The sequence below is a fragment of the Pocillopora verrucosa genome, chromosome 9 (genome assembly GCF_036669915.1).
Source record: "Pocillopora verrucosa isolate sample1 chromosome 9, ASM3666991v2, whole genome shotgun sequence".
NCBI lineage: Eukaryota > Metazoa > Cnidaria > Anthozoa > Scleractinia > Pocilloporidae > Pocillopora > Pocillopora verrucosa.
In genome coordinates, this window is record NC_089320.1 from 18,087,322 (window position 1) to 18,152,623 (window position 65,302).

The window sequence follows — 65,302 nt, forward strand, 5'->3', positions numbered from 1 at the left end:
ATATGTTTGTATAACTTAGCTTGGTGGATTGGAATGATTTATCAACAGATGACACCTTTTTTAGCTGATTAAGTATGTTAAATTCTCATTTACTTCTTTGCTGGGGTATCAAATCGAAATGTCAGATAAAGTTGCATGTTTTAGATCCTCCTGTGAGAACTCAAAAAAGGCAAGGTTTCTCATTTTTGCCCAATGGATTCGTGTACCTCTTTAACTAACGATTTTGAGGTTCATTACTGTTAGTTGGATTTATGGCACCAAACACACAAAGCCTGGGCCATAAATCTGAGCGAGGAAAAAACAAGCTTCCATAATGATACAGTCTGGACCAAGATTCTCGGTTAGTAAGATATTTATTTTATCGCTGGGTTCAAATGGAGGGGGGAAGATTTTAATTTTACCACAAACTTTTGAATTTAGGGGGGCCATACATTGAAATACGGTTTGCCAAATTGACCAATCATAGTGCGTGTATTAACTGAGTGATATAATAGTTGTCCTTACTATTTTTTTTCACAAAAATCAGAGCTAAAGAATCACCCCAGGTTACTTTAAGGTTCTGGATTTTCACGTATCAGTATCAAGGAGATGTGTCTGGTTGCTCCTGCAGTCTAAAACTGTCTGGTAATCCTGCTCAAGAACCAAATGCTTGTAATTTTACACTGGTAATGTATACACGAGTTGTGTGCTATCACTTTGTTTTAACAAACCTGTAAGTTGTATTTTTTTCTCAGTTCGTGACGGGGCGATATGCTACAAAATCCTGCAAAATCTGATTGGTTCCGAGAGACGGGCAGTATTCTCTTCTCCCCATCCGGGAGAATTTACATAGTCCTAATCACTTCTGGAGTTTTTTAAGGTTGAAGTATTGATTCTGGAATAATACTTGTGACATTTCTACTTACGCTTGAGGAACCTTTTAATTTGAACCCATCCTTTTCTTGGGCGCCTGTTGTAAATTGTATGGCCAAACGCTCAATTCCCAAAGGAACAGAAAAATTACTATTGCTTTCTTTCATGGCCGATTAACAGAGAGGAAGGAACAAAATGCAGATGGTGGCAGTGTGGACAGCAGTGTGAGCTCAGAGATGACGGGGTCTCCAGTAGCTCACGACTCCTCCCCAAGCCCCATCCTCCCAAAAAGGTTTCTGGAGAACGTTCAGGGCCGTAACTAAGGTAAACTCTTTAGATAGGTCATAGCTATCCACAAACCCAAGGACGTTCTCTCACAAGATCCTTCCGGTCTAGGAATGTCATTATTTCTCTTTAGAGGCATCATTTTCAATTCACTGACTCACACTGTAACCCACCTCCGTGAAACAGTGTGATTTAGTCATCTTTAGCTCAGAGGGGTGTCTTCTATACCCAATGGTACTCACGAGGAAGAGGTCTTTCAAATGATTTGCAGACCAAAGCGATCAGTTCAATTGAGACGAATCAACGGAATCAAATACGAGTGTATAGTGAAATAAAATTTAGACGACCAAATATCGGTAACAAAGTTTTACATCTTAATTGTTTACCACTCCTTGTTAAATTCCCACTGCCGTTTAAAAGACCATGAAAAAGTGGAAGGCTAGCCAATGTCAATGGAAAGAGAGGAACAAGGGTGAGAAGGCAAAAACCGAAAACCGAAAAAAGAGACTTATGCGGATGCCTTTAACAAATTTGCGTATTTTCTTTCAAATCTTTCTTGACGAAAGATAGATCTCGGTCCCTTTTGTCTGAAAGAAAACCTTTTAACGTCAACGTACTGTATTGGACTCATGTGGAGCAAAATGCGATAGGATTTGTTTCTCGGCTGATTTTGGTTAATATGGAGTAAAAAACTGATGCTAAGTCCGCGCTTCAAACAGAATGTTAACGAAGTTTCTATCACGGAATCGCTTTACATTTCTCAAATTTTCAACTTACGCTGTAGATTCGCTCTCGCTTTTTAAATTACACCCCAGAAGTCATTGCCTTGACCTTCGATGTTTTACCGCAATTCAGTTCAATCTCAGCTCTGTATATTGTTATGATACTTCAGTAAGTCTTGTTACATGTTCATTTCAGTCACAGCACAGCTCATCCAGCAGTGTAGATAGCATGGGGAGGGCGGACGACAAACCGGTCACTAGTGCCCCTTTACACCGGCAACCCAACTTCTTGTCTGAGATGAAAGTGGTCTTGGGAAAGCAAGCTCAGTCTGTTGACATATTGCTACAGAGAGCGGAGATGGTACGCACATAGCTTCCTTGTAGAATCACCAATTTATAAATTTAAAAAAAAGCACGATACCCATTAGGTTTGATGATACTTTCTGGCTCAGCAAGAAAGAAAATTGTGTTGAATCTCATGCGAGTAATAATTTGAATGTATATACCTGGTCAGATGAATCATTATTTTGAGTACTAAATTATGATAAGTTGTTACTTGGTTGAGCAAATTTATTTACTCGTGGAGATGCAAAGTTTTGATGGAGACGTCAGTCATGTTCATGATAGTTACAAGCATTTTCTTGACATTGGTCAGTTGTTTATAGTTTGGTTTTTCTCCCTAGGTAAATTACAGCAAGATCAGAAGCCTCGACCACCCCTCCCTGGTAGACAAGCGTCGCCTCCTGTGATGGAGACCCAAAGGAATATTCCTTCATCTAATTCCGCAGGTTCCCCGAAAAGGGTCCCTGATGTGCATCTAGACCAGGGTCCACAGTGTCGGTACCTCACAGGGCACCTCCTCCAATACCTACACGACCAAATTCCAAGAATGCAGAGGAACGTAGGAAGTCCGATGATGTACAAGCAGTTGAAACGTCCCTATCAAAGGATTTGGCAAACGAGGTTATATCGAATGACCCCATACTCGAAACAAAAACTCTTGAATCTGCAAAGCTTAACAATGATCAAAGTCAGAAACCGAAAATAGGAAAAGCGACAGGAGGCGAGCTACTGGAGGGTCAGGTTCACCTTAAACCTGCCCCGGTAAAACAACAAGGCGACGAAATTACCGGCGAAGGCGTAAAAAAGCCCAGACACAGACCACCGCCCTTGCCACCTCGACCCAAGAATTCAACAAATGCTCAGGAAGACACGGATGCTCGTAGTGTGGAGACCCAAACAAGTCCTCCGCATGCTAAACAAGGAAAGTTCGGCAAGGACTTAAAATTAGCGGCTTCAACCGAAGAGATTTATAAAGTGCCTTCAGTTCACAACGTTAGCGAGAAACCACAGCTTAAACCGAAACCCAAACCGAAGCCAAGACCGCGCGCAAAACAGGCTGAAACACAAGACACAGAAAATGAGCTGTATACAGCGGTGCCCCCACCACGCCCTGTCGAGGGGACAACATTGGGAGTTACGCGTACCCATGGGGAATCTAGCAGCGGCGGTATGGGAACAAACATGGTTAGAGTAGAAAGTAAGCCGTCAATTTCGAAAAGAACTGAGTTAGAAGTTTCGAAAAACGAAGCGGAGGACCACTCTTCGCCGCCAGTTCCGTTGCCACGAGTTAAACGAGCTTCGCACTCATTAGGGGAGATGGTGGAAAGAAAACTGCATATAGAGCACATCGATCTAACTCAGAAACCCTACACAGATGCGGTAAGTATAAGCTAACGTACAATGCACGTCTGTTTGATCTTAATCACTAACCCTTCCACTCCCAAGATCTCGTCAGTAAGTCTCCTTACTGCCAAACATACAATTTATGATGCTAGCAGGGAGAATTTGCTACAGGATCAACCAATAATCGTCAAGTTGATATTTTTTTGTATTCTCATCAACTATCTGCTTGATACTGCACTGATATTTTAAGGAGAAATTCTGTCTCGGTCACTCATGGGAGATAAAGAGTCAATCAAGTTCCCTAGAAGCTCAAAGTTTGTTGGAATCTGGTTAGTTTGAAGGGCCTCGTTCTTAAATCCGTTGTCAGAAAGTGCGCTGTTATGGGTGATAAAAACCTGAACTAAGCTTCGCAGCCAATTTTAAATCTTGAAATTTTTCTTTCGAGATTTTTTGAATTGTTTGTTACCAGACCGTATCAATCTTCTCTATCAATGGCCGTCCTTTTTAATTTTCTCTTCTTGATGGTATTTTTATATATCCTAGAAACTTGGAAGTTTTCCCTGGTTCCCGAATGAGAAATCGACTCTAATTCTGTGCGTATTTCTTTTAACAACAGACTACTGCTATTGTTTAGAAACCTCACACTCAGCAATTCACTGCCGTAAATGTATTCTATTGTATATTTAACCGACGAATATATTTTTTTTCTTTCTAGAATGGTTGCTGGGGTGTCCCAGTGAATCTTGTGGACCGATACGCTGAAGAACTCCGCCGATCACACGAAGAACTCGCTAATATTTTGGAGAGATTAAGAGTCGGGAAGCTAAAGCAAGCTGGTAGAACAGCTGTAAGTAGACAAACTGAAATTACGCTGAATTTTTTTTGGCCTTTTTTATGGTTGATTCGGTTCGGAAACTTGTTTTCGCTTCAAAGTACAACGATTGAAGTCGATGTAAGTTAAAAAAAAAGAGTGACGCATCACTTTTAAGTGTTTCTTACAGATAACGTTTGTGACAAGATACCCGAAGATCTACTAATATAGATTAGCTTTCTCTTCACTGATGACAAATCGCCAAGGAATCGGCAGACTATGGCAGTCCCTCCTTTTTGACGAAATCCCACGCGCGAGACAAAAAAATTAGCGAAAAAAAAAAAATTCATAGCTACTTAAACATGCATGGGATAAGCTTTTGTTACTGAAAAAGAGTTCTTCCTTTTTTCGTGTATCATTTGATTGTTTACGATTCCCACAGGTTCCCTGTAACGTATCGGAATTAAAATTTGCAAGAGATCCTCTCGGAAGCTTGGGAAGTATGGAAGAGTGGCTGATTTCATTAGGTCTACCCATGTATATCACCAGTCTTGCTGAAGTAGAATATGACGACATGGCAGCCATGCCTGGTATGGAGGAAAGACATTTCCAATTTGCGGGTATATCAGATCCTAGGCATATGAGCCGGCTATTGGCTTCAGTAGAGGAGATGAGTAGGTGACACGAAATAAGGGACCCTAAAATGAGCTCCACTATAGTGTTTCCTGAAGGACCTGTGATATTTGGCGCCTTTCTAAACCAAGGATGTCAAAGAAATCATTGTTGACAAAGAAGCTACTCGTCACTTAAAGACGTTATTCGTTTTGGTGAAAATATTGACAAAATTGTTGTGAAGAGTGCATTTCAAGAACATTGCAATCAAGAAATATGAATATGAAACATTAAGATATTAACGAATAACCAGAAATTCAAATAAATTCATACATAGATGAATTGAAAATTACATTGCAGGAAGGATTTGCTTGTAGAGTTAACAAAATGAGCGAAGCCGGCTATATCAAGAGTCGAGCGAGCAAAACGTTTTATTAATTATCCGTTGTAATATGGTAAACAGGCTGCGCTGCACGTACGGTGCTCCTGTTTGTTGTTTGAAATAAATCAACGTGAAAGAAGCCCTCTGCCTGGTCACCTACTCTCTTTTTTCATTATACGATCCAAGGCTGGAAAGTTTTGGTCCGAACGATAAAGTCAATTTTTTCTTTGATCAGTGAGTTGTCACGGGATTTGTAGCCTTTTCATACTTTGAGACCGGTCACTTTTCTTCACCGGGGGAGGGAAGGGAGGTTGGAGGATTTTGGTTTTGTCACTATAAAAAATACCTAATTCCCCTTGTAAAGCATTGTAGTATTGTAGTATTGTTACGCCTACCCCTTCCCTCCCCCCCTCTACTCATTCACAGTTAATTGGCACTCAATTGTATATATCCACCTTTATACTCTATTGGCGACGACCGATGCTTCTTCGTTTCTCCCTGAAAACCATGTAATCCTCCCTCTGGCGGTAGTTAACAACTGGTCTATTACCTCGGTGTAATTCTCTCATGTCCACTCATTCCACGCGAAAGCCTTACTTTGTATTATTCTCTCGTAACCGTTCATCTATAAGAAAAAAGCATCACCTCATTTGTGTAAATTGTGTTGTAACGGAGGACAAGTTAACTGGCTTAAACCAACTACCCTCTGTAGTAAGATTTCCGCACAACCCATGATTCAATATCCATACAGTTCTTGGATAAAGAAAACAGTGGCGAAAACAGCAGATTGCCTTTGGGACTACGACTTTGTTTTCCAATAATGTGGGGCTGTGCGGAAATCCCATCCTCTCGGTAAATAAGATAGAAACACTTTCTAGGGGTAAATTTAAAATTTTATCAATTCCATGAAACTACTATAGGATACAAAAAATCCTACACAAAACATTCATTCTCATTCCTACCAAGTGTTCTGTTCAGTTGTGCAAACCTTTGAGGCGAGTTATCAGTCATGTCAAGTTATAAAAGCACAAAAAACCCTTTCCATTGGCCAAGCTTCGGAAGTTGTACTCGAATAGTTGGTCTGTTTTTTTGGTTGTTTTTGTTTTCGTCGGACGGAAACAGGGCGAGAGACCGCAAAATGCAAATAAGTTCAGAGATTTGCACGTGCTGAGTGAGCCTCGACTCCCTCGAGGATAAAAACCTTGGGTCGAGGTTGATGCTGAATTCATATGTTTTTATAATGATAGTTGTGTTAGTTACAACGAACAGCTGGTTTCTCTACGGTGGCCAATTTACGTTATCAACTCGGTTGATAAGTACCCAGTTATACTCACCCACCGACGCAGCACCACAGTTTCTTTAGAAACTCACCCCCTTAATTTATTTGCTAACTTAGCTCGAAGTTAACTCACATAGTGGTGCTCATAATGAGTGAAAAAAATATATATGTGTAGTATTGGGAGACATGATAATAGTACAAACTCTCAGTGCTTATGCAAGTGGATGACTTGAAGCTCAAGCGTCACGCGAAACTGGGCTCGCTCTTCAGCGCGTCACAGCGCGCGCACCTTGTTTCAAATTCCTTTGTTACGTCAGAATTTCCGTTGGAACACAAAGACGAAAGTGACGCTCCTTTTAATGCTGATACGCGGTCAGTCTTTAAAAACCTACCAGGATAGCTGTTTTTGGACCTCTTTCTATATCAGTGGACTTCAAAAGAAATTAAACATTTTGTTGTTCTTATCTCTTTGCATCACGTAAGTACGTTTTCAGTTCGTGCGAGTAATTTCATTTATTTAGTGTCAAAGACTCAAAAGTTATAGTCACAGTTTTATTTAATTTTTAGGTAAAATTACAAGCCAACAGCACCGCTGGATATGATGGACTTGTTTTACTTTTTCATTTGCTCCTTAGCTATCTATGCTTGCTCGCATTCAATCTACGCGGTTTACGGTTTAATACTGGCTTACTTACGACGAAAAAGGTAAGCGGAAAGATAAAAAGGAAAAGGAAGTGGTTTGGGCACGGAAATTTGAGAGCAGAGCCCATGATCAGAGCAAAGGCTTTACATTTTTATCAAATTTAAAAAAAGACGAACCCTCTCTCGCGAAAAGATCTCTACAAAAAGTTTTGTTTTTCCGGTGCTGAGAAAAATGGTGATCGCAATGTTACCGCAATTTTACCGGTCTTCGGTCTTTTGCAACACTACACTGTTAGAATTTAGCATACTTCTCACGACTGGGATTCCTTAAAAGTGCCCTTACACGATAGCGAAAGGGGCAGAAAGATCTGCTCATACAAGGCAATTGGCTTAAACTTATTAGAAAGCATGTCTGATTACCACCAGATTTTCAGGTTTGTCTATTGTGCTTACGGGTGCTTTACCCCAAGCATTTTGGATAACCACAATAAATTCACTTCTAGGCTCATTTGCTTTTTTCTAAAAAAGGGAACCCTTAATAGTACCCGAAGAGCCATCAACAGAGGAAGAACAAGATGAAATGAGACCCGAGGACGAGACAAAACCCGAGGAAGATGACAATCTTAATGAACCAGTTTGGAGACCAAAACTTAGGAAAAAGCGCAAGCGGAAGACACAGGGATGGTAAAGACATTGCAGGGCTTGAAATACAAACTGCAAATAGAATTGGAAATTTGATTCTCATCGTTTTTATTCTTCCTTTTATGATTCAATCTGAAATATACTTTAATTTCGTCATGGAATGAACACAACACGAAGTCCACTATTTCGTTTATCCTTTTCCGAAAATATTGTCCTTCTTGTTGCGGTGATTTGTTTATTGTTTTTTCGAGGCAAGCCCTTGTTGTTTTCAGTGCAAACACAGGGTCTTTTTGACAGACTAATGGCGCGAAGTTCAACATGTTGAGTGGAAGGAAAGTTCTTACCGTTTCCAAGGGTTACTGATAGCAGATCTAGACTTTGTTGCTTCCTTTCACTTCTCCATAACCTCGAATAAGTCGATAGCACATATTGAGTTCGAGCGTACACTGGGAGATGTATCAATCGATGAACGTGGAAAGGTAACTGCTGCATTGTCGCCCACAGATCGATCTGTACTACAAGGCGCGCTGATGTGTTACTCAGTTATCCAAGCCTTTTGTATTTCACCCATACCAGCAAGTGACCAGCTGGACACGCATTCCTTTCTTGTTCCGCCGCAAGGCTGGTGACATTTTCCGTTTATAAAGCCTTATCAACACTTGGTCTCCTTGAGCTTGTGTAGTGCAGTGAAACTACAGCTCTCACACCGTCATTTCATAACCACACTAGCGTTTTTAACAGTGAAGAACTAGCATTGTGGCCCACAGGGGCCCAGACTGCTCACGGTGTATTGGAAACAAACAAGGCTTCCTTTAAGGTGCAAACCCTTCTCCATTTCTGAAGGGTATGACCACTCCCTGGCGTTTCAATTCACTAAGCACTTCGAGAATACCGTCAAGTTCAAATCTAAATTTCTCGATTTCCCGATTTTTTTGACGTACAACCTGTCTCCATCTTGCCTCTGTTTCTTCTTTCTCGATCTTGGCCGTAAGGTGTGTTTTTTCTATAACCCTCTGTAAGTCCACTTCTCTTTGAGAATGCTTTTGTTCAAGAGCTACAATTTTAGTCTCTAGTGAGTCGAAGTGGTTCATTTCGGGTGTAAACATCTTCTTAGCACGTCTCAGATCTGTTTGAAGTTGAGCAACCTGCTGTTGAAGAGACTCCTCACGAACCTAACATGAACAAGAAATCGATTAGTACCGAGAACAAGTACCAAAAAAATTCATAGGACGTTCCTTGTTCACGGCAAGCTTTCCCTTCCTTTTCGTCGAGCTGGGTTCGAAATACATACCAGCAACGAATGACCAACCATTTCATTACCGTTACAGGCGCAAGCTAAGCCAAGGACATTACGAATGGGAAACTGGTATAATGAGTAGACACAAAATTCAAGTTTTATTGCAAGGATCACCCAAGTCAAAGAATGCACATGAATAATAAATCTGGACGATAGCTGCCTTCAGTGTATTTATCAAACCCTAAATTTTTAAATGAGGTTATTACACGGATTCTAAAGAAGATAAAGAAAGATCCACGACCAAATGATTGTCCCCTCCCCCCGCTTTAACAACCTTCACAACCCATCTCGTCGTCGAATAAACACGTCTCTACAACTTTGTTAGCGCCCCCCTCTCCCCTCTCCTCCCCCCCGCGCGCCACTTCCGGAAGGTTTCGGGTGCGGTAGGAGCCAACCATAGACTATACAAGAACATAGGCTGAAATAAGCAGCTACCCAAAGTCAACCTAACCGGGAAGGGAGGGAAAAAGGGTTTTATCTTCCAGTCTACTAACATTTCACACGGCAATTAAGCTCAAGGAAATGACATCTTCAACAGAGTAGACATTATTTTATCCTCACCTTTGCCGCTGCTATTGTCTCTGCATTGACAGTTGTATCAGCCATCTTCACCTTAAGTCGCTGAATAACAATCTCCTGACCTGCTAGCTGACTTTTCAGCTCAGCTATTTTGGAAGACCCGTGTTCTGCAGCAAAACCAGCCTTAAGCTGATCAAGCTCACGTTTGTGTTGAGCCTGCACACTTGCCAGCTGGTCAGCTGCCTCCTCGCGAGCTAGCCGGGTACTTCGCTCGCTCTCCGCTAGAGAAGCCTGGTAACGAACCCGTTGTTGATCCATATCCAGAGACATGTGCGAGACCTGCTCCTTAAGGCGCTTATTCTCTAGTGTTAAGTCATCGACAAGAGGGTCTGGTTTGGGACTCGTATACCTATCCACTAAGTGACCTTCTGTAGCAAGCATCTGTTCTCTCTCACGCTGCAATCGATTACATGTTTGCCTCAAATCCTCCAACTCCAACTCCTTCTTTTCGAGTTTTTCCTGAAGAGGTTGAATCGCGAGACTTACATCGTCAGTCTCTCGTTTCTCTAACTCAAGTCGCTTCCTGCGAGTAGCCTTTCCACCCTCAGCCGTTGTTGCTTTAGACAGAGCGTCCTGAAGGACTTCTATTTCAGTCTGAAGCAGCTTAACTTTCTCGTCATTCGCCTCACGCGCCCTCTGTAGCTCCTCTTCGAAAATTTTAGTGCGCGTATTTGATCTAACTGTTTTTTCATTCCGTTCATTTGCGCGCTGTAAATCTTGCTCCAAGTCTTTAACTCTATCTTCATACTCCAATCTCAGCGCATTGTACTTTTGTTCGACACATCGTATTCGTTTACTTGCTTCCTCATCTTTATCCTCAAGTTCAGCCTCGAGCTTTTTCACTCGGTTCTCGAGGAATGCGTAAGTCGGAGAATGTTTGCGAGGTGACTCGGTCGTCAAGGGCTGAGCTTGGCCTGGTGCCGAGGCAGCAGCGTAAATAAGAGCAGGTAGGGAGTTTGGATATCGGCGTTTGATGATCTCCTCCATCTCACGGACCTTTAAAAGAAGGTGACAACAGATGTAGCAACCTCTTAGTTGTTATAAACTTTCAATGAAGCATGCCCACCATCTCTCTAATTTTTAATTGAACCCCCCAAAACTCTTTACGTCAAAATAACCGTTGTTACTCAGTCATTTTTCAAACTTTTTAAAGCAGGAGTGTGCTCCAGAAAAAGAGAAAACCCTCCTTTAAATCTCAATTTTTGTACCTTTCCATTAAGAAAAGGTACGAAGCGTTGTTGATGTCTAAAATACCTACTGAATGTCTCTGCGTTGTACTGAAATAAATTTTGGAGAATCACGCAAAATCTTCAAGTTAGGAACTAAGATATTACATAAAGTAAAGAGTTAGTGTAACGTCACCGCCACCTCACCTGCCGCTCTAGATCTTGAATCCGCCTTGCATCATTAGCCCTCTCCACTCCCCTTTGTTTCTTCTCTGCCACTGTTTGGCCGTGTTGGGCCTGTAACCGGACAACAGTTTCTTTAAGCTCACTGATTTCTTCCTCTTTCTTCTTCAGCGTGATTGCATCACGGTCGAGAAGGGCCTGGGTCTCAGCATACCATTTGAGCTTAGTGCGCAAGCGTTCAACCTCTGCTGCGTGTCGACTTTCAAGTTCGGCGATTTCTCTAGTGTTTGAGCCTGCAAACGATCAAAGACAGGATTGAAATTGTTATATTTCAATTGGCCTTTCAAAAAAATTTGACGAGCCATGGCCAACGTCAGTGAAATGATGAAATGAAGTTTCTTCAACTGCCCTTGAAACAGAATAAGGATAAAATAGTTCTGAAAGCTTTAGGAATATTAAATCAACTATTTCTCGATCGAAAATGACAAGCCTTGTTCTTTGACTAACAGTTTACAAGTTTCTTGTAAACACTTCTGGACGGCTTGTTTTTGAATAAATTCGTGAATGACTGTTTCTCGACACCGAAGGAGGATGTCGCAACGAGATTGGGCTATTCAGCGTGCACTAGTTCCGACATGTTGGTTTCTATCATTCCTATAAAGACTGGTTCATCTGCTCTTTAAAAATTATGTTACTTTATGTATTTATTTCTCGTTTCCTGTTGGGAAGCCCATAGCAGTAACTCATCTGCACAATGAAGCATGCCGAGAACGATACCATTGGAAAAGTTTTGTTTTATACATAAACAATTTCCCTGGACAAACAGGGGTACCACAGGTATACCACATTCCTCCTTATACCTTCCTAACCACACCGTAAATACCAACCTAAAACTTGACTGCTTTGTTTCACTGCAGCATCTCTCTCATTTTCTATTCCTCTAATTCGTGTTTCCAGCTCTTGCTTTGCTCGTCTCAGTTCATCCGCCTCGTCCTGTACCTCACTCACTCGTCTCCGCAATGACCTCACCTCTACTGTCAATTGGGAGATTTTATCCGCGCCTAGTGTGGCAGAACCTGGAGCTGGCAAGTCTGATCCAGGTCCCCCGCTTTCTCGTCGTTCTATCTTCTCTTTCAGGATGGCGAGTTCCGATGCTACAGCAAAAAATACATCTACTAGTTCTATCGTGACCACCAGTTGAAGTTATCAAGTGGTATTTGAGATTGTTTGTCAATATTCAACTGTCTGGCAGTTGATCTACATGTATGTCCATCTATAGTCGTTCTGTTGATGTCTCCGTAGGACAGTCTAATTGTTTACCAACAAAAGGGGTATGTTTCTTATGAAACTGTGCTGTTGCGTCGGTGAAAGGTAATAATATATAGATTTAGCCAAGCCTAAAAGCGGAGCTCGCATTTTTTTTTTCCCACACGTCTCGGGTCTTCCGACTCGGAGCACAGTGCACTGACCACTGGACTACTGGACAAAGCCGTGGCGTTGGCATGCCCGCGGTACAGTTGACCACGCATGTTAAAAGTAGCACCTTGTACGGTCGTACGGTCGTACATCCAAGTTTTTTGGTGGGTTACTACTATTTTGTATAATTATAGGGCTACGCTCTGCGAGCTCCGCTATTAGATGATTTGGTTTTATTAACTAAGTTAATAATGTAAATTGGCTATTGTGAAGAGTTTTTAAAGCTGGCGTTTCGAGCGTTAGCCCCTCGTCAGAACAAATAGAGGGCTAAAGTTCGAAACTTCAGCTTTAGAAACTCTTTACGGTGCCCAATTTACATCATTAACTCAGGTGATAAAGCCAAATTAACTGTTCATCAGTATACCAGCGTTCCTGTCACTCAATGTTTCTATTTATTTTATTAGTTCAGGCAGGGTGTAGGCAAAGCTCCTACACCCCTAGCTGCCCAGTTTACATGTCTCCCGCCAGTACGTCTCCTCGTCCGTCCGACCGTCTTTTCCCCTTCCCCCTTCTCCACTACAAGCCACAAACTCGAGTAGAAGACAAAAGAAAAAAAAAACCACCAATTAATTAAAAAAAGCGCATCGAAAATCTGACATTCTTCTTACCCAGCTTTTGGTTTTCACTGAACATCCTGGCCTCGCTCGCCTTCTCTTTGGCCTGTATTTGTTTGAGTTCTTTATAAAGCCGTTCATTTTCTTGTTGATATCCTGTTAAAAGTTGTTCTTGTTCCCGAACCTCCTTCTCCAACCTTTTCATCTCCTCCTCAGAAGCAACCTGGTGAGAAAGAGTACGACAGATGCGGTCTTCTTAACCTAACATTACTGTAATAAGGAGATAACACATGAGGATGACGGAATGTATCAACTTAAAGGATCCTAAGATGGGAAACAGTACTGCCAACGAAGAGGACTCTTACGCGCGAACCAGCAGTCTCTTTTTGGCAAGAAAATTGCTGCAATCTTCGTCATAAAAACCATAATTTTTTCCCAGAAAGGTGTGTTGCAGAGAAATTTCATAGAGCCCTTTAAACCTTAACAACTTAACAGACAAATATCAAAAAAGCCTCAGAGGGATGAAAGAGGTGCGCTAAAGGAATCGAACGCGGGAAAACGCGTTTAAGTAAGTTATAAAAGTGTTAGGGTAAGCATCTGATTGGTTGAGCTAGTAAGTGGCGTGAGTCTCGCCTAACCAATCAAGAAGAGCATTTAGAAGCTAAACCAAAGCAAATTTATTCCCTTGAAAGAATTTCAAGCAGTTAACATCAATAATGTATGGTAATTTGTAATGAGGCTCTGCTTAACTAACCTCTAACCTTCCACCAGCAGCTACTCTTTTCCTCAAGTCAGCCTCTTTCTCAGTCTCGTTAAACTTTGACTGCATAACAAATAGCTCTTGTTTGAGCTCGTGAATCTGACTTTCATATTCAAGACGGCACCTCTCCTCTCTTCGTGACCACTCCTTCTCGCGGGACGCCATATCCGCAATCAGTTTGTCGTTCCTCTTCTTCTCGTCCTTCCATGCAAGTTGCCAATTCTCCACCTCAGCCTGCAATGCCCTTTCGCGGGACAGTCGGTGTTCGTCGGACAGTCTCCGGAAGGATGTTCGCGAGACCGATTTGGCGGGCTCGTCTTCGGACCACCTTGCTGGTGGTGGCTCAGTGTCTTCATTTCCGGGTCGGACGATATGTTTTAAGTAGTTTGCAAATGATTCAACAGAAGCAGCCAGCTCTTTTGCTGACGGACTTGTGTTAGTCGGTTTTGAAGCAGCAGGACTTTCAACAAGCAGCTTTTTACTTGCACCAAACGATTTCTTGGTCTGGAAGATATCACGAAAGAGAATAATTAAAAAAACTAAAGGGATGTTTAAATAAGCTTACTGTACCAGACACGTTTTTCAAATTTAGACCGGTTTCTTGTTGGGACATTTGATTTGAAGGATTTTGGTGAACTTTTAAGATCCACTGAAAAACGAAGACCTCTTTGAGACGTTAAGTGGGAGATTATACAATAACACAACGACATATTGACATGATCGAGATTCGTGATCGCGAAATGTCAAAGTTGTCGGTTTGCTGTAAGTTTACAGTAACGGTATTATAACGTTACCTTACAACCCTTTTAATAAACCAGTCTTCCATACGCAGGGGGTCCTATAAAATCCATGTTTCATGGAACAATGCTGGTATCGCAAAGGAAATTTTGAAACGGTTTATTCATGGATGAAAATTCGGACTACATTTCCTCAGAGACAAGACTAACCTTCGTTTTACTACTTCTCATAGTGGGCGTGGGAGACCAGGATGGACCAGATGAAGGAGAAGGCTTAAAAAGACTGCTCTTGTCTGCATAACTGCCAGACGCTTTGCCCTTTTCCTTCTTGTGCTGCGATTTTTCTACTACCGCTGTTTTCTTGCCGGGCTTTTCTTTGCTAAACTTTGACGCTTTCTTACCCGACATACTTGTCTCGGTGCTCTTCTTGAGGCTATTCCCCCCTGCACCTTTCCTTGCTCGTGCTATACTCTTAATACTCTGCAAGCTCTCCGGGGGCGGAGTGTCATCATCATCATCATCCTCTTGCACTTCCTTTTCCGCTCGCAATAAGTTCACGACAGGCTGTAGGCTGAAACCACTCCTTTCATCTGCCGGTTGCAGGTCATATCCACGCCCATCCTGAGTATTTCCATACGAGCTGCTGGCCACAGGGCTAAAGTCTAGACCCCTTGCCTTAGATGATGGCTGAAGATTAAAACTACGCCCTTCTTTTTCTGGCTGTAAATCAAACCCCCGCCCTCCTTCAGTCACCCCAGGCGACGCAGCGACAGCAGACAATAAGTCGAAGCCTCTTGCCTGTGGTGACGGCTGCAGACTGAAGCCAGCTGCATCATCAACAGGCTGCATATCAAATCCTCGCCCTTCCTCGGTATATCCGCCTAGCGCTGGAGCCAAATCCAGACCGCGTTGTTCCCCTGTGCCTGACACAGTTCCTACGCGTGTTCCTCCATCAGATGATTCGACACTAGACTCAATGCCGGCTTTACGATCGTCTTTTGCCCGCACAGGCTTCAATCCAAACCCTCCTTCTTCGTTTAAAGAACTTAGCTTTTCTTCGCTAGGTATGACACCACCGTCTTTAGTGGAAACCCAGTCATCCGTCACCACAACCGGTTGTAGGTCGAAACCCCGAGAACGCGTTTCCCCTTGTTGGTTTTTTTCGATGACAATCTGCCGTTCGTCCGGCTGGTCCGTACTCTGTTTCGCTGCTTCAGATGATGGAAGATCGAAATTACCTGTAAATGGTTTGAGAGTTACGCGATTTAGAATCAAGATTTAGAATCAAGTCCAAGAACTGAAGCATCGTACTGGAGACAAATTCACTCATTCTAAGCGGTGAGCTTGTGGAGACGCGCGAAAAAGTGGGCGAGCGAAAGGAAAAGGCCTCACCTTGGCCACTCCTTTCCAGATCCCCGCTGAAATTCGCTCACCTGTCTTTTCGCTCGTCTCTAATGACCGACAGTCTGGCACAAGCTAGACTCAAGTTGACCAAAACATATTTCAAATTTTTTCAATTACGAGGGCATCTTGGGTAGCTAGTTTGGACATAGGAAAGCGTAGAAACAAATAAAAAAGCGACATAAGGACGATTTCGCAAAGTAAATCTACAGAATACTTGGCATCGTTAGGGAAAAAAAAGAAACCCGATAAAGCGTTGCTTCCAAGTCTTCAAAGGTTTATAACTGATAAAACATGCTCAATAACGAATTAAATGGACATAAAGGGAGATAAAAGATAGCAATATTACTAATACACACTTTGACTAACTACGTAAATGCTTCAGGTTAAAAGCGTCTTTGCGCATAGAAATCTGGAGCTCTTTCAAAAAAGGAAGAAATGCGCAAAAAAGAAAAAACCAAAGCTAAGGCGAGATACTCCCAAAACAACCAGACCGGAAACTACTCTAGCTTGTAATCTGGGTAACATGCTCCGTCTCAGTCTATTAAGTAGGCTACCATTTTGGCTCTCTCGCTGAGTACCTGAGTATTTGGAGCCTGTGCCAGTAACAGTAAGCTGGGCAGCTTGCAGCGCAGCTTGCAATTCGTGAATGTCTCTTGTACTTCCACTCGCCTCGTAATCAGGTCCGGTCCTCAACAAAGATGCTTGCCTTTCATTTTTGGACGTCGGGCTCTGTTTCGATCCTGAAAAAGATAATATTAATAAAACCTCAACTCTGATCTCCAAGCCAAAGGAAGCCTATATGTTTGAAAGTAAAAGTGAGTTGTTACAAAGTCCTAAAGACTTAGAACTTTTAACGATTAAGGATATTACTGCTGTGTCTCGTTGCCAGGGGAAGCCAAGCGAGGAAAAATTACTTGTACATCTCTTTATAATATTAGAGTGCAATTCTACCGAGAGTCGTAAAACTAAACGGAATCAGTGAAAGTAGCAATAATGGGCAATAGGCCTTAAGCACGAAAAACGAGAGTTACCGAGGGGCGACGAGTTTGAGTTGATCCTTTGCACCCTAACATTAATATTCATTTTCTCCATACTGTTATCTTTCCATTTTCTATCGTCCTTAAAAGGAGAATTTATTTGACAATCACAAGCTGAATTAGTCTGCGATGATTTTCCTTATCCTCAAGACCTTAATGTCTAATTCCGCGGTGATGAAGCAAAGAGAAATTAGATCCCAATAACTCTTAGCGTATATAAGGATTAAGCGCCTCGTTGGTTGCGAGGGAGCAGGGTAGTGCGAGGTTTTGCATTACTTCACAAAGCGAAGTAAAGCAATACCAATGAAATCCCGGACGACCTCAGAAATTCTATTTAAATTTGCTCAGTGTTCATTACTGACCTTCAGAAGGGACACCACCTTGAGGTTTGTTTTGTTGTGATAGAAGATTCAGCGCTGCAGCAGGTCTCTTGGTTTCCAAAGTAGAATCTAAAGATTCCATCAAAGAAACTAAACAACAAAAAAAGTGTGGAGAAAAGTTTCAACGAAGGTCAAGAGATTATGTTTTTCCAATCCAAAAATACACAAGGAACTACTGCACCGAATATTGAATTACAAAAAATATTATCACAATTATTGATGTCGACTGACATAATAACAATACAATAATTGATAATTGTTGATACTAATAGTGATCAGAACATCCCTGACCTTCGTATGGGTGCACTACTCGACAAGGTGTTGTTGAAACAAAAAAAAATTCATCACAAGAGGCAGTTATAACAAACGAAAACAACACAAGCATTCCAGGAAACTTTAAGTAAAAAAAAAAATTGCTTGAAACGCGGCAAAAAAGCGCGCGGAACGAGTAGCCATTGGTTCTAGTTTTGTATATATGCTTGGTCGAGAAGGCGGCGCGAATTCTCCTAGCCAATCACAAACAGTAGTGAGCTTCAACCAGTGAAATTATAGATTACATTCGAAACAGCTGGTAATTTATTAATAGAAAATGTTGATAATAAGATAGGTCTCGGTCTGCACGTGTTGAAAATCTTGTCTACAGATCTTCATCTGAAATTCGTTTTCATCTTTTGCATTCTTAACCACTCTTGTTCCCCGTTTCTTCATTCTGTTGGTTTGTTGGTGTTTGTTTACTCCCAACAAATGATTACCTCATGGTTTTACAACACACATCAGTAGTCCTCTCCAACCGTAACAATGACTCGTAAAATCGAAAGGATTTATTTGTTTGAATTTTGAAAGTGCACAAACCTTTGGACAGCATACTCGGTTTAGCTACTTCAGCAGGCTCCTTATTAGTGAGAATATGGAAAATAGAATCATAGTATCAATATTTACCGCAAATCAAGACAATTTTAAGGGTAAGCGAAAATAATTCCTCCTTCATGCAGCGTTTGAAACAAACCCCATACCCGAAGTTTTTCATCTACGTTTTTGTCCTGTCTCTTCACTTTATATCTTTGCGCATGTCGAAAAAAATTAGCCTTACTTTTTCAAGCTCGTTAGTTGCAGTCATGATAAATATTTTACATCCTTAACTATACCTGTTCTTTTTGTCTATGCCTGCATTTTAGATATTTCACCACACTGATAAAGTATTAAGAGTTTCCTAGCGATACGAGCGCTTTTCGACTGAGCGTCGCAAATCAAAAGCAAAGAAATCTTAAAGGCCAATCAGAAGAGAGAAATATACCTTTAAGAGCCAATAAGAACTCAAAGTAAAACCAACCACACTGCCTAAAGCGCGGGAAAACGCGGGCGACCAAGTCGTGATTGGTTTTAACAGGGTTTTAACGTTTAGAGCGTTAGCCCTACGTCAAAGCGATTTATTGGACCAATCATACAGCGAAGTAGAGCAAAACCAATCCAATCCCAGATTACTTTTTATCACTCGATCGAAAATTGCTCTAACGACACTTGATATTAAACGACCTTAACAAAGCACTTAATCAATAACGCACGCTTAAAGGTCTTCTGTCCTTGGGACATTACAGCTGGTGCAGAAAACACAACACCGCCTTGAAGAAGCCTTTCATTCATTGATTCACAATTTTCCTTTTTTAACTTGCATCATACCGGAGCTGAAGGCCTTGCTGGTTGTTCAGTGTCATTATCATCGGGATGTTCATCGTCTACTTCTCCTTCTTCTTCTTCTTCTCCTTCTTCAAAGTTATCACTATAGTCTTCACCACCCAACTTATCGTTCTCTACCTCTTCAACAGCTTTGTCTCTTTGATCAGAAGTTCCTGAAGACATGAGTGAAAAATAGGCTTACTTTCACACAGTTTGACTCTACAGACAATACCGGTAACTGTTTATTATAAGTTGATTTCTACGGTCATTATCAAATTGACAGAACTGTCTGTTATATTCTCATCATTATCACTACAATGTTTTTTCCTTCAAAAAGAATCTGCCTAGCAGTCATTTTGAAACTTAAAACGTGAGAATTAAAACCTCCAAGGACATGATGATAATAAAGAGTGGCAAGCAAAAAATGATGCTGGAATAAGTCTAACCAACAGGAACTTCGTTTTAATAAATTGGCCATAGAACTAACTATTGTTAAATTCTGTAGATGTAGTCATACTTGTCATTAAAAAAGCCAGAGTCTGCTTTGTGATTATCGAATTTTGTTTACAACTCATCTAAATTAAAAAACCAACTCGGACTCCAGTCAATCCTATTACCGTTATTAGTACATAAGTGGTACTCCAACCTGTTACATTGAATATAGAGTCACCCAGTTCAGCTCCTGTTGCTTGCAGGTGTTCATTGTCAAACCTTGAGATCCACATAATAAAATTGAAAAACTCAAATTAAAAACCAACAAAATGCACACTTTGTATTTGTTTTCTTGTTTGAATCAATTACAATAAACTCCTCCTTTGGAGAGTTCAAACCTTGTAATAATGGTCACTGACAATCCCAAGGGATTACCGGTAAGTGACCCTCCTTAGTGAGTGTATGGAATTCATGTTTTCACAAAAGCACCAAGGGGCAATTACAAAAATTTTTGTTTTCTTTTTTAATCCCCAGATAACAGGCTTTGGTCACCAAAAGTGACCAAATAAATAAATAAACAGAAACTATGATTCACATTTTGTGTCTTCAGCACTAGTAAACAGTCATGAAGGACAAGATAAAAGTATTTAATTTGGTTTCCTTCTTATGACAAGCATTTGAAATAACTTTTAGTTACCAAACAGTCACATTCCCCTAGTTTTGGCAATCAGCTGAATGTTATGTTGGGTCCTGCTGCAGAAATTGTGTGGCAGGGAAGATATAAAAATGCCCAGAACTAAAATGGAACCCAATTGTTGTGTTCTTGAGGTGCCACCTCAGCAGATGTGCCCAGGCCACCTTATAATTTAGTAACGTCAGAGATCTAAACACTCCCGTCAAGGAGTCCAAAGTACTTACTGATTCTGTACATCGGCTGACTCAGAAGTTGATATTTCTTTGAGTTTCTTGTTGTAATCTACTGATGATGAGCCACCCTCCATATCTTGAAAGAATCTTTCTTTGTCAGCTACCTCATTCATGGTGTCCAGTCCCATGCTGGTATGCTTGGCAGAAAATGATTGGGGAACTGGAGAGGATTGACTAGTAGTTGCTCCTGTTTTTGGTTCATCTACAGAAGACAAAATCACATGAAAGTTAGGAGTGAAAAAATAATTAATTGTTGTGAATAAATACTGAAAAAATTATCACAAAGTATTGACATGAATTATAAATAAGTGTATCTAAATCATGAACTAACATACCACTGTGGCTTAAAGTGTCCTCAAAGTCTTCTGATCCAAGCCTAAAACAGTCCAAAATGTTAACCAAGAGTTTTAAGCAAAGTAATGCAATTTATTAAAAGAAGCTATTTTATATATGTCTTGAACACCAGAAACCATATAAAGATTATCAAGAGATTTAATGTGCCTTGCCAAACAATGCAGCATTCACAATAAGTGCATGGCAAAAAAGGCTGAGGATAAGAATAACTTTATTGAACATGGTCAAACACTTTGCCATAGAGCTAATTAACAGGTTTCCACTAAATTTAAACATAATAAAAGTAATTTACAATAATAGCACTAATTAAATAAAATCTACTACAACTTTCCAACCACTGCCCAAGAAACATGCAATGGTCCATCAAAAAATTATCAAATTAGAGCTAAAAAACCAAATAATAATATTAATTATAATAACATCTGTAATTAAAACTAGTTAAAAAGGAATCTTTAACATGAATGAGAAGAAATGTAAGATCAAACAAAAAACAGGAAACCTCTTCAGTATTTCCTCATGTGAGGGCTTTTTCTTTTCCATGGACTTTGCCAGACCTGCCATCAAAGAGGAGACAAGAATGCTTAAAACAAATTATGAGCCACACGCACACATACACACACATCACACCTTTCTTGGTAAGAGCTCACTGCCTTTGGGGGAGCTTATGCATGGTTTAACTGTGAAAAGCTTTACATAACATGAGGGTGGGTAACGATATTTAAAAAAAGTACTGTGCCGTAAAATGGGTAAGCTTCTAAAGAAATTGTGGTGCTGCATCCATGGGGGCTATTACAGCATGATTTGGTTTTATCAACTGAGTAGATACGGTTCTAAAGCTTGAAAAACTCTTCATAGTGGCCAATTTACACTATCAACTCAGTATTGTGCTATGAAAATGGGCGAAGGAAGCATGTCCTTGATCATCAATTATTAAGGATACATAAACCACTATAGAGAAATTTAGGAAGTGCACATTTCAAGAGTAAGCCTCCTCTGATTAAAGTGTTTTTCTCGATCTAGATATACTACATACTGTAACCTTCTTCTAGGCTGTCTTTACTCATGGACAGAGCTGAGGTATCAATATAACTTCCACGAGACATTGCTGTACCACCACTTTTATCAGGATGTGCTTCTGGTGTGGCAACTGCCGCAGTTGTATCCTGAAAGTATTTGATAAATATTATTCATGACATAAAGGTTTTTTATTATTTTTTTAAATATATTTTTATTATTGTTAAGAGCACATGACTATCTTTTGAATCCAACAACATTTTGTGCTGGCGTTTTTGCCTGAGTACCATCATTGAACTACATGTACTTCAGTATCTTGTGGCTAGCAATGCAGGACATTAACAAATTTTGTTTATTGTGTAAAATTTACAGAGGCAAGTTTGTAAATTAGGTTTTGCAGTAATGAACAAGAGAAAGTTTGAGTGGAAGGTGGATTGAGCTTTATAAACTAAAAAAAAAACAGCCAAAAACAGGATGTTTCACTTTCATCATACATTATTTGTTGTCTCTAGCTCTGGCTTTCCTTCCCCCAATTTGGAAGTTTTTGGTTTCAGCCAACTTTGTCGAACAGCCTCAGTTTTTTTCCTGTCATCATCATCTTCTTCCTCTGCCCACCATGGCATCTTTCCACGAGGCTTTGCCTTCAGATCAGGAGTCTTCATGCGAGGAGAGCCAAGGGAGGATTCATCAGACATGGACTAAAAAAACAAAAACAGATCTGTGAACATTTCCTGTTCCTCACTAGGTTGAAGTATAATAATTTCTAATATTAACCAAGCATGAGGAACATCTGAGTTATATTGGCACAAGGTTGTAGCAATACAGACATGACAGTGCAGCAAGGTCCATACAATAATGACTGAGGGCCAATATTCCACAGTAGGGCTCAAACAAGTAAGGTCATTCATAGCTTATTACATGGAACTCAGACCATTAACTTGTTTATTTTGATTTTGCCAGCTTTCACAAACAAAGATACAGATACATGGCTTATAACTGTCTCTGTGGAAGGCGTCTATATGACAAAAAACTAACCAAGTAACAACCAATCAGAATGCTCAGATTTATCTGAGGACTGTCTTTCCATATAATAATATTATGTTAATAAAACGTTATTATCCATCTACAATAAGCAGAATTTTTTCTTCCCAAACAGATAGTTCTTCTTCATAATAGTTATAATGTAGCAAGAACTTTAAGAAAAGACAATCCAAAAAGATAACCTGATTAATAAACAAAATATGCCCCTAGTACAAGGCTGTGTAAGCTTGCATAAGGAATTAGTCGATGAAAGTATGTAACATTTGCCTGGAGGATTACTTCCTCTCATTTCTATCCACCCTTACAAGGCGCTTGTAGAAAACTAAATCGCCATGCATTAATTATGCTACTCTCTGAAAACACGTATCCCATCCAATTTTGTTTAAGAAAGTCGAATAAATTTCTGAATGTCACTCTTTTGAAGTTTAAACACAATTTGTTTAGCTTACCTCATTCAGGAACTTCTCAAACTCGGCGTCCAAATCAATGTTTTTTGTCTTGAATTGATCTCGCAATTTATTCCAACGATCTGACATTTTTCCTTATTATATTTATATTTCTTTCTTGTGTCTGACGTAGAAGTGTATTGGATGAGATTTGGCTCTAAAGAAAGGAAAAGCTAGGAGTTAAAAGACCAGAGATTCTGCCGCCATATTTTCAAAATGAGTCAACCCAACTTTGTAACCGAGCTTGAAGTGGCCGTGGAGAGACTAGGTCTAAGTGCTGGTGAGATACAGAAAGTATAGGAGACTTTGTAGACTCCATGTAAAAGTACTGCTCGACTTTCTTCCAAATTATGCTCGTTTTTGAAAATTGTGCTACTCATTTGAAAACAATCGTTCTCATTTAGTGTCAATAAAGCAGGATATCTTCTTTATTTGAGTTACATACTTTCTCTGATAAAACACAATTAGCTACAGTACTTAATTCCAGAGAGGCAGTGATTTTACTCTTTGACGCCACTTTGTTGCCTGTGAATGTAAGAACTGGGACAGACGCAATTTTTATTTCCGGTGTGCCCAATCCCCTGGATTATGCAAGCACAATTTAATCCATAGGGGCCTAATCGACGGTCTGTTTGGTTCTTGTCAACAGGAGGCTGTTGCTTACATTAATTGGAGAGCTTGGTGATATTTTTTCCACATTAAATGGGATCATAAAAGTGGAAAAGAGTGAAAGGATTGCTGACCTACTTTTCAAAGCTCTAGCTCTATTTCAATGGGAGGAAAAAAGGAGACTTCGATAGAAACTTTTTGACACTAACTCTTACTGTTCACGCTTAGTTACTTATGGGCGACGATTTGAAACTACTTTACATTAATTTGCTGTGCAACTGTCGCTCAACTTTCATGAGTCAAATAAGGAAAATTGTGAGGAAAAAAAAACAGTAAATTGAACAAATGATAACGATGAAAATAACATCAAAAGAGAGGAAAATACTACATCTTTTTTGAAAAAAAGGAACAAAAAAACAAACAACTGACACTTACCAAACAGTAACAGAAAAAATACAACAGTGGCCTAAAGAGATACCTGTTCAGAAAAAAAAAAAGAAAAAAAAAGAGAAAAAGGAAAGCAAGACAAAGATGATAATAATAATAGGGGGAAAAAATAGAAAAGACAACAAAATCAAAATGCAAATTTCACGGGGAGGAGTTACTCGGCCCCCAAGCCAGTTTGAGAGTTACCCCTTGTCCGCCAGCTCCAAATCATACTCGGGGAGAAGTTATTCGGCCCCCAAGCCAGATTGAGAATAACTCCTATAGCGTGATTCGAACCCGCGGCCTCGATGACCTCTCCTGTACTCGTTGCGCGCCTACGATTACCAGTCGACCATCTGGAATATGCATCATTAATTAATATCAATTGTCGGTATGGAGAGTTTTTAAATACCAGGTTGGGGGGGAGGGTGAGGAAGGTTGTCTTACTTAGAATGCAATGGAGCGTTTCCGGTCAAGAATAATGGAAATTAATCATACAAGCAACTGATAGACGTGATATAAACGAGGAATATTAGCATATGTCGTATTAGCGGACTGCCTCGTTTTTCGGGGCTCGTCAAACACGACGTTTCGGACATTTTTCAAAGAAGCTATCGAGTGTGTGCGTCGGGACATTGTTGCAAACTGGGTATCACTCATTTTTACCTCTGTGGACACAGTTATCATACATCAATTTCATTAATTTAATGTTCACTTTGCACCAAACGCGGCATTTACTTGCGTAGCATATTTAATTAAGCCCTCGATACATAGTCACAAAATATTCCCATACTCCACCCGGGCGTTAATTTTTCCCGGGTAATCAACTCCTCGACAGCCAGAGCTGTCCACGGTCTGTTTGGTCCTTGTCGACAGGAGGCTGATGTTTAAGAAATAATTATTATGCTCGAAAGGCGAATGAAAGATACAGATATTTGTCAAAGTGGTTTACACTTTAAATTAAACTAAGCTTGTTTGATGACATCCCTAAATTTTCCTTCACACCGCTACTGCCTTTGATCAGGAAACCACGCGTGAACAGCAAAATGCTTTTCGTAATCATTAGATGAAAAAATATATTTTTTAATTTATTTAACGAAATCAGATAGTTCAAGGTGTGCAACCATTAACTACCAAACAGACTCTAACGAATAAAAGACGAAACAGTTTCTTTTATTTGTTTGTAGATTTTTGGAGTTTTTTCGAGGATAAATATGGTTCACCGGAAAGTCGTTCACAACCAAACTAGGCCTGACGCATGATGTAGTGTAAATAGTTTCTTTAATGATGGGACTACACAAGAATCCTTCAGTCACAGAAATTTGTTAAAATTGAGTCTTACGTTTTCAGTGATCTTGTACTGAAATGTTGTACGTCTTGTGTTTCTCTCTTCACTTCTCTCGTGCTCTAGCTGCTTTCTGCGTGCTCTACAACAGAACAGAGCACTGTCAAGGCTTCTCTATTTGCTAAATATACTGCAGTTTGTAATCTCTTGCCTGTTTGGTTTATACAAAGAAACGATATATTTGGTGGAAAGTTGCTCGAATCTGCTTCAGTTTCGTCGTAGTCCCAGCTATTCTCAGTGTGTGTGCGTATCGAAGCTTACCGTGCGCACATTTATCCCATTAAAGACATTGAACAAAAATACTTCATTGTGAAAACTGGGTAATATCGCAAACACAAACAGTCCATCAGCTTTTAAGAAATTATCAGTGAAGCGGTAATTTCAGCTATTTCATTTTCTTTTTCATTTTTGACGTCTTAGTGCTTGGCTCCAAATGGAGAAATTTTCAATTGAATGTCAAAATTTGATCCCTGTTTAGATTCGTAATGATTTAAAACAGACGTCTGTGATTGGTCTAGTTAATTCACACCACTGAAAAAAACCAACAAAACAACAATCGTGTATTTTTCAAGGCACTCGCATTTTCCCATGCTTTGGGCGATTTTCTTTTCTTCGCTTTGGCTTCTGAAATTGGGCCGTTGTGATTATTTTGGTTTAATTTTTGAGACACTTGACGGAGATGTGCTCTTTTGTTGAATTCGAAATCTGAAATCATTAAAAGTGGTAGAAGGCATTATTAGAGATTTTCCTAGTAGTCTTTAGCTTTCGAAACATCATATAGAAATGTTCGTTTCATCTTGGTACGTAATCTTACTTATCTGCCCTTCAGAAAAATATGGATATTCAAGACACTTCTTGTCAAACTTCTGAGGTATGTTGTAGTCAAAATGGGGATCATGATGACATGCAAGCGTGTCTTTATTTGTTTCACAGACTGTAATAAATAGAAAAAATAATCCAAACAGGGATCAATTTTGGCATTCAATTGAAAATTGCTGCTTTAAGAGCCAAGCAGTCATTACGTCGGAACATGAAAAATCAAATGTTAGTTGTTAAGTTACTGTGAAAGATCTTCAGCCTTTCATTTCATAAAAAATTTTAATTAAAAACAAGACGCACCGAATCCCTTCCAAATTAAAAATTATGAATTTCCTGCAAGTCCTTTACATTACGATAATGGAAATTTTAAAAGCATCCTGATTCTAAACTGTGTTTATATGTTCGCAGAGAGGTTCAGAACGGTATACGCGCAAATGAATAACAAAAGAAAAATTGATTCTCTGAAATTGCGTTTATTGTCTTCAGAAAAAAATGCACTTACTCTTTCCAATGACTTGCCGAAAGGTTCCCTCCTATTACGCAGAGCTTTTCAAAACCGTGTGAAAATTTTGCAAATGCAAAGATGCGCTAGGGAACATAAATAATAACAGGAATTAGTGCAGCCCTTGAGATTTTACTGCGTTTGTTTCATTGTTGAATATTATAATCCATTTAGCACAAACCAATCACTTGTAAATTGCTTCACCGAAAAAAAATGGATGGTTCTCTTTAGTTTCCTAAATCTGGGCGGTACATCAGAGGACAGGTGCTTTCCGGGTCTGGCATTGTCTGCAATAAAAACGGCAACGAAAACCATACCACTGCAGTCGCTGGTTAGAACTGATCCAATGTCGTGGAACATAGATGAGCAACATCGCTGGTGAGTACTGAGTGAATTACTGATGTAAAATGAAAAGCCCGAGAAACTGTCAGTCAACGCAGCTTCCCTGAAAATTCAGGGATATATGTATTTTATTCGCTAGCCGGGAGGTCCGTATTGGGAGAAACTGTGCTCTCGGTCTCGAGTGCCGCCCTCGGACTCAAATAATTACCATTAATGGCCGGAAGGTTTGAAGCCAGCCTTGGTGAAATATAATAAAAGCTTGCCAAGCTAAGTTGATTTAGAGTATTTCTAGCTCAGAGGATAATATTGCCAACTTAGAAGTGAGAAAGTGGTAAAATATCTTTTCGGCACATGACATAGTGAAACATAGGGCTTCGTCAGTTTTGTTATTCGGACTTTTTGGCCAAATCATCCTAGATTTTAAACTTCTCATAGTCAGTCAAGCTTAAACAATTCCATAAAGCTTCATTCCTTTGTCGATCAAAAGTTTCAACAGCGGCTAAAACAGAAGTTGTTTCGGCAAAGGGCAGATTACAGTGACATATTGAAGAAGAAGAAAAGAAACCAGCTATAGACATCTGTTACGGTATAATTCAACCGATAGAGAAAACACCACAATCCTTTAAATTTAACCACTTTATTAGACAAGTCGTAATGTTGTTACCAAAGAGCGACTCCTAAAGGCAATACAGTAGTTATCCTTGATAAAGTTACTTAAGCGCACCGCAATTCATGACTTGGCTCACCACTGAAACAATCTCACAATTGTCTCCAATCTACTCAAAATGAATAATCTTCCATAGTAACTCTCTCTCCGTAAAGCTTTCTAAATTTTCGGTCACTCCCGTCAACAGCAACTACGACTACTACACGACTGAGTCCTTAATATGATATAAATTTACAAAGTAGGGAAGCCGAAAAGGGACGATCCAAAAATATTTTGAAAATCCGAAAAAATATTTAGAATCGATATCTTTTAGACAAATCGCTTTTGAAAAGTTTCTCAAATCGAGAAATCAATTTCAAATCTTGGCCTAATTCATAGATCCACAAGAAAGTTTCATGAAAATCGAAAATAGTTTACAATCCAAGAATCTTTCCAAAATCAGAAAATTTTTGCAAATCGAGAAAAATTTTTTGTAACGTGACACTTGCGCCAGTAGTCAGCACTTTGTCAAGATACAGCACATCGTGTCGCACCAGGTTGCACTAGGTCGACCTGGAGTCACTACGCGAACAGACTAAACTGTACCAAGTGCATTGGGATGTTCTGCCACAAATGTGGAAAACAGTTTATGAGCAATGAGCTATTCTGACGTCGATGTATTGTTCAGTTTTTAGAAAAATACCATGGTATTTCTATGAACTTGAGGACTCTAAAGAGAAGGTTGTGTGAGTTTGGGTTGAGACTGAGGAGAAATGAAGTCCATTCAGAGCACGAAGTTCGGGAGATAATTAATAATGATAATAGGACCGACTGGAGTCCAATTCGGTCTGTAATCGTTCGAGTGATTAACAAAATCGGACGACCGCAAAGCGGTGGATTAAGCCAGTGAGTGGACTTAGTATGATTGGCTGCTTTAACTGTCCGATTAAAGGTGTCCGATTATGGCCAACTGTCCGATTACAATTTTACAGAGTGATCAGTGAAATGTAAAGCAGCTGATGCAACAATCACATTTGAGGAAATTGTAATGGTTATGATTAAACGTGAAACCGAAGGCCCTTCATCCCTTTTTTTCTAAAAACTAAGCAATAGTATCATAACGAAATCCTCTTTCAAAGTAACGTTCAATGGCAAACCTCTCATCTGACGAACTGTGCAACACATTTTTCTGTTCGGGTCTCTTTTAAGTTTCACATCGAGAGAAATAGCTCATTGCTCCCAAATTCTTTTCCAAATTTGTTGCAGAACATCTCAAGCCTGTTACAGCTGGCAATCTTGGGCAGGTTTGAAGTGAATGCTGGGATTAATACTTTTTTTATGTGTTCTTACGCAAACTAACAGAGTAATCCATGCTAGCACCGAAGAACAGATAATTTTAAGGCATCAAATAAGACACTTCATCCAGACGCTGACACCCATATGGTAATTATGAACGTCTCCAACGAATCAACGCCTTCACTAAGCCCTCAACCTCCTCCTGGAATAACCACGTTCACACGGACAACATACTCTATTCTGTCCGTCGTCGCTATAATTGGGAACATCTTGGTTATTCTCGTCTTTGTCGGGAACAAGGATCTATTAAAAAAATCCTACAACATATTAATTCTGTCTTTGGCCATATCTGATGTTCTCACTGCCCTGCTGCTCAGCACAAACCCAGCTTTTGTCCTTGGTGACGCGTTTCCTTATCCAACAAATCACATCATTGGCGACATCTTCTGCCGTGTATTGTGGAGTCGTACGATTCTGTTCCAGCTGGTGGTTTTCTCCGCTTACATCTGTATGGCTTTGGCAACTGAGCGGTGGTATGCAGTGGTCAGACCATATAAATACAAAGAGGTCTTTAACAAGAAGCGAACGCTCGTTTACATCTCCCTCGTGTGGCTGTGGTCATTTCTCCTCTGTGGCACATCTCTGTTCGAAGTTGCGTATGTTCCCACGGAGCCATTGAATCGCCGCTGCAAATGGAAATTGTTCTGGGGTAAACAACAAGTGCGCAGTATTGTTGCAATCATTCAAGTCCTGTTCAAAATGGTGCTCCCATGCCTGACCATGTTGTGTCTGTTCCTTCACATGGTTTACAAGGCAGGCAGGTCTACAGTCGCCTCAGCTGAAAGCAAAGCTAAATTGCGCGGGAAAATGACGCGGATGGTCGGCGCCGCCTGCTTCATGCTCATTGTGTGCTACGCGCCAAATCAAATCAACTACGCGCTGGCAATGGCTGGAAAAGCACGACTGGATAGTGAACTGCACCATGGTCTCTCTATTTTGGTATTTGTTAACAGCTGTGTGAATCCGTTCATATATGGGTTGAGCAACAAGAACTACCGCAACGGTTACCTCAGAATCATGCTCTCAGTCTGTTTTAAAATCAGTGGAAGAATAAACAGTAATCGAGTAACAGATGGAAGCGACGGTACTGCCATCACAGCAGTTTCTATGGTGGAAAGTGCGAGGGAAAATTCAGCTTAAAGAGAAAAACACTCATGTGAAAAATAAAGTCAAATGGAGTAAAATTACTTTTAAATTCAAATAATTAACTTGAAAATCAAATTCCTTCAAAAAGCATGCGTAGCGACCGCTGTCGTCTTCGCAAGCTTAATAAGTAGGGTGCACAGCTACCAGTCATTTCTCAATGTCTATAAGGAATCTTAAAACGCTTCAACTAAAACTGCGGTTAAAACCTTTGATCCCAGAAGAATACGACCTTGGTTGTGTGGGCACATGAAAAAGTCGAAAAGACGAGGCACATGCAATTTCTCCTTACCATTTCAGTTTATATTCACTGACAAAGCGATGATGAGATCGAAAAACTTTTTTAAATGGAGAATGTTATCTCGAAATGACAATAACTTTGTTTAATTACTCTACGAAAAAATGCCTAGATCCTAAGAGGGAGAATTATCAGCCAGAACTTTGATTCAAATTAGGTAAAGGGCAAAGGGATGACCACGGAACTCTTGTTACTAATACATGGTTTGATAGCAAGCCCTCTCGCGGGGTGCAGGCGGAAAAAGGAGAAGAGAAGGAGAGAGGTCAACACTATTCACACATAACAAAGATGGTTGCATTTAGTTCACCTGCCCAGTTATGATTTATATTATTAGGCTTGATGTCTACAGTCTACACGGTCCATGGTTACTTGAGTCAGTTGGATTCACTCTTTGATAGCCTCTTTGAAAACTGTCCGAAAAATGTATTCAAATTTTTTTTTTTTTTAATAGTTTTTCATATCTAACTTATGCATATTTAGCGATAGTTGCATGTCGGGCATGTCCTCTTCCTCCTCAGTACGACTTTTCTGTTGCCAATTAAGTGAATGGATAAAAAAGTATCTAGTTCTGCTGAAAGGTTGACTGCCCTCTCACATAGTTCAGCAGGTTTTGAAGGCTCTGTCCTAAATTCAGTAATATTTAAAAGAGCTGCATAACGGATGTACAGGCCAGCTAGATTTTAGATGGAGTATTCCCCTGATGTTTCATTGCTAAGATAGTGGAGTACGAGGATACCAAGCGGACACGAATTTAGAACTAAATATATTATGTAAGTGCCACCAATTGTCGCTGAGGAAAGGGTATCGATTAATACAGTGCAGTGTAACTTATGAAAGTGTTTGCATTGGGACAATGTATATCTATGTCCCTTTGTAAGGGATCTAATTTTTGTACAAAATGAATGTATTTTAAATGGTATGTTTTATGGGCGAATAGGAAATTTAAAAGGTTCCACGCAAGTATCAGCACAGCGGCCAATACCACAAATCTCTGTTGATTAACCTAACAAATGATGTTCCGGCTACAAAAGCTGCGTCTGGTGAAAAGTGAGCATAAAATAAAAGAATTGTATGTATCATAAATGCGTCTTCAGAGGTAAAAATGCGTCAATTGTGCAAATGCACACTCTCGATAGCTTCTTTGAAAAGTGTCCAAATCGTTGTGTCTAACGAGTCTCGGAAAACGAGGCCGTCCGTCAATACGGCACGTGCTAATATTCCTCGTTTATATCGCTTCTATCAGTTCTTTGTATGATTCATTTTCTTTATTCTTGACCGGAAACGCTCCATTGTATCTAAGTCAGAAAAAACTTCATCACCTTTACCCCCAACCCGGTATTTAAAAAACTCTTTACACCGACGATTTATGCTAATATAATATGGAAATCCCAGGTGGTCGACTGGTAATAGTGGGCGCGCAACGAGTGGGGGTCGGGGTCGAGTAACTCCTCTCTGAGTAAGATTTGGATCTGGCAGACAAGTTGTAACTGGGCCGCTGTTTTATCTCTTTTTTTCATACGGTTTTGGTTGGTGTTGGTTGTTTTTTTCTTCCTTTCTCTTTTTCGAAATTAGATATGATAGTTTTCTCTCTTTTCCTGCTATTTTTATTATCGTTTGTTCCTTTTTTACTATCTTTTTACAATTTCCCATAGCTAACTTATGCATGTTGACCACCATGGGCATCAAAATGGCGGTAGCTTTTGCAAATATCTTCATGGCTAAAATCGAAATGCAAATCCTAAATGAAGGCGCTCACAAACCGTTCGTTTGGAAACGCTACATTGACGACATTATCTTTCTCTTGCGCCAGTTCATTGAAGAAGCAAATAAACTCTACCCAATAATCAAATTTAAAGCTGACATATTTGTCTCAGCAGCTACTCTCTTAGATGCCGCTATCTATAAGGGTGAAAGATTCAACAGGGAGTCTGTTCTCGACACGAGAACCCACTTCCGGTACAAATTCTCCACAACGCGTTACCGACAGGGAGGCCATCTCCCAGTCTCCGCCACGGGAGGAGGGCACGGCTACACTTAAGCTACCAGTCTTCTTCAGGTCTCATCAGGTATAGCTTGCTTTGCATGGTGTAAGCACGGTGAGTAGGTCGTGAAATACATTGGTGAAGGTAAAAGCAACGTGATTTTGATTAAGTGTTTAGGGCTTGAGATTATGATAGCCGTTTTCACGGAAAAGCTGTCATAATCATCCACGCAAGCCCTTAAAAAAAACGTCTGATTGTGGGTTAACTTAAGGAGAACTTTTAACAGAAAAATAACTTACGTACTTGTCTAGTTTAAAGAGAACTGTGGGTAATTTCAAAACAATTTATAGCGTAATAATATGCACAACAAAATTAGATTTTCTTCCTTGACGAACTTGGAAATGAAACTTGCAATAAATTTGTTCGGGAAACTGCAAGCGGAAGCAATGAGGAGGTCTGGATAAATGGCAGGTAAATTTTCGGTTTAAAGCTCATTGCAAAAAACAGAAGTTCAGGGCACGGTGACGGTCATTGTCATGAAAGTTTGAGCAGGAGTTGGCAATTGTTTCTCGGAAAAGGGACTCTGAAAAGAATCTTTACATAAATAAAGAAAGAGACGTCAGAAGAGCTGAGAGGCTTGCCGCAAATGATTTTGTCAGTAACAAACAAGTTTATTGTACCGCGGTGCCTTTATCAGCAGGTGCTTCATCTACAATCTCTTAACGTTTGACGAGGTTTTCAAGGGCCGTTGATTCTTCTTCGGACAAACTAGTCAATTTTTTCTTCTGATAAAAATGGATTTTTTTAAATATAATGGCAGCATGAAATAAAACATGGAATCTTGCGCAGCAGCTGACCAATTTGATGAACCAACATTGAGCGCTTCGAAAATAGTTTCGATACTTTAAAAATCGTCCACTTTGTTGGAAAAGCTTGGAGTTTGACCTAGTGAAAACAATATCCCTTGACCTTTATGACGGAGAAAATTGGCTTTTATTAACAACTGTATCAACAATATCGAATCAGACCAATCAAAACAAAAGTTCGCCACTCGAGTCTTCACAGTTGATAATATCAAGGCCAAACTTATTTTAAGGAAACAGAAGTGTATCGCTCTAATAACCAACAATTGTAAATTACCAAACTCTGATCATGCCTTCCCTTCAGCTTGTCGAAACGTCAGTTATAGTTGCTGCATTAGGATGTATCGATATATATCGATGTATCGTTGCTGCATTAGGATGTATCGATATATATCGATGTATCGTTGCTGCATTAGGATGTATCGATATATATCGATGTATCGTTGCTGCATTAGGATGTATCGATATATATCGATGTATCGTTGCTGCATTAGGATGTATCGATATATATCGATGTATCGTTGCTGCATTAGGATGTATCGATATATATCGATGTATCGTTGCTGCATTAGGATGTATCGATATATATCGATGTATAGTTGCTGCATTAGGATGTATCGATATATATCGATGTATCGTTGCTGCATTAGGATGTATCGATATATATCGATGTATCGTTGCTGCATTAGGATGTATCGATATATATCGATGTATCGTTGCTGCATTAGGATGTATCGATATATATCGATGTATAGTTGCTGCATTAGGATGTATCGATATATATCGATGTATAGTTGCTGCATTAGGATGTATCGATATATATCGATGTATAGTTGCTGCATTAGGATGTATCGATATATATCGATGTATCGTTGCTGCATTAGGATGTATCGATATATATCGATGTATAGTTGCTGCATTAGGATGTATCGATATATATCGATGTATCGTTGCTGCATTAGGATGTATTGATATATATCGATGTATAGTTGCTGCATTAGGATGTATCGATATATATCGATGTATAGTTGCTGCATTAGGATGTATCGATATATATCGATGTATCGTTGCTGCATTAGGATGTATCGATATATATCGATGTATAGTTGCTGCATTAGGATGTATCGATATATATCGATGTATCGTTGCTGCATTAGGATGTATCGATATATATCGATGTATAGTTGCTGCATTAGGATGTATCGATATATATCGATGTATCGTTGCTGCATTAGGATGTATCGATATATATCGATGTATAGTTGCTGCATTAGGATGTATCGATATATATCGATGTATAGTTGCTGCATTAGGATGTATCGATATATATCGATGTATCGTTGCTGCATTAGGATGTATCGATATATATCGATGTATAGTTGCTGCATTAGGATGTATCGATATATATCGATGTATCGTTGCTGCATTAGGATGTATTGATATATATCGATGTATAGTTGCTGCATTAGGATGTATCGATATATATCGATGTATAGTTGCTGCATTAGGATGTATCGATATATATCGATGTATCGTTGCTGCATTAGGATGTATCGATATATATCGATGTATAGTTGCTGCATTAGGATGTATCGATATATATCGATGTATCGTTGCTGCATTAGGATGTATCGATATATATCGATGTATAGTTGCTGCATTAGGATGTATCGATATATATCGATGTATCGTTGCTGCATTAGGATGTATCGATATATATCGATGTATAGTTGCTGCATTAGGATGTATCGATATATATCGATGTATAGTTGCTGCATTAGGATGTATCGATATATATCGATGTATCGTTGCTGCATTAGGATGTATCGATATATATCGATGTATAGTTGCTGCATTAGGATGTATCGATATATATCGATGTATCGTTGCTGCATTAGGATGTATTGATATATATCGATGTATAGTTGCTGCATTAGGATGTATCGATATATATCGATGTATAGTTGCTGCATTAGGATGTATCGATATATATCGATGTATCGTTGCTGCATTAGGATGTATCGATATATATCGATGTATAGTTGCTGCATTAGGATGTATCGATATATATCGATGTATCGTTGCTGCATTAGGATGTATCGATATATATCGATGTATAGTTGCTGCATTAGGATGTATCGATATATATCGATGTATCGTTGCTGCATTAGGATGTATCGATATATATCGATGTATAGTTGCTGCATTAGGATGTATCGATATATATCGATGTATAGTTGCTGCATTAGGATGTATCGATATATATCGATGTATCGTTGCTGCATTAGGATGTATCGATATATATCGATGTATCGTTGCTGCATTAGGATGTATCGATATATATCGATGTATAGTTGCTGCATTAGGATGTATCGATATATATCGATGTATCGTTGCTGCATTAGGATGTATCGATATATATCGATGTATAGTTGCTGCATTAGGATGTATCGATATATATCGATGTATAGTTGCTGCATTAGGATGTATCGATATATATCGATGTATAGTTGCTGCATTAGGATGTATCGATATATATCGATGTATAGTTGCTGCATTAGGATGTATCGATATATATCGATGTATCGTTGCTGCATTAGGATGTATCGATATATATCGATGTATAGTTGCTGCATTAGGATGTATCGATATATATCGATGTATCGTTGCTGCATTAGGATGTATCGATATATATCGATGTATAGTTGCTGCATTAGGATGTATCGATATATATCGATGTATAGTTGCTGCATTAGGATGTATCGATATATATCGATGTATAGTTGCTGCATTAGGATGTATCGATATATATCGATGTATCGTTGCTGCATTAGGATGTATCGATATATATCGATGTATAGTTGCTGCATTAGGATGTATCGATATATATCGATGTATAGTTGCTGCATTAGGATGTATCGATATATATCGATGTATCGTTGCTGCATTAGGATGTATCGATATATATCGATGTATCGTTGCTGCATTAGGATGTATCGATATATATCGATGTATCGTTGCTGCATTAGGATGTATCGATATATATCGATGTATAGTTGCTGCATTAGGATGTATCGATATATATCGATGTATAGTTGCTGCATTAGGATGTATCGATATATATCGATGTATAGTTGCTGCATTAGGATGTATCGATATATATCGATGTATCGTTGCTGCATTAGGATGTATCGATATATATCGATGTATAGTTGCTGCATTAGGATGTATCGATATATATCGATGTATCGTTGCTGCATTAGGATGTATCGATATATATCGATGTATCGTTGCTGCATTAGGATGTATCGATATATATCGATGTATCGTTGCTGCATTAGGATGTATCGATATATATCGATGTATAGTTGCTGCATTAGGATGTATCGATATATATCGATGTATAGTTGCTGCATTAGGATGTATCGATATATATCGATGTATAGTTGCTGCATTAGGATGTATCGATATATATCGATGTATCGTTGCTGCATTAGGATGTATCGATATATATCGATGTATAGTTGCTGCATTAGGATGTATCGATATATATCGATGTATCGTTGCTGCATTAGGATGTATCGATATATATCGATGTATAGTTGCTGCATTAGGATGTATCGATATATATCGATGTATAGTTGCTGCATTAGGATGTATCGATATATATCGATGTATCGTTGCTGCATTAGGATGTATCGATATATATCGATGTATCGTTGCTGCATTAGGATGTATCGATATATATCGATGTATCGTTGCTGCATTAGGATGTATCGATATAAAGTCTCACTTCTCACAAGTCTCTTGATTTCAAATAAAGGTCAGCATCAGATGGAGTATATTTATCCCGTCATTTTCACATAAACTGGATTGTTTCTTAGCGCGGAAAAATATTTTAATTTTATAAATTCCGGGTTTGAAATGAAGTTTGCTGTACGTAGGTTGGGAATTTTTCGAAAGAAATGTGACACACTCCTTTCTAAGCCGAATTTCTCGAGACTAATCGCACTCTTTATGCCAGAAATTCACAAAGTTAATGACGAAAACGTTTAATTAATGGAAGACCATTAAGCCTTTCATCGTTCTTTCTTGACATGGCCAGCTTCTTTTATTCAACTAAACCATTATTTAGAAATAAGCTATCTCGTTTCGCTTAGTGTCAGTGAATATTTACCGAAACGCGCCGAGACGTATATGGTCCCAAAATTGATAGTGTTATTGTTCACTATGAACCATAGAAAAGTCCTTAGAGTCTTTTAGCTCCTGGCACACGAAAAGTAAAAGCCTGGGAAAAGTCATAGGACACTGAAACAAGAGGTTTGCGCTTAAATAGATGTTGTCCATTTATTGCAGAAAAATGTTTCCTTGAAGAAATTGGTTTAGCTTAAGAGTTCCATTAACTCATGTTTTGAACGCTTCGGCCGAACATTATAGTCTGGTAAATCGACTCTCGGTTGCTTGGGAATTTTGTGTATAAAGACACATGCTAAGACTTATGATATTACCATAACGAAAAATTAACATTACCACACTTTACTTACAGCACTACAACATATCTGTTTCGATTGAAAAACCTTCGCATCTGATAGCGGCGGGTTAACGAAATCTGTTCAGAGGGTGACTCACAAGCAACTTTCAAACAAAATTAACTTTTTACCATAGAGGTTAACAGAGAAAAACGAAGGAAGAATTCATTGGCTTTGGGAAGAGTTGCTTCGGGATTGAGGTGAGATTTGAATTTATTTTTGATACTTGAACCACACATTCAAGGAGAAAAATTCAAATTCAATGTGAAAAAATATCTCAAGTTCACGCTCGTTTTTGTGAAGAGACTGCTGCTTCGGCGTTAAGGTGAGAATTGAATTTATTTTTGATGCTTGAACCGCACCTACAGAGAGCAAATTTTAAATTAAGTATGAATACATATGTCAAGTTAATCCTCTTTCTTTCCTGAATTATTAGGAGCAAAAGCACATTTTACTTGAAAAAAAAAACAGCAATCTCGCGCGAAGGAAAGTCTTGAAGTCTTTATAATATTTTGTTCAAATGGCTCACTCCTATTAGCAACTATGTCGTAAGGTAAATCAAATAATGAAAATTGTGTAAGCGGCGATCATCATTATGGGATCTAAATTGATGATTAGTTCTGACAAGGTCTTGTACTGCCACATTAGTAGGTTAAAAGATGTCATTAGATCATCTCTATATACACTTAAATGAATTATGGGAGAGTTATGTCTTGCTGATCAAATATTGTCTCTAATTTCCTATGGTCTAACTTCGAGGTTTTTCTCAAGCAAAAACTACTTACTAATTGGAAAAGAAAGTTGACATACATTAGGCACCGTTGTTTAATCCTTCAAATCATTAAAAAATATAAAGGTAATGAGCAAATCTTTGTCAGCAACGAGTCACTTATCTTCTGACTTCTACTACTGAGACAGAATATGAAGGAACATGATCCTCAAAATGTCAAAAAACCTATTATCATGATGATATGTCATCCACATCACCAGCGATAAATCTGAAAAAAAGTATGTGCGCATATATTATTCATGAAGGAAACTTACCTTAAATGATCTCCCTCCACAACCGTGAAAACAATAAGAAAATTTAGGTGCAAAAAAAAAATTATACCCCTTTCAAGACTAATTCCCGCACATGTGAGAGAAAACCTAGTCTTCATATCATTTCCACAGAATATTAATAATAGCGTGTGAGATCTGGAATAAAACTGGATGTCGTATTCAATATAAATACTGAAAAGATCGATTCGCAGATTATGAATTCTTTCCCAGAGAAAAGGAACACCAGTCAAAGTCATCCTATCTCCTTCCGATTCCACATACCAACTACAAATGTATGAAGCAATTTTTGCTTAGAATGCTGTTCAAAATTTCAATGATTTGGTTCGCTTTTTCACTCTCGAGAAATCTGAATGAAGTTACTTAATTTGATTTTATCAAGAGGATTTTTACGTCTCATAGTTTCTGAGTTCATGGAATCTTAAAGCTTTTAAATTAATTTAACATTGAACTATTGTGTGATTCTAATTTAGTATTTCATAGGGCCATAACGGAGACTAAAGTCTTTGGCTTTAATTATGCTCCGTATCCAAAAAAAAATATTTTACTTCTGTGGCCGAGATCATGTTTTGTAACATTATTTAATTTATAAATGAATGATGCATTTGCACGGGGTCCATCTGATCTCCTTGCGATAAAAATAGGTTATTATTGACCAGTCGATGGTTTGTTTGTTCGGTTTAGGATTCCCATGGAAACTAATTAAATAATTGACAACAATTAAGAACGACCATCAAGAAAAAAACCCGACTCTTTGTAGTAAATACGATCTGCACCATAGCATTAGAGACTTTAAGTCATCAGAAATGTGCTCTGTTCGCCATTTGCTCTTAATAACGACTTTTTTTCGTTACTCAGGCCGAAAGCCATTTTCAGCCAGGCCGTTTCCAGTTACAATAAAGTGTATAGCTACCTACCTATCTGGTTATTCGGTCACGCAGTACAGTTAAGTGCCTCTGTATCTGGGCGTTGTTATATTTGATTGTTTGTTTTGTTGAAAGATCACCAATTAGTTCAGTGATGTCATTGAGAAATACTTGTTTGCTTTTGGCTCAAAATAAGTTCTCCGCCCAAATATTTTCATTGTATATCAAAACCGTTACGAGTGACAGACTAAAAACTATGAAGAAAAAATTGCCTGTACATCAACGCCAAAAGCAGAAAGTTCCAGGTTGGAGACGTTTAGTGTCTTTTTTCGGTAAAAAAGAAAGACTGCAGGTTGTCAAATACCAGAAAGGCAGGAATTTGAAAGTCGAGATTGAAGGCAACGAAAAATCGCTATGTCCAACTGATAAGACCTACATGAATGGGCGCTTAGAAGGAGATAAAAAGCTGAATCAAAGAAAGAGAAGGCCAGCGATTTGTGCTGTAAAAGAAGAAAAAACCAGGTACAATGGGAACTCTCTATCGGAGCTCAGGAATAACTTGATTATCCGATATGTATTAATCAATTCTGGACTTATTTGAAGAGGAACCAAAGAGGACATGCTGTCATGGTAGACTGACTCAATTTCAAACGAACGGTTTTATTGCGGATAAATGATAATTTTACTCGGGATACCGACACAGTAGTTGTCAAGCAAAATAGGTCTCGCACCGAAAAGGTTCTTGCGAGTGTTTTGAAGACGTAATTTTGGTGTGGTTGCAAAGACACTCGTGCCCTTCGCTAAGAAATCCATCAACGGACAAATTGTAACGTAAAGATGGAGGGAAAAGGTTGTCAAGAGTGCTCTGTTTTTTCTTTATAAAATCCTGTTGATTAGCACACTAATGCCAAGAAATTCAAGCGTGGTTTTCGCAAGGATGAAAAGAGCGAGTTAATAAGGATATTCATATCATTTTCATTATTCGTCGTCAATTTGACAACAGTTTTGTTCAAATTCAGATCCGAGTTACTTTAAGGCATTCCGTGGGGTAATAACACAGCGAGTAATCTCTTCTCAACTAAGTTTCTGCGAGGGAAACTGATTTTTTTCGTGTCAAAAATCTATACAAAAAAAATTAATTCACGGCCATTTGATCACTCAACAACCGATGACTATTAATTTTAGAGCAAGGGAATCCGCTGGCATATAACAAGTTAAGTTATAGTGTCGAAAAGGAACGAGAACTTTTTCGTCTCATTTTATAAAGAAACAACTAAATGCATCATAAAGTAGTTGCGATTGTCCATTGGTGTATAGTCCTCTATATATGCAGCGCTTATTGATTGGATGTCGTGGAACCAAAACCATAGTAATCACAGCGACAAAATAATCAAAAGACAGAAACTCAAAATAACAAATAATAATAATGGTAAAAAAAAAAACAAACTGCCCAAAACGCGGAGAACTAGCAAATAACCATTACGATCATTATCAGGAAGATCAAAAATTTAAGAAGTACTCTTGTACTAAGCGGAGAAAAACAATGTAGGCATTTACAGAAACGCAAAAGAGGCCAACTCCATTAAGAACAAACAAATTACTTAAACATTGCTGCTAAATGCAGATTGATTTTTCTTTTATCGCTAAAAACAAAGTCACTTTGCCAACGCAAATCAGCGACTTTCGATCCGCAATAAAAGTCGTGCGAAAAAAAGCGACAAAAACACAATAAACGAACTTCTGCCATCAGGATTTCATGCGAAAACCCAGGTTAACGAAATGTTCTAGGGAGTATCATAGGCAAAGCGAGGCAGTTTCAGCTTACTTGGTAGGTTTAGTTTATCGCTTTTTGATGGCCCTAGATGGGGTTCATCCGACTAACTTCTCCGAATGTTGTTATTTCGCAGATTACTCTGCTTACGGGTCTATTTTTTTATTCACTGATCCTGTGCCTGATTTATCATGGGATCAGTGTGATCGAGTGTTCTACTTCCTTCATTACTTGTTGACCAGTTCTCGTACAATTTGAATTTATTGCCGATTAAACTTCGATGGGAACTTGGACAAAACTTGTCCCGTTGAGGAAAGATAGAAGATTAGTCGAGAGGAAATTAGCGCATCAAAATAATCAAAATATGTTGCTTGAATGTAAGAAGACGAGAATTAATAATCTCATGGTTCACCGAGATCCGGAAGCAGACTGGAATCAAATGCATAAAAAAGATGTATTGAAATCAATATTAGTATGGATATACATAAACGTCTAATGAGGCTTAGCTTGAAATATCGAAGGGGAAAGTGTTTTATTGGCCATTAACCGCAACGTGTATCATGAACTTATGCTTTACCTTGTATCCCTTTCAAGGACCGCCGAGAGTGAACCATTTCTCAACACAGCTGTTCCAAAGGAATTTTTTTCCTATGTTGTGTATGAGACGTTAGCCCAAGACTTGCCAAAATGTTGGTCGCTACTTGCCGCGTGGCTGTGCCTAATTTAATCCCACAACAAAAGATCTTTTGCTTTGGCGCTTACACTTCCATGACCTTGTTAGATTAGTCGTGCCACAATTAATGCCTGCAGTCCCTGTTGCATCCACCCCCGTCATCTCAAATCAGTTATCTATAACAACTAACCTGCTTGTAACAGACCAGAAATTTCGAACGAAGAAATGTTGTAAATGATCAAATTAAGATGTGCGTATGTTTCCATTTATCTTCAGATTACCCAAATACTTTGAAAAGTAAGTACGAATTGATTGAAATTGCAAAGAACCAAGATAGTAGAGCGGGGTACCCTTATCCAGAAGACGAGTATGAATGTCTCTAACTCATCGACTCCATCATCAAGCCAGCCTCTACTTGGAATAACCAACTTCACACGTTTTACATACTCCATTCTGTCTATCGTCGCTATGATAGGAAACACCCTGGTTATTCTCGTCTTTGTCGAGAACAAGAAACTTCTAAGGAAATCATACAACATACTGATTCTGTCCCTGGCCGTATCCGATGTTATGACTGCCTTACTTCTCATCACCAACCCAGCTTTTGTCCTCGGTAACGTTTTTCCTTATCCTACAAATCACGTCATTGGTGACATCTTCTGCCGATTCATATGGAGTCGTGTGATTCTGTTTCAGTTAGTGGTGTTCTCTGCATACATCTGTATGGCTTTGGCAACAGAGCGGTGGTATGCAGTGGTCAGGCCATTTCAATACCAAGAAGTCTTTAACAAAAAGCGAACCCTCGTTTACATCTTCCTCGTGTGGCTATGGTCGCTCCTCCTAGTCATTACAACCCCATTCGAAGTCGTTTTCGTTCCTTCGAATTCACCTAGCCACCGATGCAAATGGAAGTTTCTCTGGGGCCAAAATACAGTCCGTGCTGTTGTTGGAACTATTCAAGTCCTGTTCAAAATGGTGCTTCCAAGCCTGACCATGTTGTGCCTGTTCATTCACATGGTTTGTAAGGCAAGCAGGTCCAATGTCGCCTCAGCTGAGAGCAAGGCCAAATTACTCGGGAAAATGACGCGGATGGTCGGCGCCGCTTGCTTCGTGCTCATCATTTGTTTCGCGCCAAGTCAAACCAACTACGCTTTGACAGTAATGGGAAAAGCGCGACTGGATACCAAATTACATCATTTCCTTTCTCTTCTGGTATTCGTCAGCAGCTGTGTGAATCCGTTCATATATGGGATAAGCAACAAGAATTACCGGGGAGGCTACCTCAAAATCCTGTTCTCAGTGTGCCCCAAAAGAATTGCTAACAAGAGGTTTGAAAACGATGTAGAAGATAAAAGAGACGCTACGTATACGCTTCAAACTTTCGAATCCAAATTTTGAAGCTTAAGAAATAAATATAAATCAACTGAGGAGAGGCTAAAGCTGTGAGAGAATAATTTGTAAGGAAATAAAGTTAAGGAGATTTCACCTAAATTTCGAAGACCAAAGAGGGTCAAAAAAGTCATGCCTTAACAAATTTTACTGTTTTTTTTCTGGTTATCTACCGAATGCATATGCCATCGGTGAAAACTTTGACTGCAGGCAATTTTTAAGTTGTCTTTCGTTACATCAGTTCTTGTCAAAACTGTTTTTTATCCTTATCATTGTCGTACTTGTAAATACGTTGGTATCTCAGTCGGTCAGTAAGTCAGTCAGTAAGTCAGTCGGTCAGTAAGTCAGTCCATCAGTCTGTAAGTCAGCCATTCAGTCATTCAGTCAATCAGTCCGTCAGACAGTAAGTCAGTCAGTAAGTCAGTCAGTAAGTCAGTCAGCATGTCGGTCAATCTATCCGTAAGTTGGTAATTTAGTGTTAACAACTGGGTTGAAAACGTAAATTAGCCACCGTAAAGGGTAAAAAAGCTGACGTTTCGAGCGTTAGCCCTTCGTCAGAGCGATTAGAGGAATTGTGGGTTGTGTGTGGATTTATATGTAGGAAGTGGAGCTAAGCCATTGGTGGGAATGTGGTGACATATAAATCCACACACAACCCACAATTCCTCTAATCGCTCTGACGAAGGGCTAACGCTCGAAACGTCAGCTTTTTTACCCTTTACGGTGGCTAATTTACGTTTTCAACCCAGTTGTTAACACTAAATTACCTGCTATACACTCCCACCGACGCAGCACCACAGTTTCTTTAGAAACTTACCCCTTTATCCGTAAGTTAGTCAGTTTATCAGTCAGCTAGGAGTGAGGCCAAGTCCTTGGTCACAGAGTGATTCGCGTCAAGTCAGATCGACCAGGAGATTCGTCATAAGCATCTCATGGTCTTTGGGATCAACTTAGTGTCGGCTAAGATGGGAAAACATGCCTGAAAAGTGAGCCGCACCATGGTTTCTCTACTTTTGAGTTTATACACAGCTGCTAAAACGAATTTTTATGGGCTGAGAAACAACATATACAGAAACAGTTAGCTCAGAAATCTGATTTTAGCCTATTTCAGGAAAAGGAAGGTCTAAATCAAATCATCGAGATTGAAAGATTGAAAGTCCTTCAAAACACGTCATTGGTTGTGATAGACTGCGGCAGGCATACACAGTTTGAAAATGTCGCGCAACTTCTGAGCGATTTATGCAAATATGTATATGAAACTGCTTGAATAAGGGAGAACTTCGTCATTTACGGGCAACTTGTGAGTGAAAATTTTAAGTGTTTTGGTCATTAGACCAGCGTAGGTAGATGCAATTTGAACATCTGCCAAAACATCACGAAAAAACTATAATCACGAAATCCATGAGCAGTTCCTTGGATTATATATCTATTAATGCCTTCTATGTGAGGGCCGAGGTGAGTAATTATGTTCGAAAACTTGGTGAACGAATTTGACTTGAAAGGCCTTTTCCTGAGCAGGTCAACTTTTCTCCATAGATTCCGAAACTATGAAAAGGCTTTTCCTGAAACTCATCGAAACTTCCTCCAAAGAACGATTGATTTTTCCTCCAAATGTAAGGTACTTCTGATCACTCGGAATTTACTGGAGGTTTCACTTTCCGGTAGTTTCGATAATTGGGATGGGTATATTTTTTCAATGGGGGAGGTGGCGGGGAGGATTTTTATAGCAGCATTTAACAAATATTTAGGAGCAAACCATGATGTTTCATTGTCATAACTGCTGGGGAAGCTGCTTACAAGAAACCGAAGATCCCTTTGGTCACCATCGTGAGTAGGTCTGAATAGGTGAACCTGTTATTACCAATTTTTGATAACTTGAAGGAAAAATGAAAACTGTGATCAAAGCCTTTTTTAACAAAAACAGTGAAGACAAGAACTAATAAATTATCAGATAATATTTTAAGGAATTGGGGTTTTTTAATTCCAAACTAATCCGTTATGTACGAGCCGTTAATACGAATACAACAGAACTGGAAACGATTTGAAAATCAAAATTAATATGTCTCTAACACTCGACGGAAGATCGTTGCGCCGGGCGATATCCGTTAACAATTTTCGCTTGACGCTATAAAATCCAAAATTAAAAATATTATTGCATACAATAGTATTGACGTTTTACCTCGAAAGGAAAAAACCTGTGAAAAATGAAACTTTTCGCCAGTCATCAACATGACCTTCAATGCTATTCCTAAATATTAAAATGGCTGGCTGAGGAAGATACCATAAATGAATAAAAATGTTGGTATCAAGTGACTGTTTGTGTCCTGAGTCGTGAAATAATTATTTGCCAGAACGCAACAGGCGACTTATCATTTTTATGGCGAAAAAAAAAAAATATTTATTTACTTTATGGTCATTTCATTTGCAGTCTATGAAAGGGATCAAAATTTGCCCCCCCAAACTACACCCCATCAATTTTCGTCCGAAATTTGGGCGATCGCCTATTCAGTGGAAAATAATTGACACCAAAAGAAAGACTTTGCCAGGTTGGTATAAATTTTCTCGATGATTCTTGGCTTTGAGCCGATTCAGTCCGTTTACTCTCAGTTTGATGGCGTGACAAGAGAGCGAAAAAAAAAATTTTGACAAATTCCCGACTTTTCACCATGGATTTTTTTCTTCTCTTTCCAGGAAAAAGGTGATTTCCTGCGGAAGATCTTATACAAGTCCCTTTGCCTTCATCAAAATGAATAAGAAACGTTTCTAACTTCAAAAGATAATTCGCATCAATGCTGACTGTTCTAAAAATCCAAACAACACTAGTATCGTTATGAAAGCTTCAAAAGAAAATTATCATAAAATTAAAAACCAATTAACATCATAAAGAAATCTCACTGTCCCCCCCCCCCCCCCTCTCCTCCTCCTTGAAAAGAAACTGTGACGTCTTCTATTGAATGCGATGTATAAAGGAAAAATACCATCGTTTATATTTCGATAGCTTTTAATACTTTTTCAAACCCCGTTCAGTTATGAATGATTGATAAATGACTTGGCGGAAGAGAATTCTGATATGTACGATAGAAATTGAGAGGAATTCATAAACGGCAAAGTCGGTTTAACGTTTTTAACCCCACCTAAACCTACCAAACATTGACTAAATTCAACGAATTAACTGGTATTTTAACCGACACTGGACATGATGATTTCTTTCAAGCTACCCCTTCTGAAGATTAAATTCCGACATCCTCTGAGTTAGCCGAAGGGCTATCTACTAACGTTCCAGCCTCGAGCAGAATTCCAACCGTTATGTGAAAAATATGAATTCCGAATGTCCATTATAAAAGCTTAAATGAAATTCATTTTGTTCCTTCCACTGAAAGAAAGATAAGTAAGTAAAACCTTTACTTAAGTGTCAATGTGTTTAGCCCAGATGGACTAATTGGGAGAGACGGATTTTTGTCAACCTACTTTTGAAGCGGCGCCATCTGATGAAATTATATATTTCGGTTTTGTACGTCTAACTTTTTTTACCGATGACGGATGTAAGCATGCAAAAATGAAACAATTCACTTTGGTCCCAGGTAACATCCGGTCTCAGTATACATTGTTTTTAAAGAACCGTTGGATTTTTAACCCAAAATTACAATCGAGACTTGTTACGGTACTGAATTGGAGCTTCTGTCCTGAAACGGTAAGTTAACTATCTCTTCATGAGCCGTTCATTTTCCAATTACTACGATTTGCGTCATCGAAGACAAAGTTGATGAATAAGAGGAACGACTGGGTTGATAAGTGCTGTACTCTTTATAAACAACACACATTGCTATCTTCGCTTATCTGTTAAGGGTGTAAGACAGAATATTTTAACAATCATACGATGTCATGGTCGAGAGGATCTCGTTCCATGTAAGTGAGAAATGATACCTGAGGGGGAAGGGGAAGGTGAATAACGAACCTGGACCACTCTTACAAAAATAGGGATTTTCCTAAGAATGAACAACATCGGTCATCTATTTGAGTTCAAATATTCTCTTTATATTCGGGCAAGCGATTTAAATTTGAAAAGCAGTGCACCGAGCGATTAACCGAATTAAAAAAAGCTGAAATTCTATTTCTCCTGATATTCTCGGGCCTTGTCATGTTGACCAACTTATCTTTTTGCATGGCGTAAAGAAACAATACTTATTTACTTTACGGTCATTTCATTTACAGTCTATGTAAGGGAACAAAATTGGCCCCCCTCAAACTACACCCCATCAATTTTTGTGCGAAATTTGGGCGATTGCCTATTCAGTGAAAAACAATTGACTTGAAAGAAAGACTTCGCCTGATGGGTATAAATTTTCTTGATGATTCTTGGCTTTAAGTCGATTCAGTCCGTTTACTTTCAGTTTGATGGCGTGACAAGAGACAAAAAAAATAATTTTGATAAATTCCCGACTTTTTACCATGGATTTGTTTTCTACTAAAGCACCAACCTCGCGCAGAATTCCAACCGTTATTTGAAAACTATGAATTCCGAGTGTCCATTGCAAAAGCTTAAATGAAATTCATTATGTTCCTTCCAATGAAGGACAGGTAAGGGGAGACGGATATTTGTTATTCTACTTTCAAAGCGGTGCTATCCAATATACGTAAATGTATTTCGGTTTTGTACGTCTAACTTTTTTACCGATGACGGATGTGAGCATGCAAAAATGAAACAGTTCACTTTGGTTGCAGGTAACATTCGGTCTCAGTGTACATTGTTTTGAAAGAATCATTGAATTGTTAACCCAAAAATACAATCAAGACTTGTTACAGTACTGAATTGGAGCTTCTGTCTTGAAACGGTAAGCTATTTAGGCGTGATGACTATCTATTCATGAGCTGTTCATTTTCCAGTTACTGCGATTTGCGTGATCGAAAACAAAGTTGGTAAATAAGAGGAACGGCTGGGTTGATAAGTGTTGTGCCCTTAAAAGACAACACATTGCTCTCTCCGTTTATCTTTTAAGGGTGTGTATCTAAATATGACGGAAATATTGTAAAAATCACGTGATGTTATGATCGAGAGGATGTCGTTTGGCTTCATGTGAGTGATGATCAACAAATAATACCTTTTTTAGGGAGGGGAGGGAAAGGTGAATAATGAACCTTACCCACTCTTACGAAGAGGAATTTTCCTAAGAATGTACAACATCGATCATCTATTTGAGTTCAAATATTCTCTTTATTCAGGCAAGCGATTTAAACTTGACAAGTAGAGCACCGAGCGATTAGCCGAATTATCAAAAGTTGAAATTCTATTTCTCCTGATATTCTCTGGCCTTGTCATATTGACTTAGTGAATGGAACAAAGTTCCTAGGTTTCCGAAGCTTGTTGCTTTTCAAGAATTTGGGAATTCTTTTCAAATTCTTGAAAAGCCTTTGTCTTGAGTAGGTCAAGTTTTTTCCAGAGATTCTTTTCCTGAATCTCATCGCAACTTTCTTCAAAGAAAGAGTGATTTTCTTCCTCTCAGGTACTCCTGATTACTCGGAATTTGCCGGAAGTTTCACCAATACTAATAGATAATTAGGGTAGGTATATTTTTTTCAACGGGGGAGGGGGCGGAGAGTAGTTTCATAGCAACATCTTACAAGGATTTATGAGCAACCATGATGTTTCATTATCGTTACCGCTGGGGGAGCTGCTTACAGGCAACCGAAGATCTTCTTGGTTATCCTCCTGAGTAGTCTGAATAGGTGAAGCTGTTGTTACCAATTTTTGATAACCTGAAGGCAAAATGACAACTGTGATCTAAGATATGTAACAAAAACAGAAACCGGAACTTAGAACCTACCACATAGTATTTTAAGAAATTGGGTTTTTTATTCTAAAGTGATCCGTGATGCACAGGCCGTTAATTAATACGAATACAAAAGAACTGGAAACGATATGAAAATTGAACTTGTCTTTAATACTCTAACACTCAATGTAAGACTGCGCCGGGCGATATCCTTAGTTTCGCTTGACGCTATAAAATCCAAAATTAAAAATATTATTGCACACAAGAGTATTAACGTTTTACCCCGAGAGGAAAAAACCTGTGAAAAGTGAAACTTTTCGCCAGTCATAAACAATGCTATTCCTAACTATTAAAATGGCTGGCCGAGGAAGATGTCATGAATGTATATAAATGTTGGTATCGAGTGATTGCTTGTCTCCTGAGTCGTGAAATAATTATTTTCCAGAACGCAACGGGTAACTTATCATTTTCATGGCGAAAGGAAACAATATTTATTGGCTTTACGGCCATTACATTTGCAGTCTATGAAAGGGAACAAAATTGGTCCCCTCAAACTACACCCTATAAATTTTTGTTCGAAATTTTGGGCGATTACCTATTCAGTGGAAAATAATTGACTCCGAAAGAAAGACTTAGCCAGATTGGCTGCGACTTTCCCTACGTTTCTTGGCTTTCAGCCTGCTTACTTTCAGTTTCATGGCGTGACAAGAAACCAAAAAGATTAATTTTAATAAATTGTCGCAATTCACTGTAGATTTTTTTCTTCTTTTTTCTAGGAAAAAGTTGACCTGCCTCGGAAGATCTTATACAAGTCCCTTTGCCTTCATCAAAATGAATAAGGAACGTTTCTAACTTCAAAAGGTAATTTGCATCAATACTGACTGTTTTAGAAATCGAAACAACACTAGTATCGTTATGAAAGCTTTTAAGAAAGAAAATTCTGACAAGAATAACAACATTAACAACATATAGAAACCTTACTGCTCCCCCATCTTTAAAAAGAAACTATGATGACTTCTTCCATTGACTGAGATATATAAGGGAAAAGAGATCATTGTTTATATTTCGATACCTTATAATACTTTTCCTAAAACATCGAAAAAAAATGCACTTTTTCAAGGATCTATAAAAATGCAAGATTATTAAATAAAGTGCATATCGATTATGTGCGGACAATTGTAACAAACACTCCATAGAGTACAGGACCTTCAAACAGAGGTAGCTAATATGGAACATTCTCCGAACACATGCAAAACCTGTGAGTCATAATATATATAGAGGAAGAAGATCAAAGAAAACCTACGCTCGGATTTAATTTCTAGAAACGCGAGCTTGTTGCAAGGAAATGCTACTATTATTATGATATGGGCTGGGCAGTTTAGAATTAGCAGTAAGCTGTATGATGCAACACCAGCTGCCTTGAGAGTCCAGTAAATCGGTTTGGTTAAGAGCCCTGCGCCTTCTTACAGAATTGAATTGAGTTTTTGTAAACTAAATATGAATCAGCAAATCAAATGAAACTTGTTATGTTTTGTTAGCCAATTAAATTTTCCAGTTGGTCTCTGATCTGCGTGATTCGCGTGACAGTGTAACGAACACCCCAGTAGAAAAGACGGCAAAGGTGTGTTCCTCTTTGATGGACAATGTTAAAAAAATCCATCTACGAAAAAAAGAGGCTAGAGTCCAAACTCCGTAGAAAATATGTATAAAATTTGTTAAATGAACCACAACATTTGGCTAAAATAAAATCTCCGAGACTTCTTAAAATTCAAAACAAAGGGTTAGAGAAATTGCGCGAACGAAAGATCAAAAACAATAAACTAAACTCCGTTAAGACAAGCAACAAAAGTACGCGAAAAATGTCCACGTCAGTTTTCCAATGTCAAGGTTAGAGTTCTTAGATGTGATTTGCTAATTTGAAATCACGTGCGCCGCGCGTAAATACAGAAAGACTACAAGGCGGAGAGGGGAAGATAAAAGTTGCAATTTGAAATTTAAAACAAAAAAAGATTTTCCACAAACAATCAAGTACAAGTTTTTACTAATTTCTTCTTTTTTTTTCAAACTGAGAAGAAAAAGGGTCAAGATGGACAGCGTAAAAGAAGCTATATCAGTTATCACCATAGGTAAAGTGGTCGCCGAATTCCTTCACAAAACCGATCGCGTGTTGCAAGCCATCGAGGTATACAAGGAATGTTTAACTATATTACACAGTCAGGTGCTGGCTATCGATAGTTCATTGGCAAACGCTATGTTCCGTGTCGTCTACCGGAATATAATCTGTGCTTACGTTTATATAAAGGATTACACAAGTACAGAAAAATATCTCAGGAAACTCCTCCTATACCTAGACTCTAATAACACCGCTGAAAAAGGATGGCTACATTTTAAACTGGCAGAAATACTTCAGCATCAAAATAGGTTAATGGAAGCCTGGAAACTTTACGAATCAGCAATCAACCTCATGAAAACGATAGGAAACACTCAAGGCCAAGCACGATGTAACGAAAACCTCGGAACAATGTTCCAATCACTTGGTCATTATGACAAGGCCCGAGAATATCAGGAGAAAGCACTCACTATCAGAATAGAAATTGGCGATAGGGATGGAGAAGCAAGATGCTACAGAAACCTAGGAACTTTGTTCCAATTACTTGGTCATTATGAAAAGGCCCGAGAATATAAGAAGAAAGCACTCGCTATCAAAATAAAAATTGGCGACAGGGATGGAGAAGCAAAGAGCTATGGAAACCTAGCAGTTTTGTTCCAATCACTTGGTCATTATGACAAGGCCCGAGAGTATCAGGAGAAAGCGCTCGCTATCACAATAGAAATTGGCGACAGGAATGGAGAAGCAAAGAGCTACGGAAACCTCGGAGTATTGTTCCAATCACTTGGTCATTATGACAAGGCCCGAGAGTATCAGGAGAAAGCACTCGCTATCACAATAGAAATTGGCGAAAGGAATGGAGAAGCAACAAGCTACGGAAACCTCGGAGTATTGTTCCAATCACTTGGTCATTATGACAAGGCCCAAGAATATTATGAGAAATCACTCGCTATTAGATTAGAAATTTGCGACAGAAATGGAGAAGCAACAATCTACGGAAACCTAGGAGCTTTGTTCCAATTACTTGGTCATTATGACAAGGCCCGAGAATATCAGGAGAAAGCACTCGCTATCACAATAGAAATTGGCGACAGGGATGGAGAAGCAACAAGCTATGGAAACCTAGGAGTTCTGTTCCAATCACTGGGTCATTATGACAAGGCCCGAGAATATGAGGAGAAAGCACTTGCCATAAGATTAGAAATTTGCGACAGGAATGGAGAAGCAACAAGCTACGGAAACCTAGGAGATTTGTTCCAATCACTTGGTCATTATGACAAGGCCCGAGAATATCAGGAGAAAGCACTCGCTATCACAATAGAAATTGGCGACAGGAATGGAGAAGCAACGAGCTACGGGACCCTAGGAGCATTGTTCCAATCACTTGGTCATTATGAAAAGGCCCGAGAATATCAGGAGAAAGCACTCGCTATCAAAATAAAAATTGGCGACAGGAATGGAGAAGCAACAAGCTACGGACACCTAGGAGTATTGTTCCAATCACTTGGTCATTATGACAAGGCCCGAGAATATCAGGAGAAAGCACTCGCTATCACAATAGAAATTGGCGACAGGGATGGAGAAGCAACATGCTACGGAAACCTAGGAACTTTGTGCCGATCACTTGGTCAGTATGACAAGGCCCGAGAATACCAGGAGAAAGCACTCGCTCTCGCAACAGAAATTGGCGACAGGGATGGAGAAGCAACAAGCTACGGAAACCTAGGAGCTTTGTTCCAATCACTTGGTCATTATAACAAGGCCCGAGAATATCATGAGAAAGCACTCGCTATCAAAATAGAAATTGGCAATAGGAATGGAGAAGCAACAAGCTACGGAAACCTAGGAGTTTTGTTCGAATCACTTGGCTATTATGACAAGGCCCGAGAATATCAGGAGAAAGCACTCACTATCAGAATAGAAATTGGCGACAGGGATGGAGAAGCAACAAGCTACGGAAACCTAGGAGCTTTGTTCCAATCACTTGGTCATTATGACAAGGCCCGAGAATATCAGGATAAAGCACTCGCTATCAGAATAGAAATTGGCGACAGGAATGGAGAAGCAATAAGTTACGGAAATCTAGGAGCATTGTTCCAATCACTTGGTCATTCTGTCAAGGCCCGAGAATATCAGGAGAAAGCACTCGCTATCACAAAAGAAATTGGCGACAGGGATGGAGAAGCAACAAGCTACGGAAACCTAGGAGTTTTGTTCCGATCACTTGGTCATTATGACAAGGCCCGAGAATACCATGACAAAGCACTCGCTATCAGAATAGAAATTGGCGATAGTAATGGAGAAGCAACAAGCTACGGAAACCTAGGAACTTTGTACCAATCACTTGGTTATTCTGACAAGGCCCGAGAATATCATGAGAAATCACTCGCTATCAAAATAGAAACTGGTGACAGGAATGGAGAAGCAACAAGCTACGGAAACCTAGGAGCCTTGCACCAATCACTTGGTTATTATGACAAGGCACGAGAATATCAGGAGAAAGCACTCACTATCATAACAGAAATTGGCGATAGGGATATAGAAGCAACAATCTACAGAAACCTAGGAGCTTTGTTCCAATCACTTGGTCGTTATGACAAAGCTCGAGAATATCAGGAGAAAGGACTCGCTATCACAATAGAAATTGACGATAGGAATGGAGAAGCAAAGAGCTACGGAAACCTGGGAGCTTTGTTCCAATCACTTGGTCATTATGACAAGGCCCGAGAATATCAGGAGAAAGCACTCGCTATCACAATAGAAATTGGCGACAGGGCTGGAGAAGCAACAATCTACGGAAACCTAGGAACTTTGTTCCAATCACTTGGTCATTATGACGAGGCCCGAAAATATCAGGGGGAGGCACTCGCTATCAAAATAGAAATTGACGACAGGAATGGAGAAGCAACAAGCTACGGAAACCTAGGAGCATTGTTCCAATCACTTGGTCATTATGACAAGGCCCGAGAATATCAAGAGAAAGCACTCGCTATTAAAATAGAAATTGGCGACAGGAATGGAGAAGCATCAAGCTACAGAAACCTAGGAACTTTGTTCCAATCAATTGGTCATTATGACAAGGCCCGAGAATATCAGGAGAAAGGACTCGCTATCAGAATAGAAATTGGCGACAGAAATGGAGAAGCAAAGAGCTACGAAAACCTAGGAGCATTTTTCCAAACACTTGGTCATTCTGACAAGGCCCGAGAATATCGGGAGAAAGCACTCGCTATCAAAATAGAAATTGGCGACAGGAATGGAGAAGCAACAAGCTACGGTAACCTAGGAGCTTTGTTCCAATCACTTGGCCATTATGACAAGGCCCGAGAATATCAGGAGAAAGCACTCGCTATCACAATAGAAATTGGCGACAGGAATGGAGAAGCAACAAGCTACGGAAACCTAGGAACTTTGTTCCAATCACTTGGCCATCATGACAAGGCCCGAGAATATCAGGAGAAAGCACTCGCTATTGCAATGGAAAATGGCGACAGGAATGGAGAAGCATCAAGCTACGGAAACTTAGGAGCATTGTTCCAATCACTTGGTCATTATGACAAGGCCCGAGAATATCAGGAGAAAGCACTCGCTATTGCAATGGAAATTGGCGACAGGAACGGAGAAGCATCAAGCTACGGAAACCTAGGAACTTTGTTCCAATCACTTGGCCATTATGACAAGGCCCGAGAATATCAGGAGAAAGCACTCGCTATTGCAATGAAAATTGGCGACAGGAATGGAGAAGCATCAAGCTACAGAAACCTAGGAGCATTGTTCCAATCACTTGGTCATTCTGACAAGGCCCGAGAATATCAGGAGAAAGCACTCGCTATCAAAATAGAAATCGGTGACAAGAATGGAGAAGCAACAAGCTACGGAAACTTAGGAGCTTTGTTCCATTTACTTAATCATTATGACAAGGCCCGAGAATATTATGAGAAATCACTCGCTATAAGAATAGAAATTGGCGACAGGGATGGAGAAGCAACATGCTACGGAAACCTAGGAAATTTGTTCCAATGCCTTGGCCAATATAGCGAAGCTGAAGAGTGTATGGAGAAAGCACTGCGTATGAAAAAGAAAATTGGTGGAAAAAGAGGAGTGGCAAGAAGTTATGCAAACCTCACAGCTTTGTTTCTCTCGCTCGGCAAGTATTCAAAGGCTGACGACTATCTAAAGAAAGCAGTGGCAGTTAGAGAGGGTATCGGTGATAGAAGCGGAGAAGCAATAGATTACAGACATCTCGGTAAAATTTCCCATCAGCGTGGTGAATATGACAAGGCTCAAGAATATTACGAGAAAGCCCTTACCATTAACATGGAAATCGGTGAGAGACAAGGAGTAGCAGTCAGTTACGACGATTTAGGATTATGTTTTCAATCGCTTGGTAAATATGACATAGCCGAAGAATACTTTCAGCAGGCTCTCCTATTAAGTAGGGATATTGGACTCAACTTGAACGAGTTTTATTATCTTTGTCATCTATCGGCGTTAAAGGCGTCACAATGTCATCTTGAAGAGGCTTTTTCGTATCTTTTTCAAGGCATCCGAAAGTTCGACATTTTGAGAGGTTTTCTTAAAGAAAACGATCAGTTTCAAATATCTCTTCTAGAGGAGCACGGTACCTTTCCCTACACGTTTTTCAGTACGTTGCTATCTTCCGCCGGAAAGCCGCAAGATGCCCTTTACGTCGAAGAGCTCAGAAGGGCAAGAGGCCTTGCCGACTTGATGACAGCTCGGTACTCTGTCCAAGAGCCAATCTCAAGCGATCCGCAATCTTGGTGTGGCATTCAAGGGATCATCGCAAAAGAAGCAGACTCTGCATGCCTATACATTTCAGTTGTTCAAAATTATGTACGGTTTTGGATAATTAAAGCAACGGGAGCCATTCATTTTTCACAAAAGGAAGTGAACCTGGACCAAAACAAGCTGACTGGAATAATCCCTGATTTGGATGAGTTTTTTAAAGACACCTTCCGCAGCCGCTCAATGCTGAGTGACTATGATGCCGAACATTTCAAAACAAGTCTTCACTTGTGTTACAAGATAGTCATCGCTCCTGTGGCCAGTTTATTGAAGCAGCCCGAGATCATAATTGTCCCTGATTCCTTTGTGTACCAAGTGCCATTTGCAGCCTTGGCTGACGAAGGAGGCAAGTATTTATCAGAGTCATGTAGGATTCGGCTGGTTCCCTCTCTGACGACTCTCAAGCTTGTTCAAGAAAGTCCTCCAGACTATCACAGTCAGACAGGGGCACTCATAGTGGGTGACCCTGTAGTTGGAAAGGTGATTTACAAGGGAAAACTCAGAAATATGAAACCATTGCCGTGTGCAAGAAAGGAAGCAGAGATGATTGGAACACTTCTTGGCGTAACGCCTTTGATAGGTGATTCCGCGACAAAGCATTCTGTACTCCAAGCGATAAATTCAGTGAGCCTGATACACATTGCTGCCCATGGTGATGCCGAAAGAGGGGAGATTGCTCTTTCTCCTAAGCACCCTTCCCCACTCCCACCTTTTCCGCGAGAAGAAGATTATCTTTTGACGATGGCGGATATTTCAAAAATTCGGTTGCGAGCTAAACTAGTGGTGCTCAGTTGTTGTCACAGTGCTCGTGGACAAATTAGAACTGAGGGAGTTATTGGAATTGCCCGGGCGTTCTTAGGATCCGGAGCTCGTTCAGTGTTAGCGGCACGATGGGCCCTGAATGACACGGCCACAGAGCAGTTCATGACTTGCTTCTACAAACATTTGTTCCGCGGTGAAAGCGCCAGTGAATCTCTCCACAAGGCCAGGAAGTGGATGAGAAATAACGGCTTTGACAAAGTTTCTCAATGGGCGCCGTTTATGATCATAGGCGACAACGTCACATTTGATTTTGGAAATTGGCCGATGCCTAGCGCACCTTAAGAGCCATGACTTTGATAAAACCTCTGTAGCAGAATGAACAAGACTTAGCAAAGCACGGAGCTATTTAATTACTCAGTAGCGTGAAGAGAGAGGACGCCATCTGCGAAGAACAATTCGGATCGATACACAGTGGAACGGATTTCTGTAAAATGCTCATGAGACATCTAAGTTTAATATTCTGAACAAGACAGCGTATGGTGTTATCTCTTTATAAGAGTTCCGAATTTGAAAAACTCCATTTTTTTAAAATTCATTAATTCAGTGAACGAGCCACGCAAAATGTGACAATTTTTAGATTTCGAACGCTATTAGTTTGTCGAGGAAAGAAAATTTTCAGTCCTTTTTCAAAGGTGATTAGTAAGTCAATTCAAGAGACTTTTAAACAAATGTGACCTAGAAAATAAGTTTTTTCTAAGCTTAAATTTTTGGAAATTTCTTGCAAAGCTTATGACAAGAAATATTGTGGTTTAACGTGCCAAAATAAACACACTAATAAAAAAGAAGAAAAAATAGATACACTTGTATAGTAATGGAAACCCTTGGATTCTCATAGATACCCCAGAATTTTATCAATTTAATCGATACCGCAAAGCGTAGATACCGTTGTATCCTCACTCAGATTATTGTATGCTCATAGATACTTTTGTACATTTATTATCCTTCACTTTCTCTCTGCCGCTATTATTTCGCACCTTTTTATCAACTGAACACCTGGAAAAGGTTACTTTATTATCAAAGGAAAATTCATGCATGGGATTGCTTTTTTGTTGACCAAAGAAACTTAGCAGATTCTTCGCCTGCCATTTTTGTGCCATATTTCCGGGTTACAATGCAATAAATAAACAATGAAAACCGAAAGAATGCGAAATACATTTATATACGACAAAAATTTGCGTGCATAAAACCGTTGAAATGTATTTCAAATACACAAATATATAGATCTATATGCAGTTTAGCAAGATAACTTTTAAAGTACTTCAAAACACCGAATCAAAATACGTTATCTAGCGAACTAGTGTTTAGAATACACGGCAAAATTATTAACGGGAGGATGTGACCTTCAAGTAAAACCACTGGATAATTTTAAAGAGAAATAAAATGCAAAGTAATTGGCAGCTAGAGGCGAAAATTATTCATTAGATGTAGGGAATCACTGAAATGTTTGAAACTGACTTATTAAATGTGACATATTGAACACCTTCGATCCAATAAGTGTGAATTTGTCCCATTTTCAGCTCAAACAGTGTTACAATGCAAGGTGAACTTAGCGAAATGAAAACCTGACTCATCTTCTGTCAACAAACTGTACTCTAACAGGTCTGTCAGGAATGGTGACCCCTCTCATGAACGGCTCCACATTCTCTGCCTCCGTGGGTAAGAGACATCAAACTGCTTCACTCGACAATAAGTCGACTGAGGTACATATGTGTTCCGAATCCAAATGTAAGGGAAGCGAAGGCTTCCGCTGCTTCGATCGAAGCAGTATCTTTGTTTCGCAATCATCTTTCCGGTTTGAACGCTTCGTCATCTTCAAAAATACTCTCATTTCGCCCCATTTGGTAAACAAGGAACTCCACTTGACTAGTGCCCCCTGGGATATGGTAGCCCCCTAATATTATGTCTTCTTTCGGTCTTTGCGGGATGGGCGGAGGGTCTCTCGTAACCAGGCCTTCAGGTATGGCATCCGAGCGAGCGTTTCCGGCATTGCAATAGTAGAATTTTTTACCACTGAGAGCACTTCCCGTCGAAGAATCTTCTGTTTCTCAAGATTTTTGGCCAACATATAAATAACTCATTGCATCGTGTTGGACGAAGTGTCAACTCGGGCAAACAGAATATCGATTACGCTCGCCAACGGGTCGAAAAGAACCCAAAGGCTGACAGACGGTCTTTAGGAGAAGAGAAGAGAAAGTTTCTTCCCCTAACGAGTTACGAAAAGAAATGGTTAAAATTATTTTCAAGGCGGGGCACTCAAGGGTAAAGGTTGTGGTAGGTACTGTCTGTGAAAACAACTGATCGTTTTGGAAATCGTTTTGGCTCGGAGCATCGGTTTTTAAAACTGCTTCAAACCTCGCCCTGTTATGAGTGATGTATTTTAATTACTTGGCGGAAGAGAATTCTGATATGTGCAGTAAAAATTGAAAGCATTTCATAAACGTCAAAGTCGGTTTAACGTTTTTAACCCCACCTAGACCTACCAAACATTGACTAAATTCGACGCATTAACTGGTATTTCAACCGACACTGGACGCGATGATTTCTTAATTTTCGAGCTACCTTCTCTGAAGATTAAATTCCGACGTCCTCCGAGTTAGCAAAGTGGCCATCCACTAACGCACCAACCTCACGCAAAATTCCAACCGTTATGTGAAATATATGAATTCCGAATGTCCTTTACAAAAGCTTACATGAAATTCATTTTGTTCCTTCCGCTGAAGGAAAGATAAGGAGAGACGGATTTTTTTTATCCTACTTTTGAAGCGCTATCTGATGTACGTAAATGTATTTCGGTTTTGTACGTCTAACTTTTTACCCGATGACGGATGTGAGCGCGAAAAAATGAAACAATTCACTTTGGTTGCAGGTAACATCCGGTCTCAGTATACATTGTTTCACAAGAAGCGTTGGATTTTTAACCCAAAATTACAATCAAGACTTGTTACAGTACAGAATTGGAGCTTCTGTCTTCAAACGGTAGCTATTTGTGCACGATGACTATCTCTCCATGAGCTGTTCATTTTCTAGTTACTGCGATTTACGTCATCGAAGACAAAGTTGGTAAATAAGAGGAACGGCTGGGTTGATAAGTGTTGTACTCTTAAAAGAAAATATCTTAGAGAATATAGGGAATAGGTAGGCCTTGCACGCACGCTTATGTAATATTATATTAAAGTTCGGATATAACGCGTGCTGTCATTGGATGAAAGAGCGTGGTCAGTGAGAGTATAGAGCATAGAGCTAAGCTAAAGCTGTCACGCCATCTGCCTAATTGTACTATGTTTGACCTTTTCCGGGACTTCTCTCTGGCTTTTTTTCGCTAATTGAAAGTGAAATTTCGGAACAAGCGAGCCGGCAAATAGCAACAGAAGAACCAAACAAAGGTTTTTAAAAAGGCCAGGCGCCGTAATTTACGTTATTATAACGTGAGCAGAGACGAAAATCCTCAAGGAGAAAACGAAATGGACAGTCCGAGTTTCAGAGGTATTCCGCTTAGTTAGTTGAGTAGTTGGCAAGCTTATGTACGATAATAAAAATCAAAGACAGCTAACACTTATATAGTAAGTAAAGTTTCGTGATCAAAAACAAAACAGAACAAAACAGGAATGATGAAAAATATAACCAAACTGGCATAACTGTTAAAATTCATACTAATCATGCCGGAGTCAGAGCGACTGCGATCACGCTGAGATCCATCGCGGCTAGCTCATCACGGCGATCTTTGGTCATCGCGGTGAAGCAAGCCTCAGGAACTACATCGGCCGCCCTTCGAGTGAAAAAATAAGAGCTCGCTCTGATATCATTTCCGATGCGTTGAGTGGAAGGCCACTCAACGCATCGGAAAGATTCTGTATTAGAGACGAAAAAACTTCAGGCAGAAGTGTTAAATTCGACCTGCCGAACTATTCAAGTTTTTAAACTATTGCAGAATGTGAACTTCGATGGTTTTCGAACTTTGATGGTTTGACATTCTTGACAGCTTTAGTCTTGTACAGCCAATCAGATTATTTGAACCATTCTAACAGGGATTCTGATTGGCTTATTGTAGCGTGCTTTATGAGAGTTTATATAATAAGCTCAGTTATGCACGCATTCTGATTGGTTCTCACTTATGATCTATTGAAGGACAGACGTATAGATGACGTCATCATTAAAACTTTTTTCCGTATATTTTAATTCTTTATTATATAAAACAAATAGATTCCAAGTTGCCGTGCGTCTGTTCAGTAATAGATCACAGATGACGTCAAAATGTGGTAAGAACATCAGTGACACACTCGGCTGCGCCTCGAGTGCCACTTTTTTGTTCTTAACCACATTTTGACGTCATCTGTGATCTATTACTGAACAGACGCACGGCAACTTGGAATCTATTTGTTAAATAGAGCATGGCAACGACACTGTTGTTCGCTTTGGAAATGAAATTCGTTTTGAAAATTGAAAGTAATGCTCGGGAGTTTGCACTTAGGAAGCGGCTAGAGCATATGCTTGGCATATCGACGAGTAAGAGAGGCATCTTGACCTCACGATTTGCGTTTTCAGAGGGAATGAAAGGTTTTATCTACTCGGCATATTCTGATATCAAGCATCATTAAAATAAAAATGGATTCTTTCCTTCCAACACATCCCTCCTCTAACTAGTGCCGTCTTAATCTTCTATTTTTCCTTTTAATATAATGAAAGCGGAAGATGGAAAAGGGACGAAATCAATCACGAACGTAGGTATCGTACCGCACTTTGGTTAAAATGCTTTCGAAATGTGAAATGTGTTCGGGGACCTGTGGGGTAACTTTACTAGACAAGCTTCAAAAATTGATCAAACGTGCTTCCATGGTTATCAATCTATGACAGTGCGGTAATCTTGCTAAATAGTATACTGATAATTTTAACCAATTAAATATTGTAAATAGATAGATTAGGACGCTATTTTATTTACTGATGATTTTTTACCGAGTTTAAACACAGTTACTACTAGTACTACTGGCAAGCGACCCACATTTTGAAATCTCACTCTCACGTTTCTCATAGCACATGTTTTTCCAAGCACGTTCTCCAAAGTCGTGTGTAAGACGCAGAAATGGCCAACTTACTACGTCATAGCTTAAATACTATAAATACGAAACTAGCCTGGTGTAATATTTGAAGCTTAGGCAGATCACACCTCGAATCAACGACTACGAAGGAAAGTACCGATATACAGTATGGTAAAATATCATGTGGAAAAGAATGGCGGCCATACCCGTTGGGTGAAGGCATTTTTCTCATTTACGAGTGAAAAAAAATTGGACACTGGCGACAGTAAGGTGACAGAAATGCGTTTTGCTAAAGAACGAAATTACGTTCCGCCACCATCTAAGTTCAGAGCTACCAGACGGATGGCGATTTGTTCTGTTATTGAAGAGGAAGACACAGGCAATGGGATGGCTCTTGCAGACTTCCGAAGACATCTAGTTGTGTGTCACACTTTGAAAAAAGTAGGACTGTTGTAAAAGACAATTTACTGAAAATGAACTGAATTCAGTTAAAAGGTTGAACCTTAGTTAGCTTTGCTATATTACAGCGGTTTACAGGCACATGAACTCAGTTGTAAGTACAGCATGATTTCTTTAATGTTGCGCAATACTCAAATGTGTTACTCTATCTGCCTTTACTCTTTCTAACAGAGGCCGTCCTGACTGTGTTGTAAAAGCGGTATACACTTTCGTCTTTCAAGCTACTATTTTCCCTATTTCTTTACTAAATTGTGCATGTTCAAATGTAAAATAAGCGGAATAGCTGTGACAAATTAATTACATTCAATTTTGAATCCCTAAGTCGATGCTGATAAAAGCTCGTTTAGACAACACCTTGAAAACTAAGAAAAAAATTCTCCCTCTTTCAACCCTTCTTAACCATTTATCCTTTTCCTGACTGCTCGTCCTTCCATTTTCAACATGGTCTTGCTTTAAATACTTCAACTTCCATGATCTGTTAATTAGAAATTCTAGTCTGCGAACTGTTACAGATTCCCTTGTACATAGTCAAGATGATTTTATACTTAATAAAAAAAACCACAACCCCAAATGATGTCAACTGATGTGTTTCAGCACTATTTCCCCACCACCCTGTTGAAGTCCTAAATGTAATAACTGTCCTAAATGTAATAAAGTCCTAAATGTAATAACATTTGGTCCTAAATGTAATAAAGTCCTAAATGTAATAACATTTAGTCCTAAATGTAATAAGCCTCTTATGCAATCGTTTAACTCCTGCAGTGCATTGTTGTTATGGCGGACATCCACATTGATATGTTAGTGACAGCTGTTGCTCCAAAAAAACCGCTGACCAGTATACATGTCACATTATGGGCCCGCTGATATCAATCAGCGTCTTTTTATTTGCTAGACATAAGAAATATCAGCAGTCGAAGTATGGTCCTTATAGCGGTTTATTGATCGAGTTGAAGAAAATCATTTCCAGCCCAATGTGGGCTAGTGCTTGGCTGGAAGCTCAATAGGATGGAATCGATTGGTACGTAACCATTAAGACTTTTTGGGAAAGAAATTTACTACAATTGATGATGAACTAGCATGCTATTGTTGATGTTATCGTTCGTGTTAAAGTCTTTAGAAGTGATGCACCATTTTAGAGCAGTTTGAATGATTTCGCTGTGTCACATGTTAATCCAAAAGAAAATTATTATTATCAGTAGCGTTATTGAAATTTTGCACATTAATGTTATTCAGTGTCAATTGATTCTAATGAAGCATTTGAGTTCATTTTTAAGAATGACTATCCTGATTTATTCAATTTTGAACCTGGGGTGTTGCATTTCCAGCCCTCTATGGCTTTACTCCACCTCAGTAATCAGTTCATGTACCATATGACTATAAGTGGAAACTGTTGAGCTTTCTTTTTTCATTCATCTATTTATCTATTCATTTTCTCCCCTCACGGCGGGGAGAAGAGGTGAAGACAAAAAATGAAATATAAACTTGAGATCAACTTTAAGATGTATGTTTTCCTAATATTTCGGTTCGGGAACTGATGAACCCGTCATAAGGGGCTAAAGGAAAAAAATGAATGGTTCATTAGACCGCCAACTGACCATCATGTGTTGAATGGTGTAGCTCAATGGTTCAATTTGACTCTTGCTTGGAAAAAAGGCAACATGTCGAGACCTGTGATCGTGAAATGGGATAACATATCATTGGTCAGTCGATATCTTGCTCTGCAAGTCACATTATCATATAGCTAGCAGCGCACGCGGGCAAGATGAAGTGAATCCTGTGTTCTGATTGGCTACCTGAGCGGGCATGATGGGCCCACCCTCGCCCGTTCGGGATCCCCCGTATTGATCCCACGCAAGAAAACTTACAAAGTTCGTAACTTTTGGATAATGTTTTCATATATGCATAGAAAAAATAAACGACCCTCTTGGGTTTATTGTGCTGCAAATACAGTTGGCTTTCACTATCGGCTCTCGAAATAAACAGGCCATTCTTGATTCTTATCAAAGCGAAATCTTTTGCTATGCAATGAATCCTTTAATGATTAAGCCAAGAGAATATAAACTCTCTTGTATGGTCAAGATTACTGGATATTAGCCTCGTTCTTTTTCTACTTTTTTATGGACCGTGAATTCGTCTCAGTCCATAAAAACGCAAAAAAAAAAAGAACTCGGCCAATATATAGCCATTTTGACCTCACGTTCGGTCAATAACGCATATGAATATATTTTATGCAAACCCGTACAAATCCGGCAAGGGAAGACAGTACAAAAAATGCCCTTCTGAGCCCAAAATTTGTCTAACGTATAAGTTGG

The 65,302-nt window shown here is 39.3% G+C and overlaps 5 protein-coding genes and 1 pseudogene across 5 annotated transcripts; 4 read left to right on the forward strand and 2 right to left on the reverse strand.

Moving 5' to 3' along the window:
• Positions 1-313: 313 nt before the first annotated feature.
• Positions 314-5,489, forward strand: LOC136283525 (SAM and SH3 domain-containing protein 1-like). Its single transcript, XM_066172502.1, is given in 8 exon segments — positions 314-340; positions 579-665; positions 2,056-2,194; positions 2,197-2,220; positions 2,543-2,671; positions 2,674-3,581; positions 4,261-4,392; positions 4,799-5,489. Coding segments are annotated over 8 exon segments (1,686 nt in total). The 3' UTR covers positions 5,039-5,489.
• A 2,528-nt stretch (positions 5,490-8,017) lies between these two features.
• LOC131793733 (centrosomal protein of 162 kDa) lies at positions 8,018-23,588 on the reverse strand. The gene is made up of 18 exons (XM_059111206.2): positions 23,378-23,588; positions 22,382-22,585; positions 21,913-22,036; positions 21,373-21,427; positions 20,855-20,895; positions 20,511-20,721; positions 19,807-19,871; positions 19,164-19,333; positions 18,339-18,378; positions 17,469-17,576; positions 16,648-16,809; positions 14,876-15,903; positions 13,923-14,432; positions 13,223-13,391; positions 12,026-12,292; positions 11,163-11,431; positions 9,772-10,785; positions 8,018-9,085 (listed from the first exon to the last, which is right to left on the reverse strand). The coding sequence occupies exons 1-18, from the start codon at positions 23,462-23,464 to the stop codon at positions 8,726-8,728; spliced, it is 4,884 nt and encodes a 1,627-aa protein (XP_058967189.2). The 5' UTR covers positions 23,465-23,588; the 3' UTR covers positions 8,018-8,725.
• Positions 23,589-29,512: 5,924 nt separating this feature from the next.
• LOC131793783 (melatonin receptor type 1A-like) lies at positions 29,513-30,559 on the forward strand. Its single transcript, XM_059111261.2, has one exon. The coding sequence runs from the start codon at positions 29,513-29,515 to the stop codon at positions 30,557-30,559; it is 1,047 nt and encodes a 348-aa protein (XP_058967244.2).
• A 12,413-nt stretch (positions 30,560-42,972) lies between these two features.
• On the forward strand, positions 42,973-44,001 carry LOC131793782 (QRFP-like peptide receptor). The gene has a single exon (XM_059111260.2). It carries the CDS (start codon positions 42,973-42,975, stop codon positions 43,999-44,001), a length of 1,029 nt encoding a protein of 342 aa, XP_058967243.2.
• A 7,845-nt stretch (positions 44,002-51,846) lies between these two features.
• LOC131793781 (tetratricopeptide repeat protein 28-like) lies at positions 51,847-58,131 on the forward strand. Its single transcript, XM_066172597.1, has 3 exons — positions 51,847-54,231; positions 54,352-54,471; positions 54,592-58,131. The coding sequence occupies exons 1-3, from the start codon at positions 51,847-51,849 to the stop codon at positions 57,778-57,780; spliced, it is 5,694 nt and encodes a 1,897-aa protein (XP_066028694.1). The 3' UTR covers positions 57,781-58,131.
• Positions 58,132-59,065: 934 nt separating this feature from the next.
• On the reverse strand, positions 59,066-59,563 carry LOC131793570 (cytochrome P450 10-like; annotated as a pseudogene).
• Positions 59,564-65,302: the final 5,739 nt, after the last annotated feature.

Excerpts from the sequence above, each read along its gene's own strand:
- LOC131793733 (XM_059111206.2), bottom strand. The coding sequence starts at position 23,464 with ATGTCAGATCGTTGGAATAAATTGCGAGATCAATTCAAGACAAAAAAC. Across the intron at positions 19,334-19,806 it reads CTCTATATTCAATGTAACAG|GAACTTCTGATCAAAGAGAC; the intron begins GTTGGAGTACCA and ends TCATGTCTTCAG. Across the intron at positions 10,786-11,162 it reads TTCAAGATCTAGAGCGGCAG|GTCCGTGAGATGGAGGAGAT; the intron begins GTGAGGTGGCGG and ends CTTCTTTTAAAG.
- LOC131793783 (XM_059111261.2), top strand. The coding sequence starts at position 29,513 with ATGAACGTCTCCAACGAATCAACGCCTTCACTAAGCCCTCAACCTCCT.
- LOC131793782 (XM_059111260.2), top strand. The coding sequence starts at position 42,973 with ATGAATGTCTCTAACTCATCGACTCCATCATCAAGCCAGCCTCTACTT.
- LOC131793781 (XM_066172597.1), top strand. The coding sequence starts at position 51,847 with ATGGACAGCGTAAAAGAAGCTATATCAGTTATCACCATAGGTAAAGTG. Across the intron at positions 54,232-54,351 it reads CACTTGGTTATTCTGACAAG|GCACGAGAATATCAGGAGAA; the intron begins GCCCGAGAATAT and ends TATTATGACAAG. Across the intron at positions 54,472-54,591 it reads CACTTGGTCGTTATGACAAA|GCCCGAGAATATCAGGAGAA; the intron begins GCTCGAGAATAT and ends CATTATGACAAG.